Genomic DNA, 54929 nt, shown 5'->3' with positions numbered 1-54929 from the left:
AGTAGTGCTCACCACCTATCATCTCACCATAGTTTTGGCAAATTAATTTGGGAGTAAGTAATGTATTATATTTTTTTTAATTTTAAAAAGATGTTATACCTGTTCTTTTTTTTTATAGCTGCTTTTATCTGTACCTTTTGATAATATTATGTTTTCTTGCTTAATAAGGTGGATTGAAAAATGTTACTAACATTGATGGTGTACTAACATTGATGGTGTTTCAAAAAAATTTTTTGAGCCCAATGATGTTCCAGAAATCGACTCTCTCAGACTGAGGTAATACATTTTGTTCACATATTATGTTAACTAATATTTTAAATTTCGCAAGGTGATATTTTTTTAATTCCTCATAATAGAATTGCAGATGAAGAGTTCTGATGGCACTATCCACGGCAGTTTTTTTAGAAATCGCTAATCAGATTATGTTTTCTTATATTTTTTGCATAGTTTTATTATTCCATTTCATATGTTTTGTTTTATTTTATATTTAAGATTTTAAATCTGATACAATTTTGGACTTATATATCTACGTTTTGTGTTATCTTTACATCATGATTTTTTTAATTAGTATTTGCGTATTCTTATTGATTCACTTCCATGATATATGATCCAAGTAAATAATTAAATGAATACACAATTTTAAAAATAAATAAAAGATTAGTGTAGTTTTTATTTTTATGAAATTTAACTCTATAATTTCTATTAATCCAATGTGATCATTTCTTAAAATAGTCTCACTCCGCGCATGGCGCGGGTTATCACCTAGTTGATTTTTAAAAATATAATACATGTGCGGTTTTCAACTGAACCACTATCGGGGTAATTTGAACATGATGTAGCATAAGTGTAACATATGCTTTAGAGATAAGGTATGTTAAGATGATATAAAAGATAAATGAGTTATGCTAAACAGTTGAATAAGAACAAAATAAAATTTGTATATGTATATTTAATCAATATATATATATATATATATATATATGTATATATTTTCTACATAAAACATACTTCAAATTATATAAATCTAAATTTAAAATTATATATATATATATATATATATTAATAACTCTATAAGGAATCAAATATTCGAATTCGAACTTTATTAGTATGTTGAGTTTTACTTTATATCAAGAGGATTATGGTAGTTCAAAAATATCAAGAGAACATAGGCAGTTTTGTAGTTATTGAAAAAAGATATTTAACTCCAAGAAGTTATGAAAATATAAAACTACTACATATAGTAATGGGAAATTCTCTAAATATATAAAACCATGGGACAGATTTTAAAATGTTAGAAGTTTTAAGGTTATTTATAAATATCAAAAGATATGTAGTACATTTGTAATTACCAAGATCTATGGGGTATTTTATAAATATGAACAGATATTAGGATTAAAAATAGGGGAAATATTTGTAATAACACAAGCGAAGGTAGAAACCCGAGTGAGTATTTGAACGCCCACCCCTAAAAAAAATTTAAGCAAATGTGCAAGTTTACATTTATTAATCAGTTAAATAAATTATTAAAAATTAATTTTAATGAATTAATCATTTATGTTTGTACAACAAAATAAAATTTAAAATTTGCTTGTTTTTATTGTATTTTTCTTAGTTATAATACATACTTTGTTTAGACTGTTTGATTTTTTATTACAAAAAAAGGACAATTTGAAAACCGGAAAAAGAAGTTTTCACTATCGTATACTATGTTACATGGAAACGGAAGAGGATACGCGGAAGCAGAATCATATGGAAGCATAGAAGCAAGATTTAAAAAAAAAAACAGGAAGCGAAAATGTGTCGGAAGCGTATATTTATATATATACATATATATATATATATATATATATATATATATATATATATATATTATATATATATAAAAACAACAAATATGACTAAATATTATATGTTTTAAAAAATAAAAATGAATATATTAAAATATAAAAAACTACAACTATGACTAAATATTATATGATTTAAATTAAAAATAAAAAATTATTCATTAATAATAATTTTAAATGATTTCATGTTAAAACCGTAAAAATATACATAAATTAAGTTTATAAGATATTATAATACTAATTATTTTTATTATTTTATAAATAATTAACACAGTATATTTGAATATATAAGATATATCTCTAATAAAACTTTAATGGATAAATATAATTAATAGTATTAATTTTAATATTTGTATATTTATATTCTCTATTTCACTATTATTAAAAACAATAACGATGTTTTTTATATTTTTATTTACTTATGATATTGTATCATTTTAAAATGGAAGCGTGAATCCAAAATGAAATCGTAAATTTCCAACGTGTTTTTAATGAGGTATTTTTAGAAACGCATTGGAAACGAGATTTTGAGAGCTTCCACAAGCTTCCAATTCCAAATCCGGTTCCGAAGCAGGAAACAGACTTATGATGAAGCTTCCATGCAATTTAGGGCTTCGATCGGGGATTTGACTTTAGAAGCTGTAGACACTTTAAGTCAATCCTGAAGTCTCTAAAGTTAATTTATTGCCAATTAGGCTTTAGCCTTTCTAAAGTCCTTAAAGTCATCCTGAAATATCTCAAAGCCAAAATAACTGTTTTTGTACATAACGTGAGTTGGTTTTCTTAAAGTCACAATTTATGGCTTTTACGGATTCTAAAGCCATAATTTTAAAAGCTAACTTTTATTAACAGCCAAAATTTTGAAAGCCAACTTTTATAAACAGTCAAACTTTTCAAAGTCATCTCCAATCGGACACTAGATCGTATAAAGTCTAGTGTACGCGATTTTAGAAGAAACAAAAATTTTAAGAGTAAACTAGATTTTGATTGGCCTTTAAAAGGGCGGGTTTATTTTTTGTTTTAAATTTAATTTTTGATATTTATTTTTTCTTTCTGATTATATTTTTTTTGTAATCATACATGTGTATAAATTTTAATCAAAATATATTTTATTAAGTTAAGTAATAGTAATTTAAAAGTTAATCCGGTATACACACGGTTAAGACAGGGTTGGGAATCGAACTCATTCCACTGACCCGCCAACCCGCAGATTTCAATTTTGTTTTTGTTAAAAAATATGACCCGCACAATCTGCAAACAAATAATTTTGTACCCCCACCCGTTCCGCTTAATTTTGTTGTTATCCGCAGGTTATATATATATATATTAAATCATTCTTTAATTTAATTATTATAAAAAGTTATTTATAGTAAAAAAAATTATACATTATTTAAATTTTAAATTATTATTTTTATATTCCTGTATTTTTAAAAATATTTATTTTTTTAATTTTTATATTTTAAATATTTGCGGATCGACGGGTTGCCGAAATTATCCTCTAACAAATATATTAAGCAGTTAAGAAAATAATGTAATAGGAAACATGTATATATGAATTCATAATAGAAAATATAAAACACTAAACGGTTAGAGAAAAAAAAATAGGAATACAGTTTCATTAAAAATAGCATTTTGTTTTGTTTTGCACTCAGAAAAGAAAAATATATCAATTTACTATTTAGTTATATATGTATTATTATATAGGATAAACAGATTGGGCATTAGAAAATGAACTTACGTAGAAAATATGATGCAATCATAGTATCAAGTAATATATTATATGCTTTATCGTTGTGTCAAAAGCAATAAAAACATTATGTAGATGATTATATATAAAGACATATTGTTCTGCATGTGTATTTATAAAAGAAACAAAAGTCATTTTAAAACATAGAGAGAGGTTGGTCCCGGATATTTTTTTTTTTTTTTTTGAATGAAATGTTAAATTTAATTCAAAAGAAAAAATTCCTTGTTACAACTATGTGTGTCCAATTTTAAACTTTCTATACAAGAAATATAAAAAACAGAATGTGAACTCTATCTCTTCTTATCTTGTGTTGAACCACATTTGCATTCCTTCTTCATAATCCGAATCTCCCTTCCTCCTTATAATAGTGAATTTGTTTCTAATCTCTTTATCAATCCTCTTTATCAAGACCATACTTGGAACAGATTTCTCACCATGCTTCCTCCTATTTCTCTCTCTCCAAATCGCGTGAACTGTTGACTGGAAAACATGCCTCACAATGAAGTACCAGACTTTACTACCATTTGTTTCCCTCGCTAGGAGTCTAATGAGTTTCTCCCATTCATGTGTATATTGATCACCCATCATTCTTCTCATTAATCCTTCCCAAACCTCCATGGAATATAGGCACTCAAAAAATAAATGCTTCTTTGTCTCCAATGGATCTTGACAGAAACCACAAGAGACATCAGCATTTATGTTCCAACCACGAACACGATCTCCAGTCGACAATCTTTCATGAATTGCAGTCCATAAAATAAAAGAATATCTAGGCGTAGCATGCTTGAACCACACCACCTGATGCCAATCACAGGGTTGATGCTTCTCACGAATAGACAACCAAGTATATTTTGTTGAAAACGCTTTTTTATATCTGCCTTTTTCATTCTTCCATAAAGATACATCTTCCTCTTGCTTCCAGTCATTTTTATACTTCTCAATCTCCAGCTCTACTTTATTAAGCAACTGAACCCGGTGCTTTCTCTTTCTGTGATTTCGACAAGCTTCCACAGTAGCATCTTCAGGGATTCCCATGACTATATGACCTCTACCCTCTAGAACATCATGAAGACATCCTAAGGGAGTCCACATTTCAAACCAGAAAGAGGTCCCGGATATTTTGGAAGGAGTGGTTTCAAAATATTCATTAACGTGCATAGTTAGTTATTGTCATATAATTAGATTTATATTTATACAGAAAAAATTGTTATACACAACTAAATATCAATAGGTCACACTGCAAAATTAATAGAATAGATTGGCAACAGTCGACAGTTATAAGCTGTATGAGCCTTAGAAAATAAATTGAAAGCAAAATTATGATTGGCTATGAATTGACTTTGAAGATTGTAAGATATCATAAAGCCGCAACAGTTTGCATGCCAATCCTAGTCATGTTCAAATTGTACTACTAATTTTCCTCAGTAAAAACATAATTTTCCTCAGTAATAAAAATCTTCTCTCTTCATAAATAATCCATTTTCAGAACTTCTCTTGTTTACAAACGCTTAAACATATTTTCCATCTCTGCTAAATAAATTTTGATTCCAACAAAAATAAGACCACATCCCCTATATATTATTTTAGGAGCACTAAAAGAAAATAACCTCAAGTTGATGTATTATTTATACAATGCCATTTCCTAGGTGGTATTCTCACATTCACTCTTACCCACTTCTTTTAAAAACCCTTTCATTACTAGAAAAATTACATTGTTTTGCCATTGTCAAATCTGTCCAAATTGTGTTATAACACATGATAAATTGCTACAATCATTAAACATAATAATAGATGATTAGTTTTTCAATCAATCATTTATGTTATGATATTGTTTTCCATATATAACAAAGTCACAAACTTAAGTAGTTTCCATAATAATTCATTTCGTTTAATGGTCTGAGAATTTGGATTGACCAAATTAACTTGCATAAGTCTCATTGGCGATGACCATAATATACTGTTTAGTGTTATGTTTTTTTTTTTAAACAATCGATTAATACTTTTGGTTTTGTCCATGACAAAAGTCAAATAGAAAAAATCATACGTAATAACATTATATATTATATTTCATTAAATTATATATGAAATTTATCTGATTAATAACTTATAGTATATATGACGTTAAATACCGTATATTGATCCACTTCTTTATATATATTAAAAAAAGAAGCTACAATATACATTAATAAAAAAATTTGTAAGTTTTTTAATATATTGAGAATCTAAAATAGAAGATATATTTGACGAGATCTCTTGAATCCCTTAACTCAAGCACCAATTTTTTTGACTAAACAATCAACATAAATGTTGATAGACCAAATTATGATTCAATAAAAATTTGCCGCTTCTTTAATATTGTCAAATCTCATAGTCAATATTATTTTCTATTTGTTTCTTCCTTAATTGTAAGAATTTCCAAAAATTTTAAATTTTTTAATAAAAGTTAGGGATTGTTAGTATTAAATTTAAGAGAGAATTTTCGTTTTGTTTGAAATTAAGTGGAACTAACCCTAACTGTAGGGTATACTATATATAAATCAAGTGAACTTTACTCTACAGTTTCACAACCTACAAGGATTAAGACTAGAAAAATAAAATGCTACGAATTTCATCTCTTACTTGAAGTCAAAGAAATCAATGTTGTAGATTAAAGTGAAAATCATTAAACTTTGAAAGTCATACTCGGCTGCTGGTGGAGAGACCATTGAAATAGATTTCGTAGATGCGAAAATTAGTTGTTAGTCTTTATATTTTTTTTCAACTACTATTATGTGTTTCAGCTAATGCTATAGTTTTTTTTATTTTATTTTTCATGGAGATAAAATACATGTAATTATTAAGAAAGATTTAGTTTCACAATTTGATCATTTACTGAAACATGGGTGTTCTAAGCTTTTGTTTATCTTTTCTTTTACACTCTCTTACGGCACTATTGACAACAGCTTTTTAGCAATTTTTAATCAAATTATGTTTTGTTATATTTTGTTTCTGCATGGTTTTATTTGTCTATTTCATATGTTTCGTTTCATCTTTTATTTATGATTTTTAATGATAACAATTATATATTATATATCTATGTTTTATTTTATTTTAAATCATAATTTATCTTTTATTAATATCCACTTACTCTTATTGATTCACTTCCACGATATATGTTCCAAGTAAACTTTCAAAACGAATACACAAGTTTAAAAATAAAATTCACATACAGTGTAATTTGTTTTTATGATTTTACATGTATAATGTCTATTTGATTCAATTTGATCATCTCTTAAAATCTATTCATTCCGCGCAAGGCGCGGGTTATTACCTAGTCATACTATTAAAATACAAGTACTTTTCAAAGTTCACGAGTATAGATTTTTCGTATGTGGACAAGAAGACCAAGACAATCAAGCCTAAAACAGTCGTAAGAAAAATATAGGAAATAAAAAGTAAAGAAAATTCCCTTGGATATATTATTTTTACAAAAAATAGCTTTTAAAAAGAAAATAATCAAAAAAATTTTTATTAAAAGATAAAATATGCATTTATAATTTTAGGATTCACTAATCTAAAGTTACGGGTTTAGAGTCAAGGATGAATTTTGAGAGACGGAATTTCAAATTTAAAAGAATAAAAATAAATATTAAATATTAAGAAAAACAATTTTTTGTCGTTTTAAGTTTTAAGAGTTATTTTTATAACAAAAACTTTTTAAAAAAATTATATGAGATAATTGCCCAAAGCGAATGTGAACTGAATTTATATATACAGGGCAAATTTCTCCAAAGATAAAATATAAGAAATGAAAGGTGTACCAAACTTCCACCATTGTTACACCTTCGTCTTGCTCTTCTTCGTCTTAGTTCTGTTCCCAGCTTTCTCTGTCTCTACAAACACTTTGTCGGCAAGAGAATCTCTGACAATCTCAAGCAATAACACAATTGTGTCTCCTTCTCATATCTTCGAACTTGGTTTCTTCAAGCTCCCCTCAAATTCTGGATGGTATATCGGCATTTGGTACAAGGTAATCTCTAAGAGAACCTACGTACGGGTTGCAAACAGAGACAGTCCTCTCTCTAATCCCATGGGAACTCTCAAAATCTCTGATAATAATCTCGTCATTTTCGACGTATCCAACACGACACCTGTTTGGTCGACGAATCTTACCAGAGGAGATGTTAAATCACCGCTAATTGCAGAGCTTCTCGATAACGGTAACTTCGTTCTCAGAGACTCCAACAACAACAACAACAAACTAGATGGAATTTTGTGGCAGAGTTTCGATTTTCCGACAGATACTTTACTCCCCGAGATGAAACTAGGTTGGGATCGTAAAACAGGATTCAACAGATTACTTAGATCTTGGAGAAGTACAGATGATCCATCAAGCGGCGATTTCTCATTCAAAATGGAAACCAGAGGATTCCCTCAGATTTTTCTATGGAAGAACGACTCGCGGGTGTATCGAAACCATCCATGGAACGGAGTCCGGTTTACTGACACACCGAAGATGCAACCATTTAACGACTTGGTTCTTAATTTCAGAGTGACTGATGAAGAGGTGACTTACTCATTCCAAATCACTAAAAACAACATTTACTCATCTCTTTATTAGAACGGTTTACTTGGCAACATAACTGGAACCAGTTTTGGCACGCACCAAAAGACCAATGCGATCAGTACAAAGTATGTGGGAGTTACGGTTATTGCGACTCGAACAAAAAGTCACCGTTTTGTCAATGTATTAAAGGGTTTGAGCTAGAACCAATATATCCGATGGTATGGGGGTTAGGAAACAGGTCGGGTGCATGTGCGAGGAAGACGCAGCTGAGATGCGACGGCCGAGATGGGTTCGTGCAGTTGAAGAATGTCAAATTGCCGGATTCAATGGAGGCCAGTGTGGACCGAGGGATTGGAGTTAAAGAATGTGAAGATTGTAAATCTAAGAACAAAAGACTTTGAATGTTCTTGTTATTGATCAATGAAGAAGATACAAGACTTATATAGTCGGATACAACCGTCATAAACCCTCGACTATATGGAAAATATCCTAACACACATATGGATATATCCTAAGCTTTAACATTATTATCAATCTAGTAATATGGAAATATACTATTTCCTAATACTCCCCCTCAAGTTGGAGAGTGAAGATTCTGAACTCCCAACTTGGACAAAAGATTATCAAACTGCGGACGACCAAGAGCTTTAGTAAGAATATCGGCAAGTTGATCCTTTGTGCTAACATGCCTCATGGAGATAAGACCAGCTTTTGCGGCATCACGAACAAAATGACAATCTCTTTCTATGTGTTTTGTTCTTTCGTGAAAGACCGGATTGGATGCAATATGAATTGCCGCTTGACTATCACAGTAAAAAGGAACTGGTTTGGTGACTTTAACACCGAGATCGGCCACAAGTTGAACAAGCCACCGCATTTCTTTTGCTGCTGCTGCCATCGATCTATACTCTGCTTCGGCAGAAGAAAGAGAAACCATGTCTTGCTTCTTAGTTCTCCAAGCAATAGGAGAGCCACCAAGGAGCACGACGAACGAACTAATTGATCGTCTAGATAAAGGACACGACGACCAATCTGCGTCACAGTAGACAGACAATTCGAGATTAGGGTCTGCTTTTAAAAGAATACCTTGACCAGGAGATCCTTTAAGAAAACGAACAACTCTCAAAGCTCCTTCCCAATGAGCTTCCGTAGGCGACTGCATGAATTGTGAAAGAATGTGTATGGAGTAGCATAGCTCAGGCCGAGAGATAGAGAGATAAACGAGTCTGCCGACCAAGCGCCTGTATTTTGTGGGATCTGATAGTAGAGGTCCTTTATCAGAAGCAAGTTTGTGATTCTGTTCCATCGGAGTCGAGACTGGTTTAGAACCCAACAGTCCAGTCTCAGCAACAATATCAAGAACATATTTTCGTTGAGATATATAGATTCCATCTGCTGAGCGTGCTACTTCAATGCCAAGAAAATACTTCAATTTGCCGAGATCTTTCATATGAAAACACTTTCCGAGATAAGCTTTAAACTTGACAAGCTTATCAGTGTTATTACTCGCAATGACCAAATCGTCAACATACACCAGAACTCTGATTTCTATTCCATCTCGTGAGTAAGAAAACAGAGAGTAATCTGAGTATGATTGGACAAAACCGAACTTGATAAGAGCTTGAGAGAGTTTTGCAAACCAGCACCTAGGTGCTTGACGAAGACCATATAATGACTTGCGCAGACGACATACTTTCTTTGGATCAGAGTGACTGAAACCTGGTGGGAACCTCATGTATACCTCCTCCTCAAGATCTCCATGGAGGAACGCATTATGAACATCCATCTGATGTATCTCCCAGTTATTTGCTGCGGCTAAACGAAGTAAACCACGAACCGTTGTCATCTTGACGACTGGTGCAAAAGTCTCATTAAAATCTTCTCCTTCAACTTGTCGATTCCCACAAACCACAAGACGAGCTTTGTATCGCTCAACCGTACCGTCAGCATTATATTTGACTTTAAAAACCCACATACAAGCGATGGCAACTTTGCCGGGCGGAAGATCAGTGACATCCCATGTACCTTGTTCCTCAAGTGCATCAACTTCACCACTTACAGCTTTACGCCATACCTTATGTTTCATGGCCTCAGAAAAACTTTTAGGTTCAGCTCCTGCAGCAACGGCTGCGAGAAATACTTGATGCGAAGGTGAGAAACGTACATCAGTAATATACTCTACGAGAGGGTACGGTGTCTTACCTGAGACGGCTTCAGAGGACGATGATAGAGCGAGATGATGAGCGAGATGCTGAGCGAGATGGGTATCTTCGATGCAGACAGTAGTATATCCAATATAGTCTTGATGCTTAGCTGGTGGTGCTCGTAATCTGTGTCCTCTACCGAGTAGTTCTGTTTCTGGTATTGACTTAGATGCTTCTGCAGTCGAATCAACAATAGGTGGTGGAGAAGATGGAAGCTCCACTTCTGTTTGTGGCGTAGCAACAGGCAACTGACTAACCGTTGGTGGTAGTGACGAAGATGTGGAATTCTCAGTACTTTGCGCAACCGTCTCCGTGCTCCCCCTGTCGTTGGAGACGCTAACTGGTGCGATCAACCAATCTTCATCGCAAAACAGAGGAGACGTTGGAGCAACTGATCGGGGAATGCTAGGAACTTCCAAAGAAGCGAATGGAAACTTGTCTTCGTAAAAGATCACGTCACGACCAATAAAGAATTGTTCTTTATCTAAATCAAAGAGCTTCCAACCTTTTTGACCGTATGGATATCCAACGAATGCACATTTGCGGCTCCTAGAACCAAACTTATCTTTATCTCTGGATCGAAAGTGAGAGTAGCATAGACTCCCAAAGACTCGAAGCTGATCATATTGTGGCTTTCGACCGTACAAGACTTCATAAGGAGACTGACCTTTAAGAAGTTTAGTAGGAGTACGATTAATTAGATGTGCCGCTGTCATTACTGCTTCACCCCAAAACTTCACTGGTAGACTGCCTTGAAATAAAAGTGCACGAGAGACATTAAGAATATGTCTATGTTTTCTTTCCACACGTCCGTTTTGCTGAGGTGTGTTGACACACGACGTTTGATGTTGGATACCATTCTCACGGAAATAGCGAGCAAGGCAAGTGAATTCTGTCCCATTGTCGGAACGGACTATTTTGACAGTTTTCCCGAATTGTTTTTCGGTCATAACACAAAAATTTTGCAACACTGTCCTGACCTCTGATTTTTCGAGTAAAAGGTATGTCCATACAGCTCTCGAATGGTCATCCACAACGGTAAGAAAGTAAACTGCTCCACAGGAAGCACGTGTGCGATAAGACCCCCAAACATCACAATGAATCATCTCAAAACACTCGTTGGTTTTATTAAAACTGTCATAAAATACTTCTCTAGTCTGCTTTGCCCGAAAACAAGTGTCACAAGGACTTGGGTCTGCAGTTTTATTCGAAGAAAACATAGGTAAAGACTGTAAAACTGTAAAAGAAGGGTGCCCGAGCCTCTGGTGCCAACGAAAACGATCCACTGAGCTATCAACTTGATCAGTTATACGATGAACCCTTGCAGCCATAACATCCTTAAAGTAGTATACCCCATCTCGCTCTTCACCAGCTCCAATCATCGTTCTCGTGAAACGGTCCTGTAAGATACATATAGTGTCGGTTAGCAAAGCAAAACAGTTTGTTTGTCTTAGCAATTTTGAAACCGAGATCAAAGAACAATTGAGGTTAGGGACAAATAGAACATTCTCGAGAGTGATCTTATCCGATAAAGGAAAAACACCCATGTGAGTTGCGAATGTTCTATTTCCATCTGCAAACCCAACCGGACACGGTGTGATACTGAAAATATTCTCCAATAACGACATGTCTCCTGTCATGTGATGAGAAGCTCCAGTGTCAAGTATCAAATCACCATGTCTTTGCTTACCAGTAAGTTTGTCATTAGTAGGACGTGCCCTCTCATTCATCATCTGCGTGAGAGCATGCCATTGTTCCTGAGAAAATTCTGGAAAATTTGACGAATTTGAAGTCGTTGCGTGGGCGTTGTTAACTCGAGAGTCTGTGTTTCTTGGTCTGTCTGACGAGTTGCTTCCGCGTCCACGACCTCCTCTGCTTGCTCCTCTGTTTCCACCATTGTTGCCCCTGTTTGGTGTTCTGTCTTCCCACCAGTCAGGGAAACCGATTAGCTTCCAGCAGCCTGTTTTATCATGACCGCGACGTCCACAGTGAGAGCAAGTAGGGATGCGATCTCTCTTGTCAGAGCCTCCAGAACTCGTACGAGAAGCCTGCTGTTCGGTTTCAGTGTTTGTCTTGGCGACAAAACCCACTGCTAGCTGTTGTGTTTCACGTTCTTTAGATGAATTGAGGCGCTGTTCTTCACGTATTATTTTTGCATAGATTTCCCCGATGTCAAGCTCTGAGTCGGAGGAAATAATAGACTGACACAAGCCACCAAAACGACTTTCGTCGAGACCCATGACAAGCTGATGAATTTTCTCTGCTTCCCTCGCTTTCTCAAACTCGATGATAGCTGAACAAGTGCACTTTGGGAGTGGAGAATACATGTCGAGCTCTTCCCACATCTTTGATAAGCGACCAAAATATTCGATCACAGATAGACCATCTTGCTTGCACCTGGCGAGCTGCTCCTTTAGGTGATGAACTCGAACTCTGTTTCCTACCGAGAAACGTTTTTGAAGAATGTCCCAAAGCTTGTTTGAATCTTGAATAAAAGTAACAGTGGAGCGTACGCGCGGCTCTATGGATGTTCGAATCCATCCTACAATCATAGAATTAACGGACAACCATAAGTCCAAGTTTGGATCTCCTGCGGCTGGTTTAGGAATGGTGCCGTCGACGAAGCCAAGTTTGCGTTTTGCACGAAGTGCATTGGTCATCTCGCTGGCCCATTCATTGTAGTTCTCTCCGGTCAACGTCACTGACGTTATTAATGCTCCGGGATTGTCTGAAGCATGAAGAGAGTATGGTGTTGTGAGCTGAACACTTCGGTGTTCTGTAGTTGAACTTTTGGACAGAGGAGAATCGTCTCCTTCGACCATGATTTCCGACCTTCGGAAAGTCTTGTTTTGATGTAGGAAAAATTCAGATCGCAGGATTTGTCCGCTCTGATACCATGTAAATCTAAGAACAAAAGACTTTGAATGTTCTTGTTATTGATCAATGAAGAAGATACAAGACTTATATAGTCGGATACAACCGTCATAAACCCTCGACTATATGGAAAATATCCTAACACACATATGGATATATCCTAAGCTTTAACATTATTATCAATCTAGTAATATGGAAATATACTATTTCCTAATAAAGATAAATGCCTTAAAGATTGTAGTTGTACGGCGTTTGCCAATACGGACATCCATCGTGGTGGCTCGGGTTGTATGATTTGGACCGGAGAGCTTGTGGATATCCGGAGTTGCCCTAAGCTAAATCAGGATCTTTACGTGAGAGTCAGACAGGCAGCTGCTGATCAAGGTTAAATTCCTTCTCCTCTGCAAGTCCAAAGTGATTGATTTGGTCATTGAGTTCCATGATACTATAGGATTGGTATCTCTTTTCCGTATTTTCAGATCACAAGAGAAGGAAAAGTGCAAAAGTTATAGGTTCGAGTGTTGGAGTCAGCGTTTTGCTTGTTTTAAGTTTCATTATATATGGCTTTCGTAAAAGGAAGCAGAAGCGATCATCTATTGGTAAAGCAGTAATTACTCTCAGTTCCTTTATTTTTCTCTGAAAACTTTGATAATCTTATACATCTTACTTTTTTTTTGGTGTATCTGATCAAGTGGGAAGCCAAGATTTGCGGATGAAAGAAGCTGTACTGTTAAGTATGGGACACATATCTAGAGAAAATAAAATAGAGGACCTCGAACTGCCGCTGATGGAGTTTGATGCTATTGCCATTGCGACTGACAATTTTTCTGATGCCAATAAGCTCGGTCGAGGTGGTTTCGGTATAGTTTACAAGGTAAAAAAGGATTGAAAACTTGCTTTGGAATCTCTCGTTGGACAAGAATTCACCGTTCATTTGAGGTGTGTGCTAGCAGGGCAGGTTACTTGACGGCAAAGAAATCGCAGTGAAGAGACTGTCAAAAACGTCAGCTCAAGGGAATGATGAGTTCATGAACGAGGCGAGACTGATTGCAAGGCTTCAGCACATAAACCTTGTTCGTCTTCTTGGATGTTGCGTTGATAAGGATGAAAAGATGTTGATCTATGAGTACTTGGAGAATCTAAGCTTTGATTCTCATCTCTTTGGTTAGTGACTCAAAACAACTTTGTTTAAACAATATAAACATTTTTGGAAACAATTAACATTGTGGTCGATTTTTAGACAAAACCCGGCGCCCTAACTTAGACTGGAAAAAGAGATTTGACATTGCTAATGGTATTGCTAGAGGACTTGTCTATCTTCATCAAGATTCACGGTTTACGGTTATCCATAGAGACTTAAAAGCAAGTAACGTCTTGCTTGATAAAGATATGACTCCAAAGATATCAGATTTTGGGATGGCTAGGATCGTTGGACGGGATGAGACAGAAGCTAATACGAGGAAGGTGGTCGAAACTTAGTAAGCTATCATTCTCCAAAACAACAAAACTCTTTTACCATTTAAAAACCAAAAGGAAAAAATGAATACCAATTTAATTTTTGTCACGCAGTGGCTACATGTCTCCAGAATATGAAATGTATGGGAAGTTCTCAATGAAGTCAGATGTTTTCAGCTTTGGGGTCTTACTTCTTGAGATTATAAGTGGCAAGAGGAACAATGCATTCTACGATTCGAACCGTGATCTTAGTCTTCTCAGTTATGTAAGAATAAAACTTTCCCTAAGGTGATATTGCTTTCACTCTCAACATCTGATGATAACACTAAGAAAAAAAAATTGATCATAGGTCTGGAGATTTTGGAAGGAAGGAAAAGGCCTAGAGATCGTAGATCCGGTCATTGTAGATTGGTCAGCATCAACATTTCGGCCGCATGAGATCTTAAGATGCATACAAATTGGTCTCTTGTGTGTTCAAGAACGTGCGGACGACAGACCAATGATGTCTTCGGTAATTTTGATGTTAGGAAGCGAAACAACGGCTATTCCTCAGCCTAAAACGCCCGGTTTTTGCGCTGGGAAAAGTCCTTTTGATAGTAAACAGCGTGAAGATAGATCATGGACTGTGAACCAAATCACTTTCTCGATCCTTGATGCTCGGTAATTTGAACGTTTTCTAGCCGATCTGTTTATACGCAAGTCTCCGTTAAGTCCCAGTAGCTAAGTTACAACTTCAAATATACGTGATCACGTAAAGCACAAAAAATTAGAAGTGGAGATAGATTTATATAATAATTGTTATATTCTTAGAATCTATATTGGTTTATAGATTCTCGGATTTTTAATAAAATATAGTGTTAATGGTTGGATAATTATAATTCTTTACAAAAATTTTATTCAAAAAGTTTAGATTTAAATTATTCCGTAAATCCAGTAAAGTTAGTGTTATTGGAAATTGTTTCTTTTTAACATACATTATTGGAAATTGTATTATTAACATTTAACTCACTAAATAAGATTTTGAGAATACTGCCTATATTTTTTAGATTCTAAAAATTATTGTATCAATTTATTTTTTTCATAAATTTTTACAATATACACAATTCTCTCCTTTTTTAAATTTAAAAAACTTTTTAAATCAAAAATCTCTATATAAATCTATTTCTCTTAATATCTTTTAAGATTAACTAGCGTTTTGACTCGTGCATCCACCCGGGTTTATGTTATAACATTTAACAATGTCATAAACATAATTGTTTAGATGCTTCAGTTATATATTCATAATTCTTGATAAAGTTGTGTTTTGCTCGATGTATTTAGCGATCATTTAACTATGACTATGAGATTGTGTTTTTTCTTATATATCATTTTTATTGATTTTATTTGGAAAACTAAAATTTAAATGTAAAATATGAAAGTTTCAAATATACTTGTTGATCTTATGAAATTATAACATTTAGACAAAAACATTAAAAATAGTGTTTGCATACGAAATAAAGAAATACAAAATAAGTTAAGAATTTTTGCTAATTTTATAAGGCACGACTAATTTAAATTAAACAATTGGTCCCTTTCGTTATCATAAAAAAATTGGCATTTGGTACTTAACAAATTAACATTAGGATCATAATGGACTGAAAACATGAATGAAAGCCTGTTTTTTTTCGGAGAGAAAAAAACAGAAACTCAGTGTTCTTTTGACCAAAAAAAAAACTAAGTGTTTTTATACGGACAATTCACATACACGAGTAACACGAAGAAAGTTTAACCTTATCCCTTTGTGGGTGCTGATGTTTTTCATGGTGAGTTTTTTTTCTAAACATCGAGAGAAATTGTTCTTAGATTTAATACTCCCTCATGGTTAGAAGATAATTCAATCCATTGCTACCACAGATTTATGCATAAAGGTTTGCTAACAAGTAACAACAGTCCTGAAATAGGTTCTGAACAAAAATAGATGATGTGGTAGTTGATGTGGCGACTACTAATATGGTGACTAATGTATGAGTTCAAGAGCACTAACAACAACAAAAGAAAAGAAAATAACACCAGTGGTGAAACTCTTTCTTCACCTTATGGATGCTATGCTGACGTGGTTACTATGTGTACAATATTTTAAAAACTAAATACTCATTTAATAAAAATAAATTTCTAGAAAATATAAAATTTCATTAGTTTTTATTATTTAGTAAAATTAACAGAAAATGATTAATTAAATAAGTTTTAATCTTATATAAGAAATATATTCATAGATGTTTTGATTATAACACAAATCGTCCTTATAAAAGTTATATATGTGTTGTAATGATTTAAATTCAATGCTAGTGTTGCAGTGTTGTCACGATTTATTAATCATAGATATGTTATTTATATTTTAAAAAATAGATTAAGACAACAATGATCAATCAAGAGTAATGCATCAGCAACACTAGCACTGAATTTGAATCATTATAACACATATACAACTCTTATAAGATTAATTAATATAAGATAGGATCGAAATATTTACGAATATATCTAAGATTAAAATTTAATTAATTAATTAATTTTTATTAATTTTACTAAATAATACAAATTTATAAAATTCTAATTTTTATAAAACTTTATTTTTATAAGAAGACTATTTAATTTTTTCAAAATAAAAATTACACATGCTATTTTCGTCAGCAAAATTAGCTGAAGTTGCATCTACACGAACAAAAGCAGATGACATGACAGCTGATCTGATGACTGGTGTATGGTTTCGCCAAAAAATTATAAGTCGGTATGTTTTGACACAACTATATAAGTTCAAATATATTTTGGCACGACTATATAAGTCAGATATGAATCGACTATATCGTGATATATTGGGTACGAAATGAAAGTTTTCTTCTCTGCTTATTAACGACACAACACACATATTGTGTTTATTGCAATATTCCACAGATGCATTCTGTCACACGTTTCCTCTGAACCTATCAAGCCAAAAGGCCTCAAAAATGTATATTATTATATCCATAGAATTTATTCATTTAATTAAATTTTACTTTGTAAAGAATAAAACAATACAAACTGACAAATATATCTATTTAATTTCAACTAGATTTTACTTTGCAAATATCATGTTGTATTAAATTTATATTCAGCTTTGATCCGCCGATTTTTAAAACCAAATTTCCTGTTAGCAATATCTTTTACGTTTATTCATTTCAGATAATATATTATTATATATAAAAAAATCTAAGATATGTCAATTTTATACATGTATTATATAGTTTTCAAATGTTAAGTCGTTATGTCATCGTATTATATTTTTAGCATAAATATTTTATATTTATGAAATTGTTTTCACAAATTTATAAATTTAATATAGTGTTATCATATTTAGTTCAATATAATAGTTTCATTTAATATGAATTATTATTATTATTATAAAATAGATAAAAAGATTATTTTTTTATTTTTTCAGTTTATAAATGATAATTGAATATATATTAATGCATAATAATAGTTCATTGCTGATTACGAAATTAGTTGAAATATTTACATAAATTTTTTGAAATTAAGATATTTTTATAACATTTTTCAAAAAGATTTGTTAATATATACAGTATAACCTCTTTAAATTAATAATCGATAGATTAATATCTCTATAAATTAATATAATTTCATAGTCCCAAAATGAGTTTTTAGTTCAATTAGTATCTCGATAAATTAATAATCTCTATAAATTAATAAAAAAATATAGTTTTGGTGTAATCCCAACATTATTAATTTATAGATGTTTCACTGTATATATATATATATATATATGTTTATATTTAAACAATCTCTATAATTCCATTGTTTTGTTTCTCTTGGCTCCCTCTTCATAGTATTGTCAGCGGATGCCTTGTCCGAGCTCTGGTTCCGTCTTCATCTCTGTCGGTGGCTCGGGATTGGAGTTACGACGCGTCCGCTTGAAGGTTTCCGTGGAGAGGGAGTGGTCAGCTTTGTCAAGTGGTGTGTTCTCTGGGTGTTGGAGGCTTCCTCAGATCCACAAACGCCGGCTAAAGCTTCCGGGAAGAAGGTCTCTCTCAGATCTGTCTTCGCCGGCTTTTGTTTTCGGAATGCGGAGGCTACTAAAGATATGCGTTGCCGCTCAGGAACCCCAGGTATTTTGGGTTTACTTTCTAGTGTCTGGATTGTTTTTAGTTCGGTGAGTTTGCGGTAAAGGCGGGGATGGGTCACTCCGATAGATGAGAGATCTCCGGTTAGATGATGATTCCGTGGAAAAGGCGTAGGCTTTCTTGGAGTGCGTGTCGAGGGTTTCAAGTGTTACAAAGCCGTTAGAGATATCGAGGTTCGATTGATCTAATCGGCGTGATGACAGTGCGGTGAAGAGCGGTGATGATTTCGGGTGGAGGCTCCAGTGAATTCCGAGCTCCGACGAACGGGTAGTGTGAAGGTATTTGCTCCGGCGGCGGTGAGACGGAAGCGGTCGAGTTGAGGAGACGAAGACGTGTGTCGCGTTATTAGTGCAGATCTCTCCACGTGGCGAGCCACCTCCTCGACGCATTTTCTGTTATGGGTCGTGTGGGTTTCGAGTTTGGGCTGCGGACCCGATTTAATTTCTTTTTGAGTTTGTAGGTCTATGGGCTTGTAATCTGTTTCTTGTTGTAATCGGGCTTGACCCATTATCTATTTAAAAACACACTGACGGAAAAAAAATGAAAACCAGTGCCGATCTTCTCAGATATGTCAAGTCATAAAAAACATCACAAGAAATACAGTATAAACAAAATACGTATAATGTACGCAAAATCTTAAGAATTAATCAAATCATATTTTGTTCTCGATTTCCCAACAAATAATATCTTTCAACTAACATTGAATTCATTTATGAAACAGATCCTCTAGAAAAAGTTGATTGTCTTATCTACTCTACTCATATATGCACATAAATAAGGAATTGAACAATTATGGAAATATGTACCATTAAAAAAGACAAGTGGCTAAATATTTTAAATGAGAAAAAAAAACTCGTTTTTGTTGTGAAACTCTGTTATATTATTGAATCAAAGTGTTCCTTATATAGGAAATACATGGCGACATGTGCCTAAATACAATGGGCCATAAACGGGCCAAGATTACAAGTAAATATCTAATGGGCTGGACATCCATAAACATAATATTCATAACACTCCCCCTTGGATGCCAGAACCATATAGAGCTTGTAGTGTGCTTAATGTTGCCTCATTAAAACCTTACTCGGAAAACCCAGTGGGACAAAACCGAAGTGAAGGAAAAAGAGTACAACACACACTACTCCCCCTGTTCTGGACCTCTGTTCTTCAAGTCTGGCGCATGGACACTTTGATGGTTTAGCTTCATGGGCGCCAAGTCTTGAACTGGTCCTTCTGTTGCCACGTCCCAAACGGATAGGTAGACTTCATAGATGTGTAGTTGGTGTAGACATGGTGAAGAAGTCGGCTAACATTTCTCATGACTGAACTTGTAGTACTTTGTGCTTCTTCATCATTCTCCAAATGTGTATAACCTGTTTGAGACCTTGTATAAACCTGTAACATTTATTAAAACCAAACAATCCCTTTTCTTTTGGGTTTTGTTAGTATAAATCAATCTCAAACTTTTAGTTCCTTAGAAGGCAACTTAGGATATATTGATCATGTCCCATTGTCTCATGTTCGGACATGCCAAATTTATCTAAGTAAAGTGCCAATAACACTTATGGCAGGGGACGTGTATGGCTTTAGTATCAATGTCTTATGGTCTGAATATATCCATAAATCTTATCCGACCTAGTATGGCTTGCCATATGAAGGCGCCGATCATATCAATACATTTCTTTTGGTCGGATGTGCATAAGTCTTAAAAGTACTTATGTAAAGTCTTTCCTGGACCAAGGACACATGCCTTGTCCATAGCCATACCACGGTTTGAATATAGTGGTCACTGGAACCGGTTTAGTCGGAACATGATCGAGGGGATCGAGCCGAAACGGGGCCGGAACAAGACCGAGATGATTACATGGTCCATCTTTCTTAGATAAATTTCGACCATGAATGCCTTAGTATATCCATGATCTACTCGGATCATGCTATGTCCATTGTGTGTGTCCCGTTCATAGCTTTTGACCAAACTCTTCATGAACCTTCTTTATTATATGTCCATAACTTGTTCATGAATGGCTATCATGCTATAATTTGATGTTCATCAAAACTAAGCCACTTTTGGATCAATATGCCGTTCCCCTTACTATGGACGTTTCAGGTCGGACAAGACCGAAGGGAACGGATCGGAACGGGCTGGACTAGAACCAAGATGATTAAGGTCGAACTAGGTTTGACGTGATCCTAGTTGATATGGGTCTTTGGTCGTGAATCTGATGGATTCATCCTCTTATTCTCTTTTGACCATATCACATTCTATTCTTGATACTTTGGATCATAGATCTCAATACATATTCATGGCTATCATCTCCACTATAGATCATTGTATTCTTATCATAGCCTGTCCAAGAATCAATCGATCTAATCATCCTTTCTTTAAGTATGAACACAAGGAATTTCCTTCATAATATATGCATGGAGTGTTCAGGGACGTTCTTATAGAACTCCTTTCACTAAGTATTACTTAGTCTTATCCTTTACATGCATTATATGCTTTATATGCAGCTACCTTTCGTTTCAGTCCATGAATAGCTTAGGAACAAAACTATTCTACGAGAATTTCTTTTCTCATCTTTCTGATACTCTTATCATTTCTTTATCCAGTGTTCAATCATGCTGCTTACTACATTTCCCTTTTCTTATATCCAGACCTTTATCACTTTCGGATTTGTAGTAGCATCCACCACATAGGAGTATATCTCCTTATAATCTGTTCCTTGGTCTTTGTGAGTATCCTTGTGTAATAAAGCCATTCCTTGAATGCTTTAAATAGGAATATGAACACCTTAATACATGTCTCACGATTTCTTTTCCTTTCCCACACAGGACCCATTTTTCACTGGTTTTATCTTATCAGATGGTGTTTCTATATATGGCCAATACACCCATCTCTTTTATAGATTCTTTGAATCTTTCTTAAACCCCCACAGTTTCTTTTAGTCTATGAATGCATTCTTGTATTCTCGTGGGTTCTGATCCTCGCTTATATCTTTTAAACTCAAGTGCTATTTTCTTATGCATCTTTATCTTTTGTGTATGTATGTGTCGACACTTCTTTTATAGTGTTCCATTGTGTTCCAGACATGAACTAATCGATTGGAGATTTCATTCTTACTAAGAACCTTTATTACCTTGCAGTTTGGCGTCCCAAACTACATGGTCTGGTATCTTAGATGTTCAGCTGCGCAGCCTTATCTAAATGTCTAGTCTGGTTTCTCTTATGACCTCAGATATGTCTTTTATTTGCACCTTTCTTTTTATTTCCGAGGTTCCTTATCTTATGGAACATGTTGGTCTATCTTTAGACTCTATAGCAACTTGATTATGTCTCTTCTAGGACATTAATTTCGTGGTGCTTAAGCTGGTATGACTTAGTCATTCTTTTTCTTTTCTTTTCGGGTCTAATTTGTCTGGCATTCTTTTAGCTAGCTTTGTATGATCTTTCTTTGGACGTCTTAAATCATATTCTCTGGTCCGAGGATCTTGCCAAGACAAGGATGGTTAATACCATTCCATTTCTTTATACTTGTACCAGCTTATTTCTTTCTCCCCCTGATGTTGGATAGTCGGATTTAATCATGCAATCCGTAAACCTGGCCTTAATCTGATCACCCATATTTGGCTCAAGGTTTCTTATAAAATCGTGGGAGAAAGCATTCTCATATCCAACATATATTCCCAATCTTATCTCATCTTTTTATGAGGTTCCATCCTAGACGGCACATATTATTGTGGTGGTCTATACATAATCTTTTAGGATGGTCTATGTCTGGATCATGACCCTTTATCATTCTTAGATGGGAATATCTATGCTCACTTTATATGGCCTGATGCATATTTTTATTACATGTAAATCCATGTGTTCCCAAGCATTAGCTAGTGATCTTTGTATCACAAAGAATTCGGCCAAGTTCTATCATGGTCATAGACCATGTCACTCGGATTTTTAGTGTTGTTCATGGACCACGGGAGTGTCATTTCTCTCCCTCATGAACATGCTATAAATATTTTAGATGCTTGGAACATTATAGCCTATTGAGTTTCCCTTGTGTACATGTTACACAACGTGAGATTCTATGGGATAACTCTTTTGTGCCTTTTTCGATATCAATCTTTGCATCAATTTTAAAGACCTGGATGGCTAGTCCAGTCATGCCATAAAGTGTATAAAATTTTGTGGTCAACCTATCTGGTTACCTAGGCCTTTTGCCTTTATCATACTGATCTTTTAGCATAGTTTAGATCAGTTGGGAGTACAGTCTCGACCATTTTTATGCCTTGGGCGATTTTTACTTTCTTTATAATCTTAAGGAATTTATATTTCTTTTGCCCATTGGTTCAATGCGGAAACCATTCATTTTTAAATCTTTATAACTCAATGGGTCTTTTATTAGGTGTATATAATGCCTTGGCCGAGTGACTATACTCTTATTTATAAACTCATATATACTCTTATCCATATCATAGAGTTTTGATGTCGAAATTTTTTTCAAGGCATCTGAAGTCTCATAATCCATCTGATCATTTTCTTTTTCATGAGTTTCATACTCTATTTGATCAGTATGGTCATGATCCATGTCATCTTCACCATCTCGGTAAGCCATGTTGGCTTCCGGATTTTTCTTCAAACTCTCTATGTAAAGCTCATACAAGTGCTTTGGAGTTTGGCAATTATTTGCCCAGTGATTACCCATACCACATTTGTGACACAAAAAATATTTTATTTAAGGTTTAAAAGACACACTTCGACCTCGACCTCGACCACGGCTAAAGCCGGGTGTGGTACTGCGGCCTCGTCCTCGCCCATGTGTCTTAAATGTGTCACGACCTCGTCCATAACCTTTCCCACGGCTAGGGCCGGAATGGTTGTTAGGGATTTTGCAAGATTTTAATTGTCATAACCTTTAACATCAAACCAAATTCGATTGTTTGTGTTCTCTTTTAGAGTTTCAGACAGTTTACCTTTGTTTAGAGAAGATCTGAAACCGGACCACCAAGAGAAAGAGAGATCGTAGATGGATTAGGGTTTTGACGGCGCAGCTTAAAACGGGAGGTGAGCGCGCGTCTGAAATCGGATTGATGTGACGTTTGCGGCACTGGATTCTTCTCGTCGAGATCTTCAATTTGATAGGTTGATCGTCATCTGAGTCCTTACGGTTAGAGAGATATGACAGTTTGAAGTTGCAACCGAAATTAGGGTTTTAGGTCACTTGACGGCGCGTCTTAGAATAGCGATTGAGAGCGCGTCCGACGTCAGATAGAGTCGAGGCCGACGGCGTTGGATTCGTCTCGTCAAGAGCTTCAATTTGATATGTGGCTCGTCGTCTGGATCCTTACGGTTGAAGAGAACGAGCTGTTTGAAGTGGCGCCGTCAATTAGGATTTTTGAGGTAGCTCGGGATTTCAGAGTTTCGTGCTGATAACGTGTTGTGAAACTCTGTTATATTATTGAATCAAAGTGTTCCTTATATAGGAAATACATGGCGACATGTGCCTAAATACAATGGGCCATAAACGGGCCAAGATTAAAAGTAAATATCTAATGGGCTGGACATCCATAAACATAATATTCATAACAGTTTTCTATTTTTTGAATCGCATACTACTTTTTTACTATTATTCATTTAGGTGAAAATACTAAAGAGACCAACAATAATGGATATTCTTAAGTCCTTAATCCTCTGCTGAAAGTCATTAACATCTAATGGTATAGTCAAGGTTTCGTCATTAACAGGTCTGACTAACTTCTCCTTCCCCTAAAAAAGATATAATTAGCTTCCCCACTTTCACTGTTGCGTCCTCTTCCTCTTCTTCTTCGTAACAGAGATTGGAGTTTGGAGACGCAGGTAGGGGCAAAAAAATCAAATATGGTTTTTAAGAAAACGAAGCTCTTCTTCTCCTCGAAGAAATCAGGATCCTCCGATAGCTCCAACAGTCCCCGATCCGTCGGCTCAAACTCTCCAATCGGATCCGATAACCATAAATCCAAAAGCCCTAAGTCAAGCCATTCTCCTTTCGCCGGAGTCTTGGACGGTTTCAAGAAGAAGGATGGTTCATCACCAAAGGCCAAAGAAACCTCCTCGTCCGATCAAGTCCCCGGAAAATCGAAATTGTCGTCTGAACCGAGTAAACTAACTGCCGAAACGCCTATCCTGGCGTCGTCTCTAGGTTTAAATCGAATCAAGACGAGGTCCGGCCCGTTACCGCAGGAGAGCTTCTTCAATTTCGGGGATGATAAAGCGGTTTCGATCCCGCCCAAGCCGGTTACTCGTTGGGACTCTGGTTCGAGTAGTAGTAGCAATACGAAGAAGAAGGAAACGAATGTTGATCGGCAAAGCAAAGTTCCGTCAATGCCGGCATTGAGCACTGGTAATGCTGACTCACTATATTCTGTTATCGTGGAAAATGTTGATTGATTTTGTATGTTACTAAGCAGGTAAGCTCAAGGTGCCACCTGGCGGCGCTGGCACACCAGAGGTATAGTTCCGCTCTCTCCTTAGTCCTCGCTTTACCATTTTAAAATTTGTTTGTGTTATTATGTATATACTAAGTTCTAAGTGACATTGGTGATGACGTGTATCTTTGTAGAATTCATATGAATTGGAGCCAGAAACACCTCGTAACCAGGCCTTACTTCGTATGACCAGTGCTCCAAGAAGGAGGTTTTCTGGTGACATCAAGAGCTTTTCTCATGAGTTGAACTCCAAAGGTGTAAGGCCTTATCCTTTATGGAAGCCTCGTAGGTCAAATAGCGTTGAGGTAGTAGTCTCTTTATTAATTTCACTTGTAATTTGTTTAAATGCATGCTCTAATCTTGAGGGCTACTGTCTCTGGCTTTTGTAGGAGATCTTGAATCTAATCCGGACCAAGTTTGATAAAGCAAAGGAAGAAGTAAATTTGGACCTTGGAGTATTTGCTGGAGACCTGATTGAGATTTCTGAGGAATATGCGGAAAGTCATCCTGAGTGGGAGGTAACGATTTACGACTTGTTGATCTTGGCACAGAAATGTACCAAGTCTACGTCAGGAGAGTTCTGGCTTCAGTGTGAGGGCATAGTTCAAGAGTTAGATGATAGACGTCAGGAGCTTCCCCCGGGGGTGCTCAAGAAGCTTCACACTCGGATGCTGTTTATCCTTACCAGATGTACGAGACTACTTCAATTTCATAAGGAAAGTTGGGGGCAGGAGGAAGAGGCCGTACGTCAGTCGAGAGTCTTGCATTCTGCGGATAAAAGAGTCCCCACCGGAGAAGTTAGGGATAGGAGGGGATCAACTGCTGCCACGGCCTTAAAGGTACCATCCACCAAGAAAGCTTTTAGTCAGGAGCAGCGTGGTTTTAATTGGAAAGAGGACTTTGTTAATCGTCCATCTCCTCTCTCTTCACCGTACAATGAAACTTCAAAGGATTCTGAATCACATGTAAACATGGACAGAATGTCTTCTTGGAAAAAACTTCCATCTCCAGCGTCAAAGGGTGTAAAAGAATCTACAGTATCAAAAGAGCAGACTGATAGCAAAACTGAACCTCCAAAAGTAGCTACGAGTGATGATATGACTGTTTCTAAGCCGCCAGAGAGTTCTCCCAAAAAATTGTCTCATGAACATATGACCAAGCATCGGCACAATGTTTCTTGGGGTTACTGGGGGGATCAGTCATATATTTCTGAGGAAAGTTCAATTATTTGTCGTATATGCGAAGAGGATGTTCCTACCACCCACGTGGAAGATCACTCTATAGTCTGTGCGTTGGCTGATAAATATGACCAAAAGGGTCTGAGTGTTGATGAACGGTTGGTGGCAGTTGCTGTAACTCTTGACAAGATAACAGAGACATTCATACAGAAAGATAGCCTAGAGGCGGTAGAAAGTCCAGATGGTATGAAAATATCTAAGGCGAGCTTGACCGGAGAATCTGATGCTCTCTCCCCAAAGCTAAGCGACTGGTCGCGAAGAGGGTCCGAGGACATGCTTGACTGTTTTCCGGAGGCAGATAATTCAGCTTTCATGGATGATATGAGAGGTTTCACTTCATTGTCATGCAGAACTCGTTTTGGTCCCAAGTCTGATCAAGGCATGACTGCTTCATCTGGCGGTAGCATGACCCCTAGATCCCCCATTCCAACTCCTAGATCCGATCCAGTTGAACTGTTTTTAGGAGGCAAGGGTACATTCCATGACCTGGATGATATTCCACAGGTATGTGATGGTTCTGCTCGATGTTCATATTTTCCTAGTTTTTTGTTATTAAATATGCGCGCTGACGAATAAGAGACCCTGGACAACTGATGATGCAGATAACTGAACTTGCTGACATTGCAAGACGCGCATCAAATGCCATTCCAGATGGTGATCGGTCCATTCGACTCTTACTTTCCTGTCTTGATGACTTGAGGGTTGTCATAGACCGCAGAAATTTTGATGCGCTTACAGTAGAAACTTTTGGGACACGCATAGAAAAGTTGATACAGTGAGTTCCTATTACTATTTTTGTCTTCAAATATATTTTTGGATCAAACCCCATGGTGTCTTTACTAGCAATGCAAGTGTTCTGGGAGATGAACTTCTGGTCTCCAGAACTACACTCTTGTCAGTTGAGGAAAATACTGAAAGAGTGTCTTTCTTTATTATGTAGGGAAAAGTATCTTCAGCTTCTAGATGATGAAAAGTTCGACCTATCAAGCACCGTAATTGATGAAGATGCTCCTTTGGAAGATGATGATGTTATTCGCAGCTTGAGGACCAGCCCAGTACATCTGCATGACCGCATATCCATAGATGATTTTGATGAGTTAAAAGAAATTAGTAGGGGAGCTTTTGGGCGAGTTCTTTTGGCTAAAAAGAGAACAACAGGAGACCTATTTGCAATTAAGGTATTCTAAAGTTCAGTTTGTTTTGCTTCGTTTACTCTTGTGAAAGATTCTGTCTGTACAGTTCGGCTGACATGGTTGGCAGAATCAATCTAACTGTTTTTCTAAATCTTGTTTCTTGGGACTGTCATACTCCATAGGTTCTGAAGAAGGCAGATATGATCCGCAAGAATGCTGTTGAAAGTATACTTGCTGAACGAGATATTTTGATCAACGTCCGCAATCCCTTTGTGGTGAGCTGCGCTAGCTTTTTACAGCATATTTTTTTTTCTTTCCAGAGATTTCCTTATTTCTAACATAACCTTCTTTTTGCCCAGGTTCGATTCTTCTATTCTTTTACTTCTCGCGAAAACCTGTATCTTGTGATGGAATACCTGGGTGGAGGTGATTTTTATTCGCTGTTGAAAAATATAGGTTGCATGGATGAAAGTAATGCCCGTGTATACATTGCTGAAGTGGTAAGTGTGTAATACTCACACAGATCATCCCATAATAGTAAGGAATTATATCAAGATGTTGTCGTTCATTGTCGATTAACCGTAACAGATCCTTGCTTTGGAATATCTACACTCTGAGGGCGTTGTGCATCGTGATTTGAAACCTGACAATTTGTTGATTGCACATGATGGTCATGTTAAGGTAATAACCATTTGGGAACTTATTTTGAATAGTATCAGCCTTTCAGAATGTTTAGGTTATGTCATGCAATGTGACGCTCTGCAGATTAGTCTTTTTCAGATACTCATAAGACACAGAGAATTAGCCTCTACATTTATGAGACTGTAAATAGAATATATATATATCAGAACTATGCTTCCTACAGAGCTTATGTTACCTTTTTGTTTCATCTGCGCAGTTAACAGATTTTGGGCTCTCCAAAGTTGGTCTCATCAGCAGCACCGATGATCTCTCTGGTCCAGATTTTGGTGCGTCGTCTCTGTTTCTTGAGGAGAAACCAAAATGGACAACATCGGAGAATGAGTTTGGAAGTCGTGATAAGCGGTCTGCAGTCGGCACTCCTGACTACTTGGCGCCGGAAATTCTTCTGGGGACAGGACATGGTGCACACATGCTTCCTTCTAATCTTTTTTTCTGTTTGTCTCTATTATTCCAAATCGTACGTTTGAGTAGAAATTAGTGCTGAGTTGAGATTAAATGATGAGTCCTGGGTTGAGATTGTAAATCTGAATAACAGTTCTCATCTGGTGGAAAGCTTATAGCCTATTCGTTAAATTAGGCCACTCAGAATTGTACCAAATTGTTGCTCTGCTGTGCTGCCTGTCTGACAATAGTTTCAGATATTCGATTCTGTTTATTCCATACCAAGACTGTAAAGATTGACACAGTTCCATAAATGTTCAGGTGCAACTGCGGATTGGTGGTCTGTTGGTATCATTTTGTTTGAATTCATTGTGGGGATTCCACCCTTCAACGCTGATCATCCTGAGGTCAGTGACTTGAAATTGAATAGATATTGCACTGTTCTCGTAGTTAGTGATGATAGACGAGATAGAGGTTTCTCAAGGCTCTAGAAACTGAGGTTCTACCTTTCGGTGGTCATCAAATGCCGTGTGTGTTTTTTTGTAATGGCCAATTATCTTTGTAACTTTTTATTTCACATCTTCAAAACGTGCGACAGAGTATTTTATATCTCTATTTCACTCTCCAGTTTCCTGATATTGGATCTGCATCTTCTTTGTTGGATTCTAGCAAATATTTGACAATATCCTCAACCGTAATATACCATGGCCTAGTGTTCCAGAGGAGATGAGCCATGAAGCCCGTGATTTGATAGATCGGTTAGTGATCTTTCTGAATTGAAAAGGAGACGAGTGTATTATTTTCCCTAAGATTTTGTCATATGCTTTATCCAGGTTACTAACGGAAGATCCTCATCGGAGACTTGGAGCTAGAGGGGCTGCTGAGGTGACGTTGAATTTATTTTTCTTGAAGGAATGATTCCAGCTTTTTGGTAAAGTGTTGTGTAGTGATGAAACAAATAACATGACACAGGTAAAGCAGCACATCTTCTTTAAAGACATAAACTGGGACACTCTAGCAGAGCAGAAGGTGAATTCATTTATCTTTGTGCTTCTAAAGTCACAAGCTTTGCAATCTCATTTCTTTTTTTTTTTTGTTCTTTCGCATTGTATTTGCATGTTTTTTCTAGGCTGCATTTGTGCCGGATTCAGAAGATGTTCTTGACACAAGTTACTTCCAGTGTCGCTACCAGCCTAGTTTTTCGGATAAGCAATGTTTTCCAACCAATGAGAATGGAGATTCTAGTGAAAGTGGCAGCAGTGGTTGCCTGAGCAATGATCCCAACGAAGAGGTAATGTCGTCTGCTCTCTTTCCTCAGAAATATTGGCGTTACGTTTATAGATTGCGTAAAATGTCCCTAAAGTGGATCAATGATGGTATGCAGATTGATGAACGTGGCGGATCTGCGGAGTTGGAAACTAACGTGTCTAAAAATAACCCATTCGATAATTTCTCGTTCAAGGTAATGTATACTCCCCTCCGAAGATCCCTTGTCATCATCCAAGTATACGATTATTACAGTTATAGAAGTTCCTTTTCAAGTTTCATTTTCAGAATTGTTATCTTTACATAAGTTGTTAGCTTTTATCGACAATTTTCGGAATGCTACTTTAGGTTGGTAGGTTATGAACTAGTGTGCTCTGCCTCCATCCAGTTCAAGTCAAGAACTGGCTTTAGGTTGATAGGTTATGAACTTGAGTAGTTAGAGATTTAACCACTTGAGTTGATGTGTTTGTATATTCTGTAATTGGGGATGGATGTTTGTAAGACGAGGTGATTAAGCTTGTGAGAGGATCACTAGTTACATTCGTCTGAGTAATTAATTTGGATTCCGTCTTTGATTCTTATCAAGAGCCAGTTAATATATACCATTCTAACTTTTGCTATTTTTACGGTATGAACTATGAAGAACCTATCGCAGCTGGCATATATCAACTATGATGTGATATCCAAAGGTCAGAAAGATGGAACACCAGCAAATTTGCATCGAAGATAACAAACAAATCAAAGCTACTTGATATTTCTGTACATGTAAGTCAATTTCTTTGGTTACTAATATTTTCTTCTAAGTTTTACTCTTTGTGATGCATCGTGTTACACATTTGCAGAGACGTAAAGAAAAAGAGAGGAAAACAAAAAGGGAAAATGGATATTGAAACATTATTTGGCCGCATAACGCATAGTGTTTTGCGCTATGTAGCTGGTTAATATTTGTTTGGATTTGTGGTTATATATGAACATGGTTTCAGGCTTTGGCATTTCCACCTTCAGAGAGAGGTTGTGAAATGATGTGTCTAAGTAAATTAAGTGAAACATTATCTCAATATTCCTTAACTGTTTGTGGATGATTTTAGGCTGCACATGAAATAGAATCATCACTCTCTCGTTGTCTTCTTCTTCTTTATGTTTCTCTCTCTCAAAGCATCAAACGTGAGACCATCTCGCTCTTTATGGTCCCTCGCTATCATGGGTATGTGCTGTCTAGATACTTTGGGGACCTCTCTAAAAAAAGTCATACAATTATAGCAGCCTTAGTACTGTTGCAGTTGCACCCATTCTCACCTATTTCATAGCCATATGCATTAATTGCTTTACTCAAAAAGCTGTAAATGTTTGGTAGCCAAAAATGCAAAGTGGGGTTTGTGATCCAAAAACAACAAAAATGGGCTGGGTTCACTCATCAGTAAAAAATATTAATGAGTTTGTCTACAATTCAATAATTGCAAATTTCGTATTCATTCATTCATTCATTTGCCAAGTGTTTACTTTTGGTATAATTTAGCTGTCACTACATCGGAACTAAATTAGATTTGGGTCAGTGATAACAAACGATAACAAAAGGCAAGATGATATATTGATATAACTTGTTGTCATACACAAATATATAGAATATGGATATGATAGCTATAGTGTTGGTTGGATGTATTGAAATGAGCAAAACATTAAAACAAGTAGGGAAAAGTGGTACAGATACGACAAACAGAGTTTTATGAAAATCAAACTGCGATTTAAAACAGTACTATAACCGCCGAGTATCAAATATTTTAACTAGTTTTCTCACTATAATTTATCAAATTTATTTTCAGATATAATTACACACTACTCAAGTAACGTGTAGAAACCTATCGAAAAAAGGTGCTCCGCAAGTGGCCAACCAAATCACTACCAAACTGTCTCAACGTATAGAGTTTATTCCGCAAAGTAAGCACATTTACTTTTAAAGACAGTGATCAAATGCCCTTGCCACTATATCGGCTCTGTTTCTTTTACCTGTCCTTGGGACTTCTTATTGTGATATCAAGTCAAGTCGCAACATTTTGTTCCTGTTTTACTGTTTGTTGCTTGTATTGAATATTCGTTGATCTATATCACTGAAATTAACGATTTAAAGTTTAATTTGTATTTGCAACTTACAACTGATTGATCTCTATGATTGATTGCCGTGACTAGTCACAAAATGGTACGACAAACAAACAAGATTTACTCGTAGGTTGCGGTTGCATGGACATGTAAACATGACCATGCAAACAAATATTTGGTTTGCCGCCGCTCAAGTTACAACTTACAAGCATGATAATACAGTAGGGTCAGCAAAAATTAATAATAAATAAATAAATAAAAAAGATGAGCAGCATATAACTAAATTAAAATTAAAATATTCAAGAAGACAAGTGACAATAATTACAATCACCACCAAATCCTCACGCCCAACACAAACAAACAAATGCAAATGCCACCAGACTTAACCACTAAAACCCATCTCCTTTTAGCAAGTGGGGTCAAAAACACAAGTTAAAATTTTAAAACTGAAAGATTCTAAAACCAATAACTCATATCAATTTTGCCCCCAACCATTGATTAACTTAAACTATTAATAATTAAAAATCCAATTATTAATTCTTAATTAATAAGCTTCATCCACTTGATCAGGACCAGACCATCTCAAATTCTCAATCTTCCTAACCACTTCAGCCATCTCAGGCCTCTGGTCCGGATGCTGTGACGTACACTCAATCCCTAGCTGCACCATCTCCTCCATCATCTCTTCTTCCTCCCTTTCCAAGCTAAGCAGCTCCGAGTCAAAAACCTCTCTCCTCCACTCATCTCTCACCACAGACTTAACCCATCTCGGCAGATCAACTCCTTCCTCGTTCATCACCGAGTTGGAAGGAGCTTTACCCGTAATCAGCTCAAGAATCACCACACCGAAGCTGTACACGTCACCTTTCTGCGACACACGTTTAGGATCGGTTACTTCAGGCGCACGGTAACCCGTACCACGGTTTGGAGTCGTAGTTGAGGCTGATACGAGCTGGGACAAACCAAAGTCCGAGACTTTGGCGTCGTATGACTTGGTTAAGAGGATGTTTGAGGATTTGACATTGCCGTGAGAGGTGGAGGTTCCTTGTGAGTGAAGGTAGTCTAAGCCACGAGCTGCACCAAGAGCAATTCGTGAACGTGCATCCCAAGTTAGTGGAGTCCTTCCCGCTCCTCTGTTTCCTGAGCACAACATCAAAGATATTAAGCATTAGAACCGGTCCTAAGCATAGGCAAAGTGAAACAATAGCATATAATAAGTCCCCAAATTTTAAAAGATAATTTGTATAATTTCCCCAAAATTATATTTAAAAAAAAATTAAAACCTATATGAAGCTATTCAAATATATATATATATATATATATATTTGTTAAACGTTAAACCTTAACCGTTTAAACAATTCAAAGAGCCTATATGAAGCTATACATAGCCGACAAGCACTAATTTAACAAACATAATCACAAGTTTTTAGTAAAAACTAACCATGTAAGAGAGCAGACAAGCTTCCCATGTGCATGAAGTCATAGACAAGAAGCTTCTCGTCTCTACTAAGATAGTAAGCCCTCAACGGCACCAAGTTCTCATGATCCATCGCACCAACCAACTCAATCTTCTCCCTGAAGTCTTTATCCGGCATCACCACATCCTTCAGCCTCTTCACCGCCACGACCGTAACCGCGTCAAGAACCGCCTTATACGCCGTCCCAAACGTTCCTTTCCCAAGAACCTCCGCCGAAGCTCTCAACAAATCCTCAAGATCGAAAACCTTAGTAGCGTTACCGAAGAACACAAGCTTCTTAGCCCCCGGACCAGCCATTTCTCCAGCTTTTGAGTTCCCGGTCATCGCCGCGGCTGCAGCGGCGGTCACCGAGTACCCGGTATCCGCCGCTGCTTCCCTAGGGACTACGGATTCTTGCTGTTTGATTGTGGAACCGTCCACGGCACCCTTCTTCCGGCAGAGTACCATCAGTATCAGAACGATCAACGCGAAACCAACAACACATCCGATCACGATTCCGGCGATAGCTCCGCCTGAGAGTTTGTTTTTTCTCTTCTCATTGCCTTCTCCAACACTCGGTGGTGTTCTGTTTCCTCCAGAAGTAGGCTGGCTCGGTACAGTTACCTCATCAGGGCAAATCTTGAGCGGTTTGCCGCAGAGTGAAGTCTGAAGAAACGAACCGGACTCGAATCTCTGAAGACTCTTCGGTATTGATCCGTTCAGTGAGTTGTTAGATACGTTGAACTGAACCAACGGTAAATCAAGATCAGGGATCGAACCGGAGAGGTTGTTATCTTCAAGAAACAGAGTCTTAAGCCTCGTGAGGTTCTTGAAACGTGGAGAGATGCCTCCGGTGAAGCTGTTCTCGGCGAGGTTAAGCCTCACGAGGTTAGTGAGACTGAACAAGCTCTCGGGTATTTGGCCGGAGAATCTGTTTCCTTGCAGGTAGAGGTGGCGGAGATTGGAGCAGGTGCTGAGATCGGGAGGGAGAGAGCCGGTGAGGGCGTTGAGACGGAGGCTGAGTGTTCGGAGACGAGTTAAGTTAGGGAAGATACCGTTGGGGATGGTCCCTGAGAGAGAGACGCCGGGGAGACGGAGGGCGGTGACGCGGTTGTTGTCGCATTTGACCCCGGCCCAGTTGCAAGGTGAGGTTTGTCTGATGTTCCAGCGGAATGTGCGGCCGCCGACGGCGGAGCGGAGAGAGAGGAGAGCGGCTCTGTCGGCGTTGAGGTCTTGGGTTGAAGGGAGAGGGAGGGAGAGGAGAAGGGTTGTGAGGAGAAGAGAGAGAATGGCCATGGATGAGTTGGGGAAGACTCGCATTGTGTGATGATTCAGAGAAGAGAGAGAGAGTAGAAGAGAAAGAGGTTCTTTTGCAGAGGTGTGATTATAGAGACAGAAGTGAAAGCAGTCAACCAGCCTAATCCTCTTCTTCTCTCCTTCTCCCCATGTTTTTTGCCTTTTTTTCTTTTTTTCTTTCTTTCTATTATTCTATACTTTTTAAATGAGTAGTTTTTAGTGTCAGTTACTGGAATGAAAAAATAGTATTTTAAATTAATTACCGAAACAGAATTCTCAAATAATTTAGCAACCTTTAGTTCAAATTTCTTTGATAATCTACTATAAATAAAACTGAAGTTGGTATTATAAAAGAAAAAATGGTGGGTATAGGTAGAGAGTTGGTAGGACCGTAACATGTTAGAAGATCGCAACCACATTTGATTACATTAAAGTTCTGTCTCCCTCCACTCTGTATTAATCTTACAGGACCTTTTTCGTTTTTTTCTTTTCATTCTCTATCTAAGAAATTCTTGACAACCGCCGATATGTGTTTCCCCATGTAGGGTGGACAAGAATCGGATATTCGAGTGTTTTTGGAGTATTCGTGATCTTCGGTTTGTAGCCATTCGAATATTTGGTCTGAAAACTTTTAAATTTTAGTGTATATTTGATTCGATTCATAAAAATAAATAAAATATCAAAAATAAATAAAAATTCAAAAATAATAATATTTTATTACAAAAATAAAAATTTATTTACTTTTAATTCTAATAAATGATTCAATAAATTAGTAAATAAAATGCTAACAAAAATAGCAAATAAAAAATAATGTAAAACTTATATAAAATATAATATTTATATAACTTAAACATATACTTCTTTAAATATATTTATATATATGAATATAACAGATCGAATCCGTTCCTATTAGTATTTGTGATTTACTTTTTTTTTACGAATATTTTATATTAGTATTTGTTTTGCTTCATATAGTTATGCATATCTAAATTTTTTGGTTCGAATCGGTACGGATAATGAGTCGAATCAAAATTTATTGACCATGTTAGATTAATAACTCAGTTGATATTTGAATTTGAGAATTAATATTATGCTTCTTCTTTAACATACATGCATGGTGTCTCGTCTTCTCTGATTAGAGTTTATAATTTTCCTTGTTATTTGTCCAGTGAAAACTGATGTCCACATTTTGTAAATAAGTTTTTTTTTTGTTTTGAATAAGTTTTACATTATAACAAAAAGTAGAGATATGAGAAAATAGTAAATTTTTTGTAACTTCTGGTGATCGGCGCATGGCAACCTTGTTAGTGCCACCGCCGGTCCAATTAGCTTTCTTTCCATATCTATCGTAGATTCTTCGATTAATTTCATCTTTGGCTGCGGATCTGGTTAAGTGGAATACTCTAGCTTATATACATTTTATATCATTGTGGTATGTGTAAAGATCGAGTGGCTTGAGGTGGGGGTCAGCCGACAGTGTAACAGTGATCTCTACTCGTCATGAGTTTATGGCTTTGTCTCGCTTGATTCGGGTTGGAGATACGAAGGGCTTTTATAGTATTATAGTCTTCAGGGTGGTTTTGGTCTAAATAGTTAGTTTTCTGACGTCAGTGAATCGTGATGGTTTCTACCGGTCCTGAGTTCTCATGTTTGTGGCGTTTGTAAAGCGTAGTTCGTTCGTGTGTGTTTTAAGTTTTGGGATGTTCAAATCTTAAAGATCTACTGTGCTATTTCATCTTCTTGTTTGCTGGTATTCTGTGGTTGTAAGGTTATGTTCTGAGTTTCGCTTCTCAGATGTTCATTTTTATGGTAGCATCTACTAGTTATCAGTGGTCAAGTCTCTCAGTTCTTCTCTTGCGGGAGGGTGCGTAGTCTTTTGTCGGTAGATGGCTTTCGACATCTCCAACCCGACTTCATTTTCTACTTCAAACATCATTTTACAGTAAAATATGTTTCAATCTCATTCCATTTTCAACTCCAAAATGGAGTGATGGCTAGGATTACTCTATTTATGGAGTAATTTACTCATTACTTCAAAATAGAGTAATGGCTAGGGTAATTCCAATTATGGAATAATCTTACTCATTATTCTATTTTGAAGTTGAACTATTTTTATTTATAGACTAGTTCTTTAAATCTTAAATATTTTTATTTCATACTTTTTCCACATTTTTATTTAATATTTAAATATTTAAAATAATACAATAACATGAAAAATATGATTTCCATAAGAGATTATATAATAATTTTAAATAGAGATGCATAAAATAATAATAAATACACCAAAACTAAACATAAAATATAAAACAAATAATACTAATGATTTAATAATCCGGTAAATCATTTCGGGAACTGCCACGATCGGTGAAGTATTGTCCAAACAATAAAAATGACCGACTTTAAAAATTTCTTGCTCAATTTAAGAAAGTCAAAGATAAAGAAAATTCATTTTTCATTATAAAATGCATTAGTTAACCATTTATCAAAAACAATTCTAATGCTCATTGTTGAACCAAAATATGTTATCTTCTATATATTTATGATTATTTTATTTTTTAATAATAAATTATAAATTCAAATAAATTATATTTTTGTGAAAGTTTTGACAACGTAAAATAGTTGGGATTAATTGGTAATTTTTATAAGTAGAAGATATTATTAACTATTATTAAGTAAATAAAAGTAGAATTATTTTGAAATATTCATTTTTGCAGTGAAAATAGAGTAATACATTTGAGTAAAATCCAACTCTATTTTGGTGCTGTACTATTTTAGAATAAAAAATAGAGCAATACATTAGGAATGTTTCTTAGACAGGATTGATGTATCTGCATCTCTATAATATCAAAAACAAATTGAGCGAAAACTTGACTTTTTCCAAGTGTAATGCATCTAGTAATAAGAAAAGGTTTTAGTAGTAATGTCTATTTATGTGTAATAGATAACAGGCCTACATAGTTCTTTTGTTGATGACTCGGAACATTTTCAAGAGGTCCTCAAACCCTCAAATTTTGAGGTTTTTCACTTTCTAAAATATTTTTAAATCCTCAAATTTTGAGAGTCTGAATAGTAAAATTTCAAATTTTAAGTTCCACTATTCATGTCCTCAAAACACTATTTATTTTTCATTTTAGTTTTTCTATTTTTATAACTTATATATAATTGTAATAGGATTAATTTGTTATTTATTTTAATCATTATAACTATAGTTCACTTAAGTATTCCAATAAATATTTTATATACATATGTACTATTACATAAAATATATAAATTCGTTAAAATAAAATAAAAACTAATATAAAACAGTAAGTAATTTGTATGGAAATACTATGGAATTGCCATGGTGAGTAGTTTATATTTTCAAACTTTTATGAATTAATATTTATTTTATATTATTATTTATGTACTTTTGTGTTATAGTAATCTGTATTTATAAATATTATGTTTAATATTTTCAACGTGTATGTATTATTTATCTATATAAAGCTTAGTGATTATAATTTGTTCATATTAAAGTTAAAGGACTAAAATGCAAATTAAGTAAAATTGTAAAAATAAAATTGAGGTTTCTTCTTGGAACAATCCACCCTCAAACCTTTATTTTAAGGATTTTCCATCCACAAAATGAAGTTTTTTCTTGAACATGCTGTTAATACGTACACACGGTCCAAAATCACTTGTTACGTTTAGTTTTCGGGTTTCACTGGTAGACAGGGCCGGCCCTGGGGTAAAGCAGGTAAGGCAGTGGCTTTAGGCGCCACAGCTTTATATAATTTATAGGCGCCAAGTAAACGTATTGTGACTTCAGCTCAGCGGTTTGGTTTCTGCAGCAAATGCACTCTGGTGAGTAGTAGTTCGACGCTCGTTCCCACCATATTAATTTTTTCTTTTTATTTCATAACTCATTTTGGATAACTGTATATTAATTAATGACGATTTGACATGATATATTAATTAATTAACTAGATTTCGACCCGCACAACCGTGCGGGTTTTATTTTCAGTTTTCTATGCATATATATTTATTTAGATCATTAGTATTATACATTTACAATTTTTAATTTTAATTATATATTTAAATATTTATAAAGCTATTTCAAATATAATAGTGTATAGTTTGCAGATTGTAAATAATCAATTGTTTAGACAATCTTACGTACTTTTTTGCTTTTTATTATATATTTATTTTATTGTATTTGCATTTTGTTATTAAACATATTAATATGTGCATAAAAAACATATTTGACAATTATTTTTTATTTAATTTATGTTAAATTTTTACCCGCCTTTCAAAACTGGATTTCATTTTAACAGTATTTTCTATGTTTATTCATTTTACACAATATACTATTATATTTACAATAGTGAAAGATATGTTAATTTATACATATAGTATATAGCCTGCTAATGTTAAGCCCCTTTGTCATCATACTATATTTTTAAGATAAATATTTTATTTTTATGAAAATAAAATATAAAATTTATCAATTTAATATAATTTTATCATATTAAGTTCAATATGATAAAATTAACATGATTGATTGTGATTATATAATAGATACAAATAAGATATAATATTTTATTTTTCATTTTATAAAAGACAACATAATATATTAATGAATAATAATAATTCAAAACTAATCACAGAATTAGTTAAAATAATTTACATATAATTTTGAAAATCATATAATTTTGAAAATTAAGATCTTGTTAAGATCTTCTTAATAGATTTTTCGTAAATTTTTAAATGAAAAGATATCAATATGTGTATGTTAATCAATCCTGATTTTTAGGAATAATAGATTAGAAATGATATGTTATTAAACCATATGTTTAGTAATTAATGAGAATGGTAAGTCATTTTTAGTTAAGTGTCTATTTTTTAAAAATATCACACATGAATCAAAGTTGTGACTTCTGCTTTAATATAATAGATTAGTTGTAGTTCTAACAACTAGTTTCTTTTATTACAACTTAGTTTTTTTTTCTAGCAAAACCATGTTTTCTATATGTCTTTTTTTTGATATTTATATTTAATGAAAATTTCTAAAATATAAGAATACAAAATATCCTAAATTGAGTACTAATATTCTGTGAGATATTTCTCAAAATGAAATTATTGTTAATGTTAACCTTTTATCATGTATTGCTTTTTATACAGTTTATTATCTTCTTCTTATTTAATTTCTATAAGAACTTAAAATAGAATTAAGAATCAATCAAATAAATTGTCAATGGAATACAGACCATCTAAAATGTGGTTATTCAAAGTTGATCAAGGGTTCTGCTAGAAAAAAATATTTGTCTTACATTTTATTTTTTGGAAACAGATGAAGTTTATTAACATATATTTTGATACCATATTAAAAGTGTAATACAAATTTAGTTATATTTATGGGGCGTTATTTTTGAATTTGCTTTAGGCGCCACGTTAGTCCGGACCGGCACTGCTGGTAGAGATTTGCTGTTTTTAATAGATTATCAAGTCGCTTGTTGGTAAGAAAAAAAACAAATTGCTTTAAAGTATAAGGTTATGTGTCAAAATTTCCCAAATTTTAGTATTCGTCGCAATGGTATATTAGGTTATAAGATCATTTACACATACAGCAACAAAAAGAAGTCGTAACGTGCAGCGGTAAATGGTTAGGCTTTATACGAAAGGAAAAGACAACCACTACAATTAATATTTACATTTTATTTTCATGTGTGTTGGTTCCTTTTCTTCTCACCAAAAACCATTAATTATAACTTTCGTATGCTCGTGAAAGACCAAAGAAAAAAGAACTGATTATTCTTCCATTGGTCGGAGAGAATTTGTGTTAGATAGCATCGAGAACTTTAATTCGACTTTTGTCTTGTAAAAGATCATATATTAAATGACATTTTATTCACTTGCATTTTGCTTTTCTTGGCGTTTCTATTGAATATGTCTTTTCTTGGCGTTTCTATTGAATATGTCTTTTCTTGGCGTTTCTATTGAATACTGGTTTCTTTCTACGCATGAAAACAATTCCAGCTTATAACTAATCAACGCTTTTTACACCAAAAAAACACTAATCAATGTTTTTTGTTTCAAATAAATTATCAAATATGCGAACATATATCTATATATATTATGTGCGCGTGTACGTATTATGTTATAGGTAGGTTAGGTTATATGCGGCAAGTGGGCCAATCAAGAAGTTTTACTTTTGATGATATACGTGAACGTATTGGCGACTGCGTTACCTGCCCACAAGATACGTCCATATTATTAGTTAGATCTCGCAAATTAAGCCAATAATAATTCAAGCATATAATAAGATACTTAAGAGGTGCGGAAATTAGCCTAAATGCCGTATAATTAACCCAATTCACATTGGGAATTCGGCAAAAAAAAATCCTGAACTTTTTTGAAATTACCAAAAGAATCCTGTATATTTGCCTGGCCAATAAAAACTTAAACTTTTGTTGACTTATTTAAATAATTTAGAAACTTACGGTTGACTAACCAGATTAGCACACCGTTAAACAAGAGTTAAGACAGCATTAACACAACGTTAACTATTGGCATTAAATAAAATGACGTGACATCGTTTCGTTTTACACTATTTGAAAATAAAAATACGTTGATTTCGTTTTACACTATTTGAAAATAAAAATACGTTGAGACCTGGTTTCGAACTCAGGTTGTTTGGATCAAATGACAAGGCATTTACCATTAAGCTAGTGGTACATTCAATGTATATACTAACACATTTACTTTTATTTGGTACTGATTTTGAATATAAAAAAAATCTCTAAAAATTTAAAAGGTCTTTAAAATTCCAAAATATGAAAATAAAGAAAATTTTTATAAAATTAATTTTGAAACTAAAAGTAAAATAAAATTTTATTTTTCCTTAAAAAATCAAAAAACTTCCAACATTTTCATTTTTAAAAACAAATTCCAAAAAAATAAAATTTTCATTTTTCAGATAAAAAATAAAAAAGAAATCGAAAATATCAAAAAGTTATTAAAAATTCGAATCTGAAAATAATCAGAATTTATTAAAAGTATTTTTTATTTTTTTTTATAAAAAAATTCCAAAATTTTTTTTTTCATTTTTCAAATTATAAAAAAGAAAAAGTGAAAAACAAAATTCGAAAAAATAAAATTTCAAAAAAAAAGGGATAAAAATTTTCAAATCTGAAAACATATAATCAGAAACTATAAAAACATTTAAAAAAATAGTAATAAATTATATATATATATATATATATAATATATATATATATATATATATATATAATATTTTTCTGATTATATGTTTTCAGATTCGAAATATTTTATAACTTTTTTTGGAATATTTTTTCGAATATTTTTTTTATTTTTTCAAATTTCTTTTATAATCTGAAAAAATGAAAATTTTCTTTTTTGGAATTATTTTTTCAATTTTAGAAATTTTAAAGATCTTTTTAAGTTTTTAGATAATTTTTTTATATTCAAAATCAGTACCAAATAAAAGTAAATGTGTTAGTATATAGAATGAATGTACCACTAGCCCAGTGGTAAAATACCTTGCCATTTTATCTAAACAACCTGGGTTCGAAACTAGTGGTTTACTTTATTTTATTTTCAAATCATGTAAAACGACGTCGTTTCACTTAACACCAACTTTTAATGATGTTATTTTTTTCTGTTAAATTTGCTGACGGCGTGCTAAATTGGCAAGTCAACGAAAACATTATTAATTAATTTTAAAGTCAATGAAAAGTTTGTGTTTTTTTTTGTCAGCCCTAAAATTCATGTTTCTTTTGGCAATTCCTGAAAAGTTCAGGATTTTTTTGGCCGAATTCCCAATTCACATTACAGAAAGAATGGACGAAAACCATGAAACCTTATTTTTAAATATAGCTTTAGTTTTAGGTTTTGTCAAAAAAAAAAGTTTTAGGTTTTGTCAAAAAAAAAAGGTTTTAGGTTATCCGAGTTAGGTTCTAGTGTTTCTTTATGAGTGTTTTAATCACGGCTTTGGTTGAGTTTCTAGTCACAGCCGTTGGGATTAGGCCAAACAAACTAGGGCTCTTATTTTTTCTTGTAAGGGATAGGCAAAAAAAATAGAACACGAAAATTCAAACCAATCCAACCCACAAAGGTAATTCAAACCGAGCTGCATGATATCTGAATGAATTTTGTTTAACAGTATTTTGGGTTATTGATTTTACCGGAATCTGAATTAGGGCATATATCCGAAGAAACCCAAAAAATCAAAAACATACCAAAAAACTTCATATCAAACCCAAATCTAATCATGAATAAGTACTCAAAATACTAAAATCTTAATAAGTTTCTATGACATAAATAATTAATTCAAATACTCAATTATATATATATATATATATATATATATATATATATATATATATTTGTTAAAATATTTAAATTTTAATATTTTGATAATCTCATTTGAAATTTGATCGAATAAGTTTTCCTTTTAAATTTGAACTATGTTATTTTAACTTTGAAATTATAAATAATGTTTGAGACATTTATAGAGTTGTTAGTTGTTAATTTAACCCACTTATTAATCATGTAACAAAATCTTTGTTAGTACAATTTTTTTTTAAAGTTTCCAAGTTTATGAACTAAAATTTGTGTTTTTGAATGATATACAAATATTTGGATAACTAAAAATTGAACTAAAACTGAATCTGAAACTAAAACAGGTTCAACCAGATTAACAATATATTATTATATTTAAACTAATTCCGAAGAAACTCGAGTGAATCAAATCAAATTCTAAGAGCAGGTTTATCGGCGAATCTTAGTATAGGGTTCTTCCCCAAAAAATAATAAAAATATAAGTGGATCTCATTGTTTGCTTAATAAATGGTGCTTCTGTCAAAATAAGAAACGTTTTTTCTTTGTTTTTGCACTGTTCGCGGACTTCACTGACACGTAGCGATTTGTGATTGATTAGCCTTTTATTTTTTTTATTAGACAAAAAAAATCAAATAAGAACCTATGCTAAGATTCAGCGTTGAACATGCTTTAAGAACCCATAAAGAACTAAATTCCGTGTCTACAAAGAACCAAAACCCAATTGAATCTAATCGATTGGATACCTGAAAGCTGGTGCTTAATATTTTTTTTTGTTTCTCAAGCAATCATTATGTCTTATAAACCCACACAACAAAGCAGTAAAACCAGAGCACATAGCAACAAAATAAGCATAAATAGAGAGAAATAAAGACCTTCGGATTATAAGCAATTTATTAATAAATTATTTTGATCTTTTGTAAATTTTATTTTGTGTATCATTTTCTGAAAAGTATGATTTTCTAAGTCAATATTTCATCGTCTACATTTAGGACCAGTTCTCTGATTCTCGGTAAAAAAAAACAAAACAATTCGTAAGGATAGAAACATATGAAAAAACTTATTAGTGTGAAAAGAAACAAACAGTGAACATCTCATATTTAAGGAAAAAGATACTTCACCGTTATTATATTTGTATGTTATTATAATATATATAAAGAAACCTAGTGAAATAATGGACTGTTAGTTGGAATATGGGCTAAAATGACATACACAACATATAGAAGAAGAACTACTCGTCGACCTAAAACTGTTGGGAGTGAAATGTTTCTTAATTCTGATAAAAAACCGAAATGTTGACTTTTTTTGGTTTCCCGGTTTGGAAAACGTTTGCAACGCCGATCCTAGGTCTTCCATACTCTGTGTTAGAAGATCAATGTATTAAATTTGTACATCCGATCTTATCCAAAGCAAGGCATCAATCTTACGAAAAGCAAGAAATTGTCTTTAGCATTTTATCTAGATCCAAAAATTTGAACCAAAACATATATAAAAAAATATCCGCTACGAAACCGAACCAAAATTTTCAAATAACTAAATGAATCCAAAATTTTTCTATCCGAAAGAACAAAAATCAAAATTAAAGATCTGCATAAATCTGAATCCAAAAAATTCTAACTAAAATATATCCGACAAAAATAGATCTAACCTGATAAGAATTGATCCATACCCTACCTAATGCAACCCATATCAGCAGCAGAAACAAATCAAAAAGACTTGGCTTATGGATTTGAGATAAAATGAGATGAACTTGAAGATATACTGAAAATGTGTTTACGAACATGTTTCAGGTGTTTACGAACATGTTTCAGCCCAAATAAAAAAAGAGCCAGTAAAAAAATACAAGACATGTTGTATAATATATCAATCTGACGGCAATTCAGAGACCAACGATCATACAAAAGGAACGACCAGCCGAAGATTTTTGCGACCACAAATTCCCAAATTCGGTCAATAAGTCTTGGTCTTTGGTCTTTGGTCTAAGTCCACAATATTTATATAGTTTGTATTTCTTATGTTATTAATTATTTAGCTTTGTTTGCAAGTTTAGTATCCTATAAGTATGTTGTATTCTTCATGAAATAAAATAAATTTTGATTACTATTTTTGGAATCATAAATTTTGATTACTATTTTTGGAATCTTGAGAGTGATTCTCATTTTTGTTCCCTGGGGAACTTTTCGATCGGTCTTGGTTCGTCATATCCAAGGGATCAAGTCGATCAGTCCTGGTGCATCATATCCAGGGGGTTCATTGTCGTCTAGGTGTGTCATATCCTAGAGCACTGAGTTAGAATATCAGAGGTTTTCCACATCCTCTGTGCGACCTAACAATCCACGGTAAATCATGAACTTTTCACATCTCTTGTGTCACCATTTAATCCACCGCTTTGTTTCTTTGGAGTTTCACGTTCCATTGGAGTCAAGATTATCTATCACCAACCTTTAAGTGCCTATTCCCGGCAAGAATTTCTATTATTTGGTTTTAGGGCGTATCAAGTGGTATCAGAGCCACTTGAAAGTTCGGTATTCATTTATGTTAACCACCATTCTCTTCTTTTCATCTTCTATTAAAAAAATAAACAAAAAGTTATACTAGAAGTCAAGAGATCATCACATCTGAAGCTAATCATAGACATATTTGAAGACAAATCTGTTTTAAAGAGGAGGGGATGATGCAATCCGGATTAGCAGTAGAAACAAATCAAGAAGGCTGAGTTTATGGGTTTAAGATAAAACGAGATGGGCTTGAAGATATACTGAAAATGTGTTTATGAACATATTTCAGCCCAAAAAAAGTACCAGCAAAAAAATACAAATCATGGTCGTATAATATATCAATCTGACGGCAATTCAGAGACCAACGACCATACAAAAGGATGCGACCAGACGAAGAGTTTTGCGGCCACAAATTCCCAAATTTGGTCAAAAAGTCTTGATCTTTGGTCAAGTCCACAATATTTATGTAGTTTGTATTTCCTATGCTATTAATTATTTAGCTTTGTTTACAAGTTTAGTATCGTATAAATATGTTGTGTTATTCATGAAATAAAATAAGTTTTGATTATTATTTTTGGAACCTTGAGAGTGATTTTCATTTTTGTTCCCTCGGGAACTTTTCGATCTGTCTTGGTGCGTCATATCCAAGGAATCAAACTGATCTGTCCTGGTGCGTCATATCTAGAGGGTCAGCCTCATTGTCGTCTAAGTGGATCATATCCTAGGGCATTGAGTTGGAATATCATAGGCTTTCTGCATCATCTGTGCGACCTAACGATCCACGGTAAATCATGAGCTTTCCACATTTCTTGTATAAACCTTCAATTCACCGTCTTGTTTCTTTGGAGTTTCACGTTCCATTGGAGTCAAGGATTATCCATCACCAACCTTCAAGTGCCGATTCCGGGGAAGGATTTCTACTATTTGTTTTTAGGGCGTATCACTACTTAAAACACATAAATATTTAATACTACGATTTCGGGGATGTATTCAATTTAACATTTAAAGTGATTTGATTTTAATGGGGTTTTACATGATTTCAATAAGCTGCAAAATTTAGGTGATTTTGTTTAAAAATATATCTAGAATATCACCTAAAATCATGGGATTTGAGTTTTATTTTTTTAACTCAGAAACTCCATCTAAACACTATAAAATCGCCTGAAAATTTTAACATTCCACAACTTAAAAATATTTTCAATAACAATGGATTTCAGAGTACTTTACGAAATGTCAAATTCAATGACAGTGGATTTTATATGAGTTTTTAAAATTCATGTTTGAATAATAGTGGATTTGTCATTTTAATACAAATCACTTAAAACTCTGAATACAACCCCCTTCATGTATTTTATTTTCTATAATTTGGTTTGTGATTAATTGCAATGGATTTTATTTACATTTTTCATCATTTTTATAACATTCTCAAGTAATATGCAATTTAAAATGTCAAATTTAAAATTTTTGAATTTCAATTATTAATAATTTATTTTTGGTTGTTTGAAAAAAATTAGATAAATATAACAAATTCCAGTTAAATAATGACGGATTTGAGATAAAAATCTGTACCAAACAAGAATCAAATTATATAAAAAATTGGATATTTATAAGTATAGAACCAACCCGAAACCTAGAGGAATTGACCTAAAACCAAAAAAAAAGTTTATAAATATCTAGATGGATACAAATATCTAAAACCCGACAAATCCGAATCCGGTGAGAATTGACCCGAATCCAAACCGAGTATCCAAACACCAGGCCTACAAAGCCATCACATAGTCAGACTTATGATCCAAGAAAGTCATTCTTCTTAAATATGGATTGATGATCTTGAAGTTTCCAGTGAGCAAAGAGTATGGATTGAGATCCATTTTCTCATTCATTTTCTTCTCTCACAAGGCCAACACTAGTCTCGGACTACTCAGTTCAAGGAAACTAGCTCATATTTCTACATTGATGAGCCTTCCCCAGTTAACTTGCATTCTTTTTTCGGTTTTTCTTTCAATCGATCTCATTAAATTTCAAGTTCAAAAGATGATTCTTATGACAGTTGCACTTGCAGCCAATTTCATCCCTCATAAATCAAACAACTCTCAAAAAGTGTCCTACACTGCGATTTCTGACTCAATACAACCCATTAATCCTCTGAAAATAAACACAGAAAATCAAAGCCTCAATGGCTTTCACTAAAACATTACTGTTTAGTAGTTTTCAGCTACAGGTCTCGAAGGAAAGAGGCGCATTAGAAAAGTGATCAGCGACCAGAGACACAGAACAGCTAGAAACTGCAAAGTCACAACCAAACCAACCAGCGCAACTCCTCGCTCTGTAATCTCTACAGTCGTTGACGCATCTTTCATCATAAACATCAGCCTCTGAACAAATGTGGCTGCTCTTGTCACCTGATACAGCCTATACACCTGCCGTTGCATACAACCATAGTAACTCTTTAGAACAAGACTGTAGCTAAAAAAGATTTCTCAAGCAAGAAGATGACCAGAAATGGCTGGTCCAAATCAGCATAGAAGCTTGTCTGTTTGTTTACCTCAAAGACTATTGGAACAATGGGCCAACAGGACGAGCCACGTCGTTCAAGCTGAGCCTCAAAACCACGCTGAACCGCACATCCAACCAAGAAAGGAAGGACAGCAATCAACGCATCCATTCCGAGAGCTGGCCAAGTCATGTAGACAGCAAACACAGGGACTACAACTTTCAAACCCATCATCAGAAATGTGGACATGAGGTATCCTCTAAGTCCAGTGATTAGACCCCATCTCTTGGTGCTGAAGTCTAAGTACGGCCTCTGCACTCTGTCCGTCACAGACAGGAATATCGCTAAACCAGTATAAAACGCCGTCTCAAAGCAGAAAGAAGTCACAATCTCTGCATCAAGAAAATATAAACTTTTACAAATCTGGTTAAAAGAGTGCGCATCAAATATCAGTTAGATCATAAAGGAAGCTTCTTGGCTTTAAGAGGGTCTATTAGTAATGTGTTGTAACTTGTAATTTGACAATTCAAGATCAAGAAGAAGATTTAATCCTAAATTCAAGTCTACACTTGAAACATAACTATCAGATATATTCACCTGCAACGGTCTCGTTTTTAAAGGTAGATTCAATGGCACCACTGAGAAAGAACTGAGGAAGAATCAGTGAGGATATCAAGACAGCAGGAGCCAAGACCCACAAGAAGGAACCTTTGTCTTCTTCCTGAAACGGAGCCGAGACAAGTTTACTTTCTTCAACCAGCTGGTGGGTCAGGCCGTTGAAAGAAACAGAACCAGACTTTCCACGGAACAGCTCAGATCGAGGAGCATAACTATCAGGTTGAGAAGAACATAGGACACGGCGACCTTGTGGTTTATTCCAGACTAAGGTTTCTTGCAGTGACCAAAAAAAAGTATCAGTCTTTGGTAATTAGCAAAGTGAATCAAGAGGGATTATTAGATACTTACGTCTGACAAGAGGCTTTGGAGATGTGGAAGAACCCTGGAGAAAAAATGAGAAGTTTTTGGATAAGGTTTTTTAGAAGAATCGAAATTGAAAAAAGAGGAGATTTTGATGGGTTGATTTCACTTACGTGAAGACGGGAGAGTGAGAGTCGAGATGAAAGTTGAAGTCTTGGCGGAAGAAACCCTAAGCAAATAGCTTTCGATTCCATTTTTGTTTTTGAGTAACTCTTTTCCTTCTGCTCAGGTGCAGCTTAAACCCAGAAACTTTACAACATCACATTTCTCACGTTTTCTTTTATTCAGTATTTTTTCCGAATTCCTATTTTTAATGACCCAATTAATTTTACCATTTTAATTTAATTAGATAAACAAATAGAATTACAATTGAGAAATCGGCAAAAAAAAAACACTCAACTTTTCAGGAATTACCAAAAGAAATCTGGACATATGGACTGGTCAAATAAAACACAAACTTTTGATTGACTTTAGAATTAATTAACAATGTTTTTGTTGATTTGCCAATTTAGCACGCCGTCATCAAATTTAACAGAAAAAAATGACATCGTTAAATGTTGGTGTTAATTGAAACGACGTCGTTTTACATGATTTGAAATTAAAATCAAGTCGACCACTGGATTCGAATCCAAGTTATTTGGATCAATTAACAATGTACTTTACCACTTGGCTAGTAGTTCAATCAATGAAGTTACTAACACATTTAATTATATTTGGTACTGATTGAATATAAAAAAATTATCTAAAACTTAAAAAAAAATTAAATTTTCTAAAAGCTGAAAAATTAATTCCAAAAAAAGAAATTTTCATTTTTCGGATTATAGAAAACAATTGAAAAAAAATCGAAAAAAATTCCAAAAAGTTATAAATATTTCGAATATGAAAGCACATAATCAGAAACTATAAAAAAAAATTACTATTATTATTATTTTTTTTTATAGTTTCTGATTATATGTTTTCAGATTTCAAAATTTTTATCACTTTTTTTTGAATTTTGTTTTTGAATTATTTTATTTTTTCAATTTTTCTTTTAATAATTTGAAAAATGAAAATTTTCTTTTTGGGCATTTTAAAAAAAAAATAATAAAATTAAAAAATTATTTTTTATAGATTCGGATTATTTTCAGATTCGAATTTATCTTTATAACTTTTTTTGCTATTTTCGATTTTTATTTTATTTTCAAAATTTTTAATCCTAAAATGAAATTTTGTTTTTTTGAATTTGTTTTTAAAAATGAAAATTTTGGAAGATTTTTGATTTTTTAAAGGAAAATAAAATTTTATTTTTAATATCAGTTTCAAAATTAATTTTATAAAAAAAATCTTTATTTTTCAAATTTTTGGAATTTTAAAGACTTTTTAAATTTTTAGAGAATTTTTTTATATTCAAAATCAATACCAAATAAAACTAAATGTGTTTGTTCCTACATTGAATGAGCCATTAGCCTAGTGGTAAAATACCTTGCTATTTGATCCAAACAACTTGGGTTCAAACCCTAGTGTCTACCAATTTTTATTTTTAAATCGTGAAAAATGAAACGACGTCGTTTCACTTAACGCCAACAGTTAACGTTGGGTTGACGCTGTCTTAACTCTCGTTTAACGGTGTGCTAATTTGGTCAGTCAATCGTAAGTTTCTTAATAATCTAAATAAGTCGATAAAAGTTGAGGATTTTATTGGCCAGACAAGTGTACAAATTTCTTTTAGCAATTCTTGAAAAGTTCAGTGTTTTTTGGCCGATTTCCCAATTACAATTTCAATATTAAATGTTTTTTTTCGACCACATTCATTAGTATAAAAATTTCTGCTAACGAGAACATATTTAAATGAAATTGTTATAATTTTTTTTCTTTTTTTGTCATCACATTACATATTCATATTGACTGTGTGAACTACTCATGTAGTTCTACATTCATATGTACGATAAAAAATGGTTGTATCCTGCTACCTATAAAAGTGTCCATTTTTGAGTTTATCGTTCTAGGTATATGAATGAGCTCCGATTTATGAAAACTTTCTTTTAGAATCTTGATATCTTCTAAATAATTTGCAAAAGGTAGTGTTCTGAAATCATCTTCACCAATTAAAAACAATATGTTACAAACGTAACCTAAAATTGTCGAAGGTTCCTCGTGCATTTCATTGCCTATTCCATTGCCTATATTAGTGTTTCCACTTCCAAATGAAGAAATGAAAGACTAGCTATGGCGTTCTTTGCTTCCATTAATCCATCGAAACCTTATAAGGTTCTATACCAATCTTGTCCTGAATATCTATCAAAGTCTTTCCAAGACCCAACTGTGAAACACTATTGGCATGGAATAGAAGCTAAGGATGTAACCTCAGTCTGTATACTTTGGTCAACCCGTTATACAATTCAATTTTGTGCCTCCCACCATAGTAATGATTCTGTTTCTGCTAGTCTAAGTGTATCCATAGGCAGAGCCGTACGAGCATTTATGGTTGCCTTGAGCGAACCATAAAAATTTGTACAATAAAAATAATAATATATATTCTCTCGTATCATTTTAAGAGGTGTTTAAGGTTTTTACACAAAGATTAATAAAATATAAACTTTTATGTAATTTGTTTTGGTTATATAAAATAACATTAAAAAATCAAACAATAAAAAAGATACAATATTTTGTAGTTAGTCAAAAAATTTAAATGACATTAAATTTCACCTAAAATTATGAAAACACCACTTATTTTGAAACAAAATTAAAATCCTTAAACACCAGTTAAACTGATACGTAGAGAGTATTATATAATAGAGGAAAAACATATGTGTAATTAAACTAAATAACAAAATAGTAATTATACAGCTAGATTTTTTAATTTATTAAAAGTATTTATCAAGTATTTATCATTAAATTTTAGAACTAATTTTAAGATAAAATAATTCAGCTAATCCATGTATTTATGCCATAATCGGACAAAAATATTATTTTACCTACTTTGTTTTTTTAATATTTCAAAAATTTAGTCACAACTATAATCACCAATATCTAATTATTCTAGTTCTTTGACCATTGTTTACGGTGTTTGTTATTTAGGAAAGGGGTTATTAGTGAAATAACCAAAAAAAAAGGAAAATTAGTTTTATAGAAAGAGGGTATAGAGAGATAGGAAGAGAAAAAAAGGAGAGAGAGTGTGAAATTGGTTAATTAGTTAATTTTAGGTTTTTGTTTGGTTATTGGGTGCAAATTTCCTTTAGGAAATCCATGTATTCGTTAATTATAAGCTCATGTTTTTTTAATCCAAACTATAATCTATTTTATTAAATTAGAAGTACCTTTTAGTTTTGTTTGGCAACATGAATTGCAGAGTTAAAAAAAATAAAAAATTTAGAACTAATTTTAAGATAAAATAATTCAGTTAATCCATGTGTTTATGCCATAATCGGACAAAAATATTATTTTACCTACTTTGTTTTTTTAATATTTCAAAAATTCAGTCACAACTATAATCACCAATATCTAATTATTCTAGTTCTTTGACCATTATTTACGGTGTTTGTTATTTAGGAAAGGGGTTATTTGTGAAATAACCAAAAAAAAATAGTTTTATAGAGAGAGGGTATAGAGAGATAGGAAGAGAAAAAAGGAGAGAGAGTGTGAAATTGGTTAATTAGTTAATTATAGGTTTTTGTTTGGTTATTGGGTGCAAATTTCCTTTAGGAAATCCATGTATTCGTTAATTATAAGCTCATGTTTTTTTAATCCAAACTATAATCTATTTTATTAAAGTAGAAGTACATTTTAGTTTTGTTTGGCAATATGAATTGCAGAGTTAAAAAAAATAAAATGTTGTTTGGACACAAATATAACATCTATCTTGGATTGGGCTTATGTTTTTTTTTAAATTGTTACTATAGAATTGGGTCACATTATTTAGTTTTCTATTATGATCCATTTTGATAACTAGATTATTTATTGGGTTATTGTAATTATTGGTTGTTTATTATAATTATTGGTTTTTATAGTTTTTATATAATACAAAGGTAAAATATATTTCTCTCAAACAAGATTTGTTATCTATTAATACGATAGATATGTCATTATTAATTTAAAAATTATATGGTTGCAATATCAAATAAGCAATGCAAATATATATATACTAGGGCAAGTCCGCGCTACGCGCGGGATTTGATGTATCGGGTTTTATGAAAAATAATTTTGTGTAAATTTTATTTTAGGTTCAGTTGATTGTGAATGTGATATGTTAAATGATTACTGTCTTCACCAAATTCCAATTATACAACTAAATATGTCATGAAAGCATTCTTAGTTGTTATTTGAAGCAAAAAGAAATGGAAGAGGTGCTTAGGCCTAAATGCATTAGATTTTTGTCTATTAAATCTAATGCATAGAACCCAATCTATGATTTGTTAGACTCAGCATCATTTGAATCATTATTTGTTTTAGAGAAAATGTATTTTTTTCATAAAAACTAATGAATTCAAGAAATAAACATACAAAAAAATCTATAATTAGTGTACATAATTTAGTCAGCTGTCGTTCTAAAGATTTATATCCCGAATACTATCATACACGAATTCGTGATTTCCAACAAAATAAAATATACTCACATTTCAAGTAACACAATTCAAATAGATATTCGGGTCATGTTTTATATCGTAGGTCTTAACGATAAATTAGGATGGAATTCAGTTAAAAAAAATAGGATGGAACAAAAATAATGAACGCAAATACAACATTCGAGCTACAAATAGTTTTACTATTTTTTTTTGAGGGGTGAGGAGAGGTGCATGCAGTCTGTATGAGTTACGTATGATCACCTAGTGTCGTATTTCTTTTTTTTATGAATTGTGAACACATCGTCTGTTGTGTGTAAAATAGTAGGGAATATTTGAGAAGCTTGACCTTGTAATTCTTAAGTTGTAGTCGAGGATCAGTGTGTGGTGTGTTTAAAATCGTGGAAAAGTATCAATTAAAAAAATAAAACTTTTTATACAATGCATGTGTCTTAGAGACTATAATATTGATCATCTACTCTACCATAATTTGTTTGAAGCTGAAAAATGTTACATAGTTTCATTAGTAAACTATCAAATAAAATTATTGTTAAGTATAGATGTTACACATGTATTTAAATTTTATACTTAATACATTAATCACCTACAACCTCTCTTCTTCTCATCTTCTTTAATTGAACTCGAGAGGTGGAGCATAGCCTACAAACCAACTGAGCCCCCACAATCAGCTTCTTATAGTATGACATCACCTACCCTTCTACATGTTTTGCTAATCAACTAAACGCAAGGTTTTTTCTCAGTTCATTTTGGTGTGCTTTTATCAATATGTCAAGCTCACACTAATTACGGTCTCGCCATGTACTCGCCCAAGCCTTTCTTTCTCCTTGATTAACTTCATTTTCGATATCAATTTGGGAGTGACCCGCTTGCAATTTTAAGAAACGTTTTACCCATATTTGTTTGGTTCGTTGTAGGCTTGTAGCTAGAGCCCACAACATTAATTCCCTCCTCCACATTAATTATATCTCAACATTATTTATTAACCAATTCTTTTTTTTAATAACCCTGTCATTGATTTCAATGTACAAAAACATACAAAAAGACTTACAATAAAGATTTCTGTTAAACAAAATTCGATAAGATACACATACAATACAATCAAGCTTGGTTATTTATCAAGCTGGCAATAGTTCTAATCAAAAACCGTTTTTACTGCAGTGCTTCCGGTCCTTGAAAATTCTAATCCTGCATAAGCTTTAAATAAGCCATAAGCTAGTTG

The 54929-nt window shown here is 33.7% G+C and overlaps 3 protein-coding genes and 1 pseudogene across 6 annotated transcripts; 2 read left to right on the top strand and 2 right to left on the bottom strand.

Moving 5' to 3' along the window:
- Positions 1–7365: 7365 nt before the first annotated feature.
- Positions 7366–15531, top strand: LOC108818802 (receptor-like serine/threonine-protein kinase SD1-8; annotated as a pseudogene).
- Positions 15532–24525: 8994 nt separating this feature from the next.
- On the top strand, positions 24526–31122 carry LOC108822556 (probable serine/threonine protein kinase IRE3). 3 transcript variants are annotated; one of them, XM_056992124.1, is made up of 18 exons: positions 24528–25192; positions 25260–25300; positions 25412–25585; positions 25670–27019; positions 27118–27290; positions 27456–27693; positions 27831–27923; positions 28008–28148; positions 28237–28329; positions 28547–28751; positions 29053–29138; positions 29401–29489; positions 29565–29616; positions 29704–29760; positions 29861–30022; positions 30116–30193; positions 30641–30762; positions 30840–31122. In XM_056992124.1, the coding sequence occupies exons 1-17, from the start codon at positions 24691–24693 to the stop codon at positions 30725–30727; spliced, it is 3621 nt and encodes a 1206-aa protein (XP_056848104.1). In that variant the 5' UTR covers positions 24528–24690; the 3' UTR covers positions 30728–30762; positions 30840–31122. The 3 variants fall into 3 exon arrangements, 2 of the variants coding, with proteins under 2 accessions (XP_056848104.1, XP_018451173.2); XM_018595671.2 differs by having other exon boundaries at positions 24529–25192; positions 25412–25582; positions 25667–27019; XR_001944883.2 differs by lacking the exons at positions 29861–30022; positions 30116–30193; positions 30641–30762; positions 30840–31122 and having other exon boundaries at positions 24526–25192; positions 25412–25582; positions 25667–27019; positions 29360–29489; positions 29704–29766.
- Positions 31123–32356: 1234 nt separating this feature from the next.
- On the bottom strand, positions 32357–35029 carry LOC108822911 (probable inactive receptor kinase At1g48480). Its single transcript, XM_018596111.2, has 2 exons — positions 33533–35029; positions 32357–33231 (listed from the first exon to the last, which is right to left on the bottom strand). Exons 1-2 carry the CDS (start codon positions 34866–34868, stop codon positions 32636–32638), a joined length of 1932 nt encoding a protein of 643 aa, XP_018451613.1. The 5' UTR covers positions 34869–35029; the 3' UTR covers positions 32357–32635.
- Positions 35030–47735: 12706 nt separating this feature from the next.
- On the bottom strand, positions 47736–49423 carry LOC108820329 (uncharacterized). Of its 2 annotated transcripts, none has more exons than XM_056991824.1 (5): positions 49265–49423; positions 49140–49173; positions 48771–49055; positions 48225–48565; positions 47736–48099 (listed from the first exon to the last, which is right to left on the bottom strand). In XM_056991824.1, exons 1-5 carry the CDS (start codon positions 49343–49345, stop codon positions 47881–47883), a joined length of 960 nt encoding a protein of 319 aa, XP_056847804.1. In that variant the 5' UTR covers positions 49346–49423; the 3' UTR covers positions 47736–47880. The 2 variants fall into 2 exon arrangements, with proteins under 2 accessions (XP_056847804.1, XP_056847803.1); XM_056991823.1 differs by having other exon boundaries at positions 48771–49064; positions 49265–49417.
- Between the last annotated feature and the right edge of the window lie 5506 nt (positions 49424–54929).

Source organism: Raphanus sativus, chromosome 8 (assembly GCF_000801105.2).
Source record: "Raphanus sativus cultivar WK10039 chromosome 8, ASM80110v3, whole genome shotgun sequence".
NCBI classification, from domain to species: domain Eukaryota; kingdom Viridiplantae; phylum Streptophyta; class Magnoliopsida; order Brassicales; family Brassicaceae; genus Raphanus; species Raphanus sativus.
Note: the sequence above shows the minus strand (reverse complement) of the source record. Positions and strands in the feature narration are given on the sequence as shown.

What these genes read in the sequence shown, in the direction of transcription:
- LOC108822911 (XM_018596111.2), bottom strand. Translation starts at nt 34,868, where the DNA reads ATGCGAGTCTTCCCCAACTCATCCATGGCCATTCTCTCTCTTCTCCTC. An exon ending in CTTGTCTGCTCTCTTACATG is followed by an intron (nt 33,232 to 33,532) that starts GTTAGTTTTTAC and finishes TGTTGTGCTCAG; the next exon opens with GAAACAGAGGAGCGGGAAGG.
- LOC108822556 (XM_056992124.1), top strand. Translation starts at nt 24,691, where the DNA reads ATGGTTTTTAAGAAAACGAAGCTCTTCTTCTCCTCGAAGAAATCAGGA. An exon ending in GCGGCGCTGGCACACCAGAG is followed by an intron (nt 25,301 to 25,411) that starts GTATAGTTCCGC and finishes GTATCTTTGTAG; the next exon opens with AATTCATATGAATTGGAGCC. An exon ending in GGTCAAATAGCGTTGAGGTA is followed by an intron (nt 25,586 to 25,669) that starts GTAGTCTCTTTA and finishes CTTTTGTAGGAG; the next exon opens with ATCTTGAATCTAATCCGGAC.
- LOC108820329 (XM_056991823.1), bottom strand. Translation starts at nt 49,345, where the DNA reads ATGGAATCGAAAGCTATTTGCTTAGGGTTTCTTCCGCCAAGACTTCAA. An exon ending in TCTCACTCTCCCGTCTTCAC is followed by an intron (nt 49,174 to 49,264) that starts GTAAGTGAAATC and finishes TTTTTTCTCCAG; the next exon opens with GGTTCTTCCACATCTCCAAA. An exon ending in TTGTTCCAATAGTCTTTGAG is followed by an intron (nt 48,100 to 48,224) that starts GTAAACAAACAG and finishes ATGCAACGGCAG; the next exon opens with GTGTATAGGCTGTATCAGGT.